The sequence below is a fragment of the Mauremys reevesii genome, linkage group 6 (genome assembly GCF_016161935.1).
Source record: "Mauremys reevesii isolate NIE-2019 linkage group 6, ASM1616193v1, whole genome shotgun sequence".
In the NCBI taxonomy this organism is placed as follows: Eukaryota; Metazoa; Chordata; order Testudines; family Geoemydidae; genus Mauremys; species Mauremys reevesii.
The window spans coordinates 117,614,793-117,685,501 of NC_052628.1; the positions used below are offsets into that span (position 1 = coordinate 117,614,793).

Here is a 70,709-nt window from a genome sequence, read left to right on the forward strand (position 1 = left end):
GGTATTCAAGCAAACTAAGCAGCCCATATCAGTTATAGTGGTAAGTATCGGAAATAAGTGCAAGTTTGTTAGTAGATTTCAATCTCAAATGAGAACTCCTAGAATATGACGGACCAACCATAGATACAGGTACAATCGTAGGACATAAGAGGGTTAGTTGGGGCTGAAAAGAATCACTTTAACTCCTTTACCCTTATAAGTAAAAATCCATCCTCTGGTAAGAAGGGAAGCTCTGAGAATTCTATCTGAGATAAGAAAATTCCTCAAGTTTCAAGATGGATTAGCTCAGAAGCCTCATGTTAGGATTCTCAAAATGGATATCCCAGCTTTGGCTGCTGCTGAATTTCAGAGAAGCTGAACAGTTAGCACTATGACCTCATGTACACATCTGATGAGAGCAGACGTGCTTATGCATTATCCTGGTGGTCTGTAAAGTTGAAAAATCCACTGCAACCAAGTGATCTAAAAATCTCTGTATTGAAACAACTTCCCAGTACTACAAAATAAGTTGCAGAAGAGCTACTGAGAGAAACCTTGTTTGTACAGAGATAAAACTGTCCATGTGAAAGGTCAGAGTGCATGATTTGGCTTCAATAAGGATTGGAAGAAGAGTATCTTATGCTATCTACATTCTGAAAGACACAATTTTGTCCATAGAAAACTCATTTAATTAATTGTCTATGTGAGAGTAAAATTTCTGAAAGCCAGATTGTCAGCAGAACTACATGTAAGTCATACCAGAAGCTATCTTTGACAGCACTTTGCATGATATAGAATTGGTGAGTGCACACTCATACAGGCTACTTAACCAGAAGGCCTTTGTCAGTTGATCCCTGGAGAGTCCATTCTGAACCAAGAGATATTGAAAGAAATTGCCATATTTGTCACAGGGTCATGAAAAAGTAGTTGATCCCATTATATATTGTGGAATTGCATAAAACCACCAAATCATAAATCACTTTATTGTCTGTAATAGATTAAGTTATTCAAGTAACATTTAGTAAGACCAGCTGTTGGAACCATCTTGCTTTTCCTCATGTTTCCTCATCTCCAAGTCAGAGGCTAAAACCATGCATAGGATCAGCAGTCTGTCCTACCTTGTCACTGAGTTCTACCCAGAAGACAGACTTAGGACTACCTCAGAGGCTGCATGTGTTAGTGATTATATTTTCTGTGAACTTGGTAAAAGTTATTGCTTGCAAAGGAAGGGGATATTGAATGGATCTGGGGGAAGTTTTCCAAATTTCAAATCTGAGGATTTTTTTAATCCAAAAATGTAATTATCCAAGGAAAAGTAAAAAAAAGTTTCAGATTTGCTGGCCAGTTATGGATACTCAAACCTTTGACAACTGGGAGAGACAAACCCCACACTGCAGCTTCCAGTTTTACTGATTTTTTTCCCCCTAAGCAGCTGTAGTGTTAAATGTGCTTCATATGAGGTGTTGACCAAGTCTATGTTTTTAAGTGTATCCTCTAACTCTGGATGCCCAAGATGATGCACCCCAGGTTAGATATTGGAGCTATAAATGCACACCACCTCTGGAAGCTAACTCCAAACTGACTCAAGTTTGGTAGCCAACTGAACCAAGACACACAATTATAGTGGACACTTGAAAGCATACACAGTTCAATATCTACAGACACATTCCTTCCTTCCTGGGGGACTGCACCTTAATGGAGTGGGAAGATGTGTGTGTTCCAATGACCTTGAGAGCTATGCCAGCGGGAGCTCTTACTCCTGGTAGAGCCATTCAATCCAGACAGGTCAAAGGGTAGGGGGACAAGACAAAAAATCATCCACTGGCTCTCCAGGTTGAGTGATAGGACACTAACTAGGTGCCATCTCCAGCCATCATGCTGTTTGCTGGAATGACAACGTTGTGTTTCTATAACCTGTTTAAGAGGATAGGTTTTTTGGCCTAAGCAACTGATATTCAGATACACATTTCACAATCTGGAGCTCACCTGAGCTGCTTTGAATTTATTGTCTAGAAGTGCATAATACATGGGGACAGTCTGTGTTGCGCCCAGCCTGTACTTAAGTGTGTTCAGACTGTGCAGAAGAGACCTTCCCTCCCGTTCTACCAGTTTTAAGTCTGTTTTCTTACATTAATAAAAAGGACACCTTCTTAAGAAAATCCAAGAGGCTGCTTTGTGGTTCTTCAGTACCTCGTATATTATATGAATTCATTTCACCAAGACTTGGCAAATCTAATACATCTATAGCAGTATTCATTTCCTATCAAAGCCAGCACAGTATTACTAACCTCTTGAGAGACATAGACACTGGCATTTTTAGAGCTCTGCAATGTAGCAAACACCATGGTTTCTATTAGAGTCACAAGTGCAGTACAACATGCAGAGTATGCTCTAGGGCCACGTAAGAGCTGCTTTCTTGTTATACACTGCACAGCAGCAGAGGGGACACGACATCACACATTCACTCAGCTTCATTATTGATTGCTCAATCCATCAAACTCATTGTCTAGAGATTAAGTTACAAGCATCAAGGTCACGATTTACAGATTTGACAATGTCCTGACATCATATTAATATTGAATCAAACAGACTGCATGGCAAGCAAATATATCATCTTGTATTTAGAACGTGTAATAGGTTGGGAAACATTTCACTGAGAGTCCCAAGATAAGAACAATACATCTACTACCCCATATACTAATTTATGAAGCAAATTGATAACAGCAATTTTGGGAGATATCTCTAAAGAATGCAGGTTAAAAACTAACTAGCAAGAACGGATTAAGGAAGCAAGTCCTCCACAGCAGAAGCTGTTTTGTTTTGACCTTCTGAAATGATATTCATCAATTTACTCTCTCTTTTTCAGAGAAAAGTATTTCGGGAAGAGGAAATAAAACCTTTACATTTAGTGGGGTAGGGAGTAAGGAATTCTATTGTGGTAATGTGAGACCAACCACGCAGCACTGTAGCTGGCAGAAACTTAAGCTTGACAGTTATGTCAAAATTAAAAATATTCACCCTTTTGTCCCCAAACTAATTAGTTTTAGTTGTAATGTAAATACCAGAGGAGCCAGTTAGGGTTCTGCACCTATATCCCAGGGGCTGAAAACATTAGTGAGCATAGCTGCAGACCCACATATCCTAAATTAGATTGTAAGCTAAGGCACAAGCAATTAACAAAAATGAGAGATAAGGTGGCTGGATAAAACATATGTTATATACTCCAGTCATATAACCAACTCTGAATTTAGACATTTCTTTGACTTTAAATAGATAGAGATGATCTAACTCTTCCCACTCCTTCAAATTGAGCAAGGGAAGGGATTTAGCATCACTTTTGGCAGAAACGGCTTTTGAGGAGAAATTTGGAGAAGTGGAGTAGTGGGAGAAAAAAAATGGTTTTGATGGTTAGTAACTTGTGTTTGTGCTGACTCACCTCTAGCCAAAATTTGTTAAGAGGCTTCAGAAGTAGTCTGCATTTCCAAACGTAGGTGCCTGAAGTTAACATTCTAATTGCACTGTTAGGCACTGCTCCAATAGCTACCCCTCAGTGCTGGGAGAAGAGGAGAGGTCACCATACATCTGGAAACTCTGTTCTTGGGTTCTGAACAAGACAAATGGTCTGGATTCTTCACCATTTTTCCACCTTCCTAAAACCACTCTTCCCCCCTACCCTAGCACAGAGTAATGGGTGTGGCCATAAACAGTTCTTGGGAGCCTTCCCTCTTCAAAGTGATGTTACAGCTTCCCGCAGAAGGAAGAAACAGCATCTTGGAGTTCCTCCTAAGCCACAATTCAAGCTGCTAGAGAAAGAAGGCATGGCCTTCAAGCGTAAATCAATTCAACTTCACTGGTCAACAGCTAAGCTCAGAGCCTAGAATTTATTCATGGTTCCATCTCATCTTAGAATTAAAGCTTTTACTGTTCAGAAATAAGACAAACAAACAGAGAGCAAACATAGTCCTACTGAGCTTAGGCATGAGCCTGTCCTGGGCCCAGCTACACAAAATTGTTTCCAGAGAGCCTCTACCAACCATCTTCCCTTATAAAAGCCTCAGGGTGAGTGCCTGGCATGCTGAGGAGCTCCAGTTGCTTTTCTGGGCTCTGTCAATTAACTCTTGCTTCCCCAGCCTTAAGTCTTGGTGTTGTCTCATTGGGTCACATGCCCCACCACTCTGGGCCTGTGATGGGCAGCATATCCAATCACCATCATGTCTATAGCTATGCAACTACTCTGTCTTTGATTTCTGTGACCTTGACACATCGCACTGTTAAGAACTCTGCTGTTTGCAGAGACCAGACGCCATTTTAAGAGACAGCCTGTTACAGGGGGCTTTCACAGAAACGTAGTGTTTTTCCTTCAATGTTGTGTACCTTACTGTAAAAGAAAAGCCATTCTGGGTGAAGATGCATGTTCACTCTCATGTAAAACATATCACTGTTGCAATGGAAAATGAAGGCTCAGATCCTGCAACCACTTACATATGCAATGAACTTCACTTTCCTGAGTAGCCTCCTTGAAATCAACTCACGTTAATAAAATTAATGCACAAGTGCCTGCAGGATCAGGGCCTAATTTTCAGACATACTCTCCCAGTTCTCAGCATGCATCCCTCACCACACTGAACGTTATCAATTTCTCAATAGTGCCAACTGTGAAATAGCACTTCCTGCCTGTCAGGGGGGCGTACCACTCACTGCTTACCTGGCACCTCCTTCTGGGCACTCTGGGGAGTAACTCTTGAGGCTGACCCACCTTCCTGTAGTCATGTGCCATCACATCTCCTCTCTCCTCCCAGGAACTGCAGTGTCCTCTTCATGACTCGGCATTCCCCCTCCCAGGGTATATCAAAGTCTTTCCTTCAGCAGTCCTAGGCAGTCTTCCCATTCACCACCTCAGGTGCCACTTCTCCTTCAGTGGCTGGTAGGAGGCCCCAGACCCACCCTCTGCTCTGGGTTCCAGTCCCAACACCCTCTGGGCTTTACTCTCTCAGCCCTCACTGCTCCTTCCTCAGACTGGTTCTTACCACTCCTGGTTCCTCAACTTTCTCTGGGAGGACAAGCTCTAAACTTACGTCCCAGGGCCTAACTGCTGCCTTTTCCCAGCAGCAGCCTCCAAACACATCTCCCTCTTCCCAGGAGCTAACAGCCCCTGTCTGTTGCCAGCTTCCTGCCCAGCTGAGCATGCTTGCAATCAATCCCTGCTCCATGGCTCTTCCTCCAGCTGTAGCCTGTGGAGTTAATAGGTCTACCTAGCCACCTTAACCCCTTCCAATCCAGGAGGGCTGGACACCCTATTACACTGCCCCATATCTTTTCCCTGCCCTGAGTATGTATATTTATTCCTTCGCATAATCATGGTTCGTGATTTCTTATTTCACAGTATGAATTCCTTGTTCCCTCAAACACTTTACACACACAACGAAATGCAATAAAGGCCTTTCTTAAATGATATACAAGGTTGTTTTAATTAAAGTGTTTGCATCAACAAAGCACCATTTATGCTAATCTACAGAATTAAGGTCTTCAGTATGAGTTGTAGCAATGTGTGTAAGAAGAATAGGCAGTTTAGAAAGAGATATTCAATATAATGAACTGTTTCATTAGATGTCCTATCATGATTCATGACCTTAACCTTTTTGAAAAATTTAATGCCAACATGAGACTGAATATAGATAATTTACAGCATTGTGAATCAGAACTTCCATGTGAATTAGTGTTTTCTGGAATTTCAGGAGATTTTTATTTTATTTCAGAAGCAGCAGGCTACTCAGGAAATGAATCTGGAAATGGAGAAATGTTTCATATCCACAAGAGAGATGTGGAATACAATATATGTGAGGGGGGAAAAAAGAAGACACAAAATGCCTACACATAAAATTGCTGTCTAAAATAGGCAGATTCTACCCCAGTTCAGCAAAGCACTGAAGCACATGCTTAAGTTGAAGCACATTCCTGGATCACATTGAAATCAATGAGACTTAAGCATGAAATTAAAATTAACAGTTGTGGTTAAGCATGTGCTTAAGTATTTTGCTGAACTGAGGCCATGGAGAATTCTAGAAACCACCATGACCATAGTAATTTATGGCCAAACGAAGTTGCATATATGAATGGGTGGACCATAATTTTTCCCTTATTCAGTGCCAAAGTCGATGTACAATTTGTTACCATTGGGATCTGGAATCTCAATAGAATCCGATATTATGGTATCATTTGCAGGGAACCCTTTGATGTGTAAGGGGCTATGTTCATTGTATCTAATGGTCAAACAAATATGTTGTTTTGTCTTTTAAGAAGCCAGTGCAAGAGGTAAGCGTAATTGCCCTTGTTCTCTGTCAGTGGGTAGTTTTTAACTACCAGCAGACAACAGGCAACACCGCTACTTTCAGATCTGTGTTCTACGGGCCAGACCCAGAGCAGATGTAAAGCAACATAACTCCATTGATTTTGCCAGACAAGGATCTGGCCCCAAATCTCCCATAAGCAAGTTTTTTTCCCCCCATTGTTAAGGAAATTCAAAGGGTACACATTCGTTTGATACTGCTTCCAGGTAATGTGCTTAGGCATCTGCACTGCCAAATGAGAGGCATGATTCTTAGGTGTCACCAACTCATTTATATTTGCATATTTTCACTTTCCAGAAATAGATTTGTTTCTTTATAACATCCTATGGTTGTAAAGTTCATTCCTGCTGATGGCAGGAGTACTGTAATTTCCATGTGGAAAATAAACTCTATACCGCTATAGAAAGGTAGGGAGAGAATATGGCTTTGGTTATTTTATTGGTTTCTTTTATTGTCAACAAGGAAAGAAAAGGCAAATGATCTTTGGAAATCCACATTTCTGCGCAACTAATTCAGCATCTCTTCAAGCCTCTGCTTTGGCGGCGTGGATTTGATGGTGTTCCATATGGGTACATTTAATCATGTTTATCACCCCATTGCCTCTATTGGCAATAACTTTTCTAAATCAAATGTTTTAATCAAAATCCATGACCATTCAGAGATGGGTGGAGGAGCTAACGGCTTTGCAATTTTTTTACCAGAGTGTACTTTATTGCTGAAAGTGTTAGGTCCAATTGCTTTTTCATTCATTTCTTTCTTTATAGCTGCAAGATGGGAAACAGAACTATCCCCCAAGCTGTGTGTAACGATAGCCAGCACTTTGCCTGCCACCAGTGTTGCATACTTTCAAAAGGCCCCAACCTCACAGGGAACTCTACTTGGGCAGAACTTTGTGTCCATTGAAAATTCTAATGAATTCAACAATACTTCCAGCCATCTGATTTCAATAAGACAATTATTGCTAAATATATGACCACAAATATAATTTCGCCCAGATACGTTACTTGTTCATCTATCCTCAAATGATCTCTGCTGTGGTGGATTCCTGAACCTGGAATATGTCTCACTTAGAGCCCCCCCAACTGAGACTAGGACTCCCATTATGCAAACACATAGTAAGAGACAGTCTCTGCCCTGGACAGCTCACAATCTAAATAGCCCAAGGTCACAGAGCAGGTTAGCAGAAGAGGCAAGATTAGAATCCAAAACTCCTGATTCCTGGTTCAGACAATGTTAGAAATATCACCCAGGTTATGTCTGTCTCCCCTCTTGTACAAAGCTTTGACTAACAAGTAGAGGTTGCTCTTTTATCTGTAAAATATAGGCGAGTAAAGACTGGCTAGCTCTGTTTCTAAATTGGTAGCGTTCCACCAGGGCAAAGGTTTGCACTGGAAAGGTGCTCACTGCAGGACTGGGGGGGCTTGGACATGCCCAATGAGGCACCTCTGGTTTCTCCTAGGATTAACATATCTTTGACATTTATCAGTTACATATGAAGTCATATATTTATTATACATATGTATCCTACCGCCCTTCCGTCCTTCTTGTTCATGATTATAAGATTTTACACAGCCCTTTAAGTGTGGCTCATGCTTAAATCTGCTTCCTGAATACCGATAGTTCCTTCAGTCAAGGCCACAGGAAATACCATCGCACTTTTAATGACCTCACATAGTCAAAGCTCTATTTTCTGGCTTATCGGAGAGCAGAGCATGAATACTCACTGATCTGGGGTATGTCACTTGCTGACACACCACGGAATTTCCTTAAGCAGATGGGGCAAGATTTCAAAACCCCACTAGGTGCCTATCTGCATGTAGGTGTCTCCATACCTTTAAAGATCTGACCCCCAGGTTCCCAGACACATATTGGTCCAGTCCCATATCCTTTAGCTTAGGCGGGCTAATGACAGCACCTCACACGTAAGCTTGGTGCAGCGCAATGGCTCACCCAATCTATTGCTGTCCATATCAAGTTAGCTACCTCGTCCCACTTCTTTTGCAAAGGTACCACCTCACATTTATTCAATAAATCCAGCATAAATGAGATAAATCATAGCGTGTTCATTTTGGTCCCATGTCCCACTAAAGTTCAATGCTCCATAATACTTCCTAATTGCACAGCTTATTTGCAGAAACTTTTAAAAAAATGCCTTTTGCAGGGATACTAGACCACATCTGTATGGCTTCGAAAGGGGATTACAGTCAGTTTGGGGCAGAGGGAAGATGGATTCTTTTCGGGGTGGGGGCAAAGGAGAGGAATTTAAACTGTCACCCACCTATATCTTTAGAAAGGTTATAATCCAGGGGGATGCCAGCAATCCTGGGGCCTTCAAATCAGCATCCTGCTCTGTGATTAATTATTATTTGTATTACAGCAGCATTGGGAGGCCCTAAGGTGCTGCACAGATGCAAAGTCAGAGAGGGTCCCTGTTCCAACCTAAGACCTTGATTCTGCAAAGGCTTACGCACCCTTGCTTAACTTTAGTTGAACTACGCAGGCACATAAAATTAAGCAGATGCAGAAGTCTGAGGCCTGTAATTATGAGGCTGACAGTACAGTACTTTGTTAACTATGGGCTCTTCCTTTATCTGCAACAGCCACATAGAGAGGATACTAAAGAGAGCTCTATTCAATCCATCCTCCAACTACCCCTTGCCTCTTGCTGCTCACTCACCCCATTGTATACATTTCCGTTAAATGTATGGCAATATCCTAAACAGATTGAACAAATCATTAGAACCTATCTTTTTTGGGTCTGTTTAGCCTACATTTGTTTTTCATCTTAATTTATGCAAAAGTGTCTTTGATTAGTCACGAAGAATCTTAAATAAAGTAAATCTACTCTTGTAGCCAGTGGTTAATCCTTCACCAGCTGTGACGATAGTATGAGTAAATCCCCAAATGTCCAATGTTTACTTAATTAGCTGATGTATTTGTAAAATGTGTTCTTTTTTGCTGCCCGAATCAGCAAGCAAAATAGATGGCAAAAGTTCATTTTGAGTCATTTGTTAATTAAAATCACCAAGATTGTCAATGCTTCTTCACTTCATTAAGAATTGCAATCACAATGGAATAAAGGTTGGGCTCCCTCTGGGTGGTTTTGGAAAGAATCAGATGTCTGGAGAGCAGGCTGGACAACTTGTGTTTTGGTATGGCGACAGCAAGGGTTAAGTTAGAAGAGACAGTGTTCAGGCTTGGTCAGCCCATGAGATTTGTTCTGCTGATATGATGCCTCTAGAATCATAGAATATCAGGGTTGGAAGAGACCTCAGGAGAACATCTAGTCCAACCCCCTGCTCAAAGCAGGACCAATCCCCAGAAAGATTTTTGCCCCAGATTCCTAAATTACCCTCTCAAGGATCGAATTCCTAACCCTCGGTTTAGCAGGCCAATGCTCAAACCACTGAGCTAACCCTCTCCTCCCTAATGTGCATTTTTATTGGCCAAACATTGTCTTTTCATATCCTACTGGAGCTCTTTGTGGGTGGGGCATTTTGGAAGCTCGCAGAACATTCCCGCTCACAATAGCTCATTATACCCTTATTAAACCCATTACAAATAAACAAACATTCTAAATTCCTCTCTGAACTCAACATTGCCAAACCCTAACTTTCAAAAATTATGAACCAGGCCCTCGGACTTTGGCTTAAAATAATGAGATTTTTAAAAAATAATAAATTTGATGTTTGGGGTTCTTTTATTTGTCTTCAGCTTTCTGAGTCTTTAGGGTGCATTCACTTCATTTTTTCAAGCTTTTCTCTACAACTCTGAGGGCTAGAAACTTACTATTTTTGTTTAATAATAGTTGAGATTCTCATGCAATTTCGTGATGCCAGCAGCTAAGGGCTTTAAGAAAAGCACTCAGTACTGTGAGACTCACAATGCAATCACAAGAATTGGCAACACTGATTTTAAATGTGATTGCTCTACAGACAAACATTGGGGAATGCACTTCTTCAAAGATATCGAGTCTGGCAGGGCATCATAATATTTATGTAGCTGGGAAGCAAAGAACAGAAAATGCGTTGACAAAAGAGCCTTATTTTTCTAGTTGTTTTCTCCTTTTCACCTGGCCTTTGCCTGAATAAAGACTTCAGCATTGATAAAATTAATCAAGAGACTGTGAGAACAAGCATACAAAAGGCCTGTAATATAGAGCAGAACCTCTCTATAGTGAGCCCTTCGATGATGGAATTAAATTTGATAGTGAAGTTGAACAAAAGTCTCAGATCATGCCAATGCATTGCAGTATGCACGTTGTATTTCTGCTTACAGAGCAATTTTTTTAAAGCCCAGTTCAGGACAATCCTCCATTCAGCACTGCCACTCATTAACAGAGAAACACTTAAGCACATGCTTAAGGGGTTTCCTAATTTGGGACCACACTGATGGAATCTTTCAGGGGTGGGGAGTGGAGGAATGGCTTCACAAAAGAACTAATCTCAATCACAGTTTCACTAGGACTCTTAAATGTAATAAGCATTAAAAGTAATAATATGTATGCAAATGAGACGTTAAATATCAGTTAAACTGCCGCTCTAGTAATCCTTATATTAAGATGCAAGGCATTGCTGTCATTTACGGCACCAGCCTGAATTCCTGCGTAACAGAGTTTAATTGAAAAGTTCTGTGAAACAGAAAGTCAGTCCGGCTGGCAAAGTATTTACACTTCAAATGAGCTGTCACAAATAAGCATTTAAATTAGGTATAATAAAGCAGTTACTAAAGGTTAATTACTAGTTAATAAAATATATATATACACTTTAGCAAGCATGGAAGAAAGGACAAACCAGTTGCTTTGCTGTTATCTCAGAATTATACAGGCAATAAAGTTGGATTTGCATTTTAATATATTTAAAGTTTATGGATTTAATGGTAATATTCTGAAATAACTTTGCCAATCATTAATTCATCTGAAATGCATTGCAATGACATTTATTAAGATCAAATCTTTTGGCAATAATATGGATGTGAGATGATAGATAAAAAAATTAGTAAAATTTGCCAGCATGAAAATCCAACCACATTTAAATGTTAACAATAAGCATGAGAGAATCTGAAAAGTTGTTTAAACTAGTCCTAATAAAATAAGAACTGTCCTGAATCTTCACCCAACTTTCAAATTGAATTATTTGAAATTGTAAGATGCTTGTATAATTTTTAAAGTATTTTTAAATGCTTCTCTATTTCCTGTTTCATTCCACAGTAGAAACAGAAGTGTCAAACGTCTGCACACACATCTGTTCTCAGATAATTTCTGACTCAATCCAAACCACAGAGTACATCATATTTCTTGAAAGAAGCTGGTCCTTGCTCTATCTGAAATCAGATTTTTGTAGCTTGAGATTCTTTTTTCAGAAAGAAGGAAATGAAATTGGTTCCTGGGGAGTCTGTGCTGTTTAGCTTCGGAGCCTTCAAAGGGGAAGATAACCCAAACAACATTGGATGGGAAATTGAGAACGTATGTGCTCATGTGTGAGAGAGAGAGAAACAGCAAGATCACTTCTGAGCAGATACTTGCAGGGAAAACAAGTTCTTTAAGAATGATAGCTTGCGACACTGGTGACATCACAATGGGGGGAAATGGGGCAATTTTGGATGGAAAGAATATTCTAATTTAGATTTTTAGATCTCTTCAGCATAAATTGTGAGGAGTCGGGTCCTGATTCACCCAGGAACTTAAGCAGATGCCTAACTTTACTTTTCATTTCACTGGGGCTAGTCGTATTTAAAATTAAGTATGTGCTGAATGAGAGGAGGTCTAAAAAAACACCACCACATAACTGAAACTCAGTGGGACGTGCTCCTTAAGCACAGATCCACAGAGGTAGCTAGGAGTCTAACTTCCACTGATTTCAATATTTGCAGTGTTATTGTAGCAGTGTTATGGTAGCTATGTTAGTCCCAGGACATGAGAGAGAGAAGGTAAGCAAGGAAATATAGTTTATTAGACCAACTACTGTTGGTGGAAGGGACTTGCTTTTTAGCTTCACAGAGCTCTTCTTTAGGTCTAGGGAAGGTAACCAAAGTGTCTAAGCCAAATACAATTGGGACATATGGTTAAGCATAAGGGGTTCACACATGCTGTAGGAGACCACTTTAACCGAAGTGGGTAATTAAGGCTTAGCAGGCAGAAGGTGTGTTACAAATTGTAGTAATGAGCCATCAAACCAGAGTGTCTGTTAAATCCAGTATCTAGCAGATTTATGAATTTAATTTCTCAGGCTAATCTTTTGAAGGTCTTGCACAAGTTTCCTTTTGAGACAAAGACTGAAAGGTCAGACAGAATCACTGGTTTGTGAAAAAGTGTTCACCCACAGGTGTTTCCCCCTTTTTTCATTTTTCTGTGTGAGTTCATTTAAAAGCATAGTAGTTGTCCGGTTTCACCCACGTCGTTGTTGTTGGGGGATTTGATTAACTGAAAGAGGGTCACCACATGTTGAGATAGGCATGTGCAGGATCCATGGATCTTGAAAGGTGTATTGCAGTGGGTATTGATCATCATAGCAATGGAAATATGTCTGCAGGTTTTTCATCAGTTGTTCTGGCAGGGTCTGGTACTGCTTTGAGTTGGAGTGTCCTGGTCTGTGGGGAGTGTAATTCTGATGATGATGTCGGTGAGGCTTGGGAAAGATTTCTTTCAGGACATGGTCCCCATTAAACAGGGATTGTAATTGTTTGATAATACCCCAAATATGTTCCAGTGTGTGGTGGTAGGCGACAATTAGTAATGTGAAGTCAGTGGGCTTTTCCCCCTGTATTGAAGTAGGTTCTCCCGGGGTATTTGGGTGGCCTGTTCCATGATGCGATCTACTTCTCTGATGGAGTGTCTTTGTTTGGTGATGGCAGTTTTAAGTGTGTATCCCGGACTTGCTCTTTGAAACAAATTCTGTAGTATCTGGGTGCCTGGCTATAGATAAAAGATTTCTTGGTGTGTCTTGATTCATGAATTTCTTGTAGTCGATTTATTTAGCTTAGACATGCTCATTACTGTTAGTGTATAAGCCTTTTTGTCAGTCTGGGGTAGAATTTTGGGTTTGACTTTTTTGATACTAATATGTGTAAACAAAGGACAAAGACTGTGTATGTTGCTTCTGCCTAGTCGGATGGATTTGTTAGTAAAATGGGAACAGATAAGAGGGGTTAAAGTGTTACACTTAAGATTGCCTCAATACCTACCTCAAGGCAAAGTCAAGCAACCAGTTGGGAGGGGCAAAGGGGTTTGGGGGAAAGTATAAAACACTAAAAGACCAGAGAAATGCCTGTCCCTGACTGCAGTACAATCTCACTCCTCCCTTGGGGTACAAAAGAGGTAGGACGAAGACCCCTGACCCAAAATGGAACATGACCCTAAGTTGTAAGGGGTGGGACTGTAGGTGTGCGTTGCAGGTATATTTGGGCCTGCTAAAAAGGAGCGGGGGATAGGGAATGGGGACACAGGCAAGGCTCTGCGACATCAGAGCTGGGAAGGGGGACATGGGGTAAACGCTCTGCAGTGTAGGAGCTGGAAACGGAACACTGGGAAACAGACTCTGCCGGCGTGTAGAACTGTGGACATGTTTGCTTGGAACTAACCCCAATAAATATCGCATTGCCTGTACTTCAGACTTCCGGTATTCTGCTTTCTGTCTGTGTGACAAAAACCAGGGGAGGGGTGAAGGGAAAGCCCTCTAACAGTTACCTTCCCCAGACCTGAAGAAGAGCTTGCTGAAGCTCAAAAGCTTGTCCCTGTCACAAACAGAATTTGGTCCAGTAAAGGACATTGCCTCACCCACCTTGTCCATCTCATTGATTTCAATGAAAGTTAGAAGTATAAATACTTTTTGTGGATCTGGGCCTGAGGCACTTTTGGAAGTCCCACTCTCAGTCATGAGAGATTGCTCTGTTCCAGAGACAAAGATCAAACAATGCCCTCACCTCACTGCTACTCCTAAGAAGGCCAGACCTATGGATAACATTTGCTTTTGTGATGGATTCTGTTCTAGTGGGAATGTCTGTTGGTGGAAGGAGAGATGACAAGAGTGGTTTTGGCTGCAATCCACAAACAGCATTCAGGTACAAGGAAAGCAAAATAGCTTTGAGAATACCAAGTAAAACTATATATAAAACAACTAAAATACTTTAGGAACAGGTGCTTTCAGGGAAGACTCAAAATTCACATAGTTGTTTTCCATATCAGGGCTACATGAGTAGTATGGATGCATGCATCTCTTCATTCTTTTCATCACAGAGGTGCTAAAGATAAGCAACATCTCTAGCCTCATAGCACTGGAGAATGGAACATCAATTTGTGCTTTTGTAGCTGGTGGTGGCATTGCACGATTGTTATTGATACAGTTGTGTGAGGTCCAATATTTCTTGACATTATTTGATGGTCCAGGGGATAGGGCAGTAGTCTATGTTGTGGAAAACCCAGGTTTAATTCTCCCGCACTGCTAAAACTTGCTCTGTGACCTGAGCAAGCCATTTATTTTCTCTGTTCATAAATTGCCCACCTGCAAAATGAGCATAATAGTTAGATGTGGTCAGAGAAACTTTTGATGGAGCCATATTGTCAGATATGTATTTCTGCCAAAAATCACAACACTTTCACAACACAATCAAAGTGGTAATTTCATTTTGGAAAAAAAATGGAAAAAAGTTCCAACAATGTCAAAACATCCTATTTCCACATTTTCACAGTGATTTTTGTTGTTGTTGTTGTTGTTGTTGTTTTTAAATGACTTTTTTAAAAAAAAATCATACTATAATACAAAACAAACAAAAAAGGCAAAGGTCTAATGCCTTGACTGCCACTCTAACTGCATCAAATAATGAGAAGGCACACTCAAAACCAGGCAACAATATCAATAAAAGACATCCAGTTTTGTGAAAAAGAAAAATTTTGATTAACCCAAAACATCATTTGGAATTTTCCTTCATGGAGAATTTTGAACTTTCGAGGATTTATTCCTATTTTTGACAAAGCCAAATTTTGAAATCTCAAAATTCTTCATGAAGTAGAACTTCTGACCTTTACCCAGTCTCACAGGGGTTTTGCGAGCATAAATATTTAAAAGCTTGTGAGGTGATCAGAGACTACAGTAATTGGGCCATAAGTACCTAAATAGATTCTGGATCAGAGTTGGACAAGATCTCGGAATTATTTCCTTGCTTTTCGTTTGAAGTCTGCAAAGAAGAAATATGGCATCAAAAAACCTTTTCTGAACTGGAATCTGATGCTCCTGAGGTTCCATGTAAATTATTACGGGCTCTGGATGCATGAACATTATTCCGTAAACCTTCTTCCTCTGCAGATGTTGAAGAGATGGAAGAATCTGAATTTTCATTGAAAACAACAGGACACTTAATGAGTGGTCCAGTCATACCCCATTATGCTGTAGGGAGAGTACATGAAACTGGTGAACAGATGTAAAAAAATGAAGTATATAATGAAGTGAGTGATGCTGTATGATATTGACAAGTTTCTGGCTCAACACATCAGCTAAATTAATATAGTCTGTTAACCAATTGTCTATGATTATGATGCAATACCCTTACTTCCCATCATAACCATGGGATTACATTGTTGAGACCGGTTGGGTTTTTGCAGGGGAAAAAATAGCAGAAATAATTCTATGGCATCCATAATTAAGAATATTTTAACAAGCATCCCCACATGATACAGAGATCTTCTGAACTGAATTATACTATGACTTTAAATTTTCCAAGGGCTGTTATTGCTTTGTTAGTTATTCTCCTTACTTCAAATGGTTTCATTAGCTAATAAGCTAATGCAGTTTTCCATTCCCTTGTGTTGAGATGGCTCTCTGAGCAGAAGCTGGTGTTTGACCTTCCCTTCCTTTAGACTGGGGAAAGGAAGTAGTTCTCAAAATTAGAATGTCAAACTCACTGTCAGCTTTTTTGGTGCGGACAAATGGAAATGCTGCTTACAGAATGGATACGCCACTTTCTTTTAGGTGCAGAAGCAAAGAGAAACTATGAAAGCAAGAGTCCAAAATATCTACAACACGTATTCTCTCAAAGCAGATGGAGCATTTAGAGTCTGAAGATATGTCAATTGGTACAGTCTGGTTTAAATTATTCTTCCCAATGGTGGGTAAAAAGCTGCTATCAGCTATAAGCTCCTTATTTGGTGATTTCATGTTCATTAAAAGAGGTCAATAGACTTCCTGTAGACTTCTTTTGACTAAAACTGTAGTATGAATTACTACAGTGATATATTCCTACAAGCTGTCCTGGGTAACGAACAGAGTTGGGTCCAAGTGTGATGGGGGAAAAAAACAGGGTGATGAACTTGGTCCTCTAATGTTTGTGGAGGTCATATTATTTATTTCTGAATAGCTGCACGATAGTGAAATGTTCATGGATCTTGGAAGTAACAAGCATTTTAGCACAAATATTTTTTTCTCCTTGTAGACGGGTTGGACTCACCCCTGCGGCGCCTCCTGCTGATGACTCTGGGAATTAGCTCTGTCCAGCGCTGGAGCGCCCTCTGCAAGCCAGTGATCCGCCTGTCCTCTGGCCCCCATGTCCCACGCTGGACCCAGTGCCCTTTTACATGGGGGTGCTGCCCCCTGGCAGTAACCCCTTTCTCTCAGGGTCTCCCCTCTCAGGGAACCCCCACCCTCTATCCCCACCTTGCCTCAGTATTTGGCTACTGCCAGTCATTGTCTAGCCCCACACCCTGGGGCAGACTGCAGTATCAGCCTACTCATCACTGGCAAGGAGGGTTTGGACCTGCTGCCTTGGCCTACCTCTGGGCTTCCCTCTGCAACCCCCAGTACCTGTTAGCCCAATGCTAGGCTGCAGCCTGGCGCTTTCCAGACTGGAGTTCCCCAGCCCCTCAGCCTTTCCCCAGCCCTGCTTCACGCAGGTACCCGGTCTCTAGCTCCCTGCAGCCAGGCCCTTCTTTCTCTGAAAGCAGAGAGAGACTGTCTGGTTTCTGGCTTCCCTGGCCTTTTATAGGGTCCAGCTGTCGCTCAGTTTGGGGTGTGGCCTCACCTGCAGCCACTTCCTCAATCAGCCCAGCCTTGAGAGCAGCCGCTCTCAAGCCCTGCCAGGCCGCTTTTAAACCCCTCAGGGCAGGAGCAGGGATCCACCCTGCTACACACCTGAATACTTGTACAGAACTTTGCTCTCTTATTCACAGTACTTTCATTTAAAAAATCTCCACCTTTCTGTCCCTCCATCAGGGAACAGAAAGAATACCAAATGTACTAAGGGTGGGATTCACAAAAATACTTATGCCCTCAAATCCCATCTTTAGGCACCGCTATGAACCACAACACTCCCACCCAGCAGTTGCCTAATCCTGTAGATGCCTAGTCTCTTGGCACCTACCGGTATTTTTTTGCAATAAAAGTTCCCTATGCACATGTGTTTCACCTTCTGAGCATGCACACTGCTGCCTTGCTCTAGGCCTCCCGGGGCTCATCTCCCACCTAAGCCCCAGAGCAATCCATGAGCTGGAAAAGATACGTTCATCCACCTAAGTCATATGTGGGGCTCAATCTGGTAGGTCTGTTCACAGGCAACCTACCTCCACAGCACCTCCCTTATAACATGTAACCTACAGGTTAGGGTACTCACATGGAATGTGGGATACCGCTCCCCAGCTCATGTCCCCTCTGTATCTCGTTAGGAGAAGGGACCTGAACAGTAATCAGCCTCCTCTCAGGTGAGTGCCCTACTCACTGGGCTAAGGAATAGTTTGATACTCAGTCTCTCCTATTGAAGTTGTTCCACTCTAATTAAATAATTGAATAGTTAAATATTAATTGGGCCAGATAATAGCTAGAATGACTCAATAGCCTAGTGGGTAGGGCAACCACCTGAGAAGTCACAAATCAGGTAGAGGGAGCTTCCATATCTCATCTGAGTACCCTAACCAAAGGTTACAAGGGAGGACCTGGGCTGTTCTCTGTGGAGTTAGGCAGTCTCTGATCAGGACCCATATGCAACTTATGTGGCTGAATGCCTATGTTCTCCCAGTTCATGAATCACAAGCAAATACAGCTGCCTCCCTGCAGCCTGGCCGTAGATGCTGAATTCTAAGAGAAGGACGGAGCTTAGCACACACCCCTTTCGTCAGCATCTCCCATTGGCTAGCTTAGGCGGCTTTCTGCCTAACATACTGGATTTGTGGATCACTTTCTAAGATGTCTCTCTCTGGGCATTCATTGTATAGGAGATTAGGCACCTAACTCAAGCTTTGTGGATCACAGTATTCCTGTGATTTTCTGGATGCCTAAAAGATAGGTGTTGCAATACTGAGAGTCACAGGACCTATTTCCCTTTTGTGGATCCGGGCCTACATGACTAACCCCATACCATGCATGTTAAAAAGCAAATAGTCAAAGTGAACACAGAGCTGATTGAAAAATGTAAAAAAGAGTAAATAAAGCCCCTCTCGCCTCCATTTTTATACGGAAATTTCAAATTTCACCATTTTTGGTGGGGAGGGGGGATTACCAGAGAAAGAACTAGAATGACATTTGTTCCAGTTTCAGGTTCTTGCAATCTAGGTTAAGAACTGGTAACAAAGATATTCCTTCCTATGCAGTTAAAGTGTGCATTATGAAAGGAGTGATCCAACTGGTTGGCAAAATTGACTCTGAAAGCATCTAGGCAGTAAATGAGAGGAAGGCTGAAAAGGCATAGATTCAGAGATTTTAAGGCCAAAATGGTTCTTTGTGGTGATCATGTAGACTGACTTCCTGAATAACACATGTTGTAGTCACATTAGTCCCAGGATATTAGAGAGACAAGGTTAGGTGAGGTAATAATATCTTTTATTGGACCAGCTTCTATTGGTGACAGGACAAGCTTTCAATCGTACACAGATCTCTTCTTCAAGTCTGCACTGTGTCAGCTCAAAAGCTTGTCTCTCTCACCAGCAGAAGTGGGTTGAATAAAAGATATTACCTCACCAATCCTGTCTCTCTCCATAACATAAATCAGATATTCTCACTTAGTTATTCCAGCATCAAGCTCAGTAACTTGCAAGGTAATAATAACACATTTTTTATAAAGATATACAGTCTTTAAATCAAGACGAAGTCAGGGAGAATCCGTCAGCCATCTTGGTAGCTGTTCCTATGATTAATAACAACTGCTATTAAAAATGTGCAACTTATATCCGGTTTGAATTTGCCCACCTTCAACTTCCAACCACTGGATCTCATTATGACTATACTACATATACCATCACATTTTTTCTTCTCGTGTAGTTACTTATTGGCAGTGATCAAGTCACTGCTAATATTGTCTTTGATAAATTCATTAGATTGAGCTGCTTAAGTTTCTGGACTTCAGATCATTCTTGTGGCTCTTCTCTAAACCCTCTCCAATTTTTCAGTATCTTTTTTGAAGTGTGGACACCAGAGCTGGACACAGTATTCCAACAGTAATTTCATCAGTGCCATACACAGATAGGAAATGGAAGCTGTAGGTTGTAGATTCCATTTACTGGCTATCTACAGAGGCCTACAAGTGCCAGTTGGCCAAGACAACCCCCATTTTTTTCAAAGAACAAACAGTGTAATTTTCAGGTCAGATCTTCTCTTAACAATATAATTAGAATAGGTTTACCCTAGAAAAAATTGATTTTGTGGAAACTACACTTGCGATGGAAAATATCCTTGACAGAAAATTCCAAACCAGCTCTATTCGTGAGGCTACTTTAGCATGCAACAGGAAGCACAAAAGGCACGCATGCCCCTGAACAAAGAAATGAAACAATGAAGGAGAGAAATAAAGCAGTATGGTTCCATGGCAAGTTACAAGAAGCCACAGCCAAAGAATTAGCCTCCCCTCCAAAATAATAATCATTAAGCGCAAATAAAGTCACTAGGAAGGCACAAACTATGGCAAATGCATATTAGTTATGAAATGAAAGGTGTGATCATCAGGAATGTTTTCTCTAGCTTATCACTAGATTCCCATTATAATATTTTAAACACACGCTTTTCAAATATAACAATGTATCAGTTTGATTATCGTGAGTATCAGCTCAACCAGAGAAGAACATGATGAGTTTCCTCACAGCTTTATCACTGTGATTTATGATCTTCTGATACATGGGAAGCACCTACTGTCCCTTTTTTTAGTGGAGCTGCTTGGCAACTTGTCTGTGGAAGAGGGTGATTCCCCACCATTAACAATTTCTTCTCCTGGGGACAGAAGCTGCACACTCTTAACTGTCTCTTCAGCTTTGGACCGAATCAATTCAAATATAACTGGCTCTTCGGTTTTGGCCTCAATCTGCTTGTTGTTATCTATTGCTTCTGCTTCTGACTGAACGTGCTCAGTGATATGGACAACTTCTCTTTCAGGCTGAATCTGCTGGGGTAGGGGCAGTGTACCATGTCTTTGATTATCAAACTGGCCATCACTGGAAACAATCAAACATCCAGCACCATGACTATTGCTAGAGTCGGGGTCCCTTATAGGCTGCATCTTCTCTTCCTCTTTTTCCCCATCCTGCTTAGTCTCTGCAGTATTGGAGAGTGAATCAAAAGTGTCGGCGATCCTCTCAGCTAGTGAATAAAGGATGCAGTTGTCTGAAGGAGAGCGATTATTAGCCTCATCAAAGTGTGTCTGCATCTGAAACAACCTCTGTACATTTTCTCTCCTGACAAATTCTCCATCAGAGGAACCAAGAGTGGAAACCAAGTCATCAGCAGCCTGTTCTAAACTGGAACAAGTTGATCCTGGGATTTCATCATCCCAAGATTCCTCATCGTTACTGGCTATTGATTCACCATCATCATCATCTTGGGAATCCTCTTCCTCCTCTGAAGATGTAGTTAATGAAGAATAAAACTGGTATCCCTCTTCATGAAGAAGAAAAGGAATATCATAATTGGCTCGCCAGTCATATGCCTTAATGTTGAATGGAGATCGGGCAAAATTGATGAATTCATGAAGGAAGTGATTAGTATAATACAGCAAGTGAGGTTGTAGGATATCAGCAAAGGCCTGACTTTCCAGATCATAATGAATCATGTTGTGCAGGATGATATGCTGTATATCATTGACCAAAGACACATGAGTGCCACACAGTACTCTTAATTCACGCTTGAGCCATGGAACTAATCTGAGGAGGCGGGAGGGATTGCGGTGGAAAAAATCTGCTGAAATATCCCTGTAGAAACCTCCAGCTTGGACAATCCTCACCCACACTCCAGATCGATACAGAGCTCTCCTGAACTTAATTGTAACCTGCTCCCGTATTTGCCCCAATGATATTCCCCCAGGGTGAGATGGTCTTCTGATTGCAAACTGTCTCATCAGCTCATCAATTGCTCTCTCCCTCACTCGAGATGGTGGACCTGAAAAGCCATCATGCAGGATCCCATGGTCTGGTGGAGATTCAGGCCTTTGAGCAGAAGCTGACCTTACCTCAAACATGGCAGAGGATCTGTTCTCCACGGGTAGAATATATTCCTCAAAATCATTGTCAGCCTTGATAGTGTGGAAGAATGAATGGAAATGTTGCTTACAGAGTGGGCACTCAGCTTTCCTTTCCGACCATTCCTGTATACAAACAAAACAGAACCCATGGAAGCAGGGATTTAAGTAAGACACATTTCGGATTCTCTCCAAGCAGATAGGGCATCTTGAGTCTGAAGATCCCTCTCCTGCCACTGGAACATCCTCACTGCTTGTCCCGGCTATGGATGAAAAGCTGCCATCAGATTTAAATGCTTCTTTTGATGATGCCATGATCTACTGAAAGAGAAAAAAAGAGGCCAACCAGTAGGATGAGTTTATGGTAGACTTGTTCAACTCAATTTTTTTTGGCCAGAATAATGGGATGAATTGCTTTGTTTTGTATTACCACTGCACCTGGCCTCTAAGTATGACATAGTCCAGAGACCACATATCCTCTTCATCAGGCCCTGCTGACTTAAAGACATCTACTTTATCAAAATATTCTTTAACATGTTCTTTCCCTATTCAGGCTTCTCTTCCCTCTCCTTTGCTCTTAATATTAATTGTGTTAAGCATCTGGTAACCTTTTTAGTGATGACAGAAGCAAAACAGGCATTCAGCACCTCAGCCCTTCTTGGTGTTGCCCAGTGTTAACTCTCCTTCCTGCTAACTAGAGGACCTAGACTTTCCTTCATCTTTCTCTTGCTCTCAATATATTTATAGAACCTATTCTTTTTGCTTTCTATGTCGCTTGCTAGCTGTAACTCATTTTGTGCCTTAGCTTTTCTGATTTAATGCCTACATGTTTGTGCTACTCTTTTGTATTTATCCTTGGAAATATGGATAAATTGCTACTTTTTGTATAATTTAATATTGGCATCTATTCTTCCTATCTTTTCTTCACATTGGGATAGTTTGATGTTGTACCTTTAATATTGCCTCTTTCAGAAATGGCCAGGTCTCCTGAACTCCTTTTTCCCTTAGATTTTCTTACCATGGGACCTTACGGATCAGTTCTCTGAGTTTGTTCAAGTCTGCATTGTCCTTATTCTGCCGCCTGAACTCCTTCCTTTCCTTAAAAAAATGAAATCTACCATTTCATGATCACTTTCATTCATGACCACCTTCATGTCTGCAACCAATTCCTCTTGTTTGTCAGAAGTAAGTCTAAAATAGCTGTCTGCTTGGTTACTTAACTGTGTCTGCAGCATAGACATGCCTTAAGAATTAATTCACCAGTACCACTAGAGACTAATGCCTGAGATCAGCGTTCTTAGGAGGGGACAGAAACAGTAAGCAACAATTTATATTACATAATGCTCACCAGTTAAAGTGAAGGATCAAGCCAACCCATATTATTTGTAAGTTCTCCAAAAACTGGTTCTGTACTCAAAGATTAATTCTGTGGAGGCCACATTATACTTTTCTTACATGAAAAAGAGAGGCTGAATCTTTGATTAAAGTACAAAACTCAACTCATCCTTAACTACGGAGTCACTACCAACATCTCCCTACTAAGGAGACTTAAACAAGTTGAAAGGTTTTGTAAATGTTTTACCTAGAGGTAATTTGTAAATGTTATTTTCTTTTCTTGTCTCTCTTTTTCACTCCACTCTGTGATTTCTTCCTTCATAAAGTATGTCTCCTTTTTTTCTCTCATGTCATCATCTCTCTATTGATCTCTTATTATAGGCTTAAGGATCCATGTTTCATGTGTTGCCCAAGACCAACAACATTCTGATTGGATCTTTTCGATGATGTCACAACCACACACCAGCTCACAATGATGGCATGGCTCAAAACTTGTTAAACATTCATAACCACAACATAAGGGCTTTTTTTGGAGAGGGGCAAACTGGCAATTAAAGAGGGAATGGAGAGAGGTTTTTTTTATTTTTACATTATATTATTTCATAGTATGTCAGTAGTAGCATGCAATATGACATGTATATCATGTCAAGTCACATCAAAATATGGCATGTCCTGTGATGCACTGCTTCTTCTGCCATGTCACGAAATACAAAAATAAAGGTAATATTAAAAATGGGGGGAAGGTTTGAAAGTAAAATTGTTTTTATACAACATTTCTAAGTTTTTAATTAATATATTTGAGCAGGAATTTTCATAAATATTGATACAATTTCACACACAGACACACATAGACACACACCAGATTTGTTAAATCGAATTTTCTGATCAGCTCTAACAGTGACATCCCACTGAACTGATGGAGAGCCCTGGGGAGGAATGCTTCCTCTAACTCTGATACAGTTGCAGCAGCAGAAAGGGACAGTAAAAATCTCAGATATGGCCAGGGGAGAACCCTCCCTCTCCTCCCATTCTTCAACACAGAAAGTAGGTTGGGTCAGGTTTGTAGAAGATCCTGCTGACAGTAGGTGGCTCAGTTTGGGTAACCCAGTGCAGAATCACAAGGTTGTGATGTTGGCTCAAAATCAGCTTAGTCCCTTCTCTCTTTGGACTGTGAGTTTTGCGGTGTGCCTCAGAGAGACAAAGCGAAAACAGAACAAACCACAAACAAAAAACCACACCCTTGATCCAGTCAGTTCTCAGGGAAAACAAAGGATCTTGCTAAGAGCACCATGTTGGTTCAAGGCCCAAGGGAGACAGGGTACAGAGGGACTCTGCGGGTAGCACGAACAGCCCTAAGAGGAGTCATCAAGAGACCTGGTTTTCTCCTCCTCTCTTGCTAACAAAGAACAAAGGCAGACCAACTGACTTGTTTCCTTTATTCTGAAAATAGCACCTCAGCCCTCCACCCACATACCTCAGTTTTCAAAACCACAACCTGAAAGGGACTAGTTCAGCCAACAATTAACCTTCTGAAATTAATTAGTCCTATGAGCAGGGACTGCCCTATGAGAAACTCAAGAGGGCTGTTTGGGGAAGTCCAGAGGTCAAAAGACAGAGTCCATCGTGGAAAATGTCCTGCAAGCTTGATGGTACAGTTGGCTTTGCATTCTCTGGAGAAGCAAGTGATGAGCAAATGACACCTAGACTGATGATGAGCACTATCACTGTTTAGCAACACACGTGGGTAAGGAAAGGGAATTTATCATTCTATGAACACAAGTTTTAGTTGTCTGCAAAGGCTTCTGCACTGCCGTGGCACACAGGAAATTATAACAGATTTACATACATACATACATACATACATACATTTTCAACACAATTAGAATAAATCCTCTTTTATTGTAAATCTTTACCATACTTTAAAAAAATCACTCTAGAGGGGAAAAAAATCGGAGAGGAGGAACAATTAATTCAACTGCCAGCTTGTTGGGAGCATGGCTCCTTCATTCTTGAGAGGCCACATGGCCTAGCAGGGGAGGCAAGAAACAGGAGTCAAGTGAGCTGTTCCCAATTCTGCCCCTGGCCACTTTCCCTCTTTGTGCCTGTGAGTCTCTCCCCCCGCCCCCATTTATTTGCCTTGTTTATTTAAGTTGAAATCATTCCAGGACAGACCATTTGTAGAACGCCTAGAATGATGGGGCCTCCCAATGCGAGTTACAGCCTCTATCTATTACATGCACATAGTTTTCCATCGTTCCAAAGGGTAACGTGATAGAAGAGAGGAAATCCATTTAACATTGGAGAGCCCACTTCATTCATCATTCTCAAAACCAGATAGTTACAATGGGTTTTCCTAGAAGCCCCCACAGCTTGGCCTATCTCCTACCCTCACCAAAGGAGGAAAGTTACCCAAGAATTGAGTTCTTTTGAAAAAAATCCACCCCATGTAAAGGTAAAGTTAACCAAAAATTAGGAGCATCAGGTATCTGAACTCTCTCCTGCATGAGTCAGTGCAATACCATTTTTGGTTTTGGATGTTCCGTTTTTCTATTAAATATCAAAGATTTCCATGAAAGGAGATGCAGTCTGTTAAAAATTCACTCTCAAAACTCCAGATTTCCGTTAAAAGTGATTGAGAAGAAAGTTTTCAGTCGGCCCTAAGATTGAATGCTTTTGATTCTGAAGAACCGTAACATCATGCGGGACACAAGTTTGTTAAGCAGTCTACTTGCTGCCACCAGTGCCTGCGTTTGACACCTTTGTACTAGATCTAGAAAGCAATCAGATGAACAGGATTTCAAATGCATTTTAATAAATAGGCTGCAGCCAGAGACAAAGTTTAGAAGATAAAGTACTCCTACCAAGGCAATTGTTTGTTGAAGCTGGGAAAGAGCCTGCTGAGCCATTTGCTCACCATGATCCATCTTGGCCAGGGAATGCTGGTAAGCTTGGTGCTGGAGCTCAGCTGGTTCTGCTGCTCTACAGAACCCATTTCTGATCCCTCCAAAGAAGTTTCAAGTTTAGCTGAAGGAAACAAATAAGTTTAGCCATCTAATCAAATTAAAAGGAGAGGCTATCTGCAGAAGCAGCGCCAGGGTTTCTGGCATCCTAGGCAGAATTCAGGGGGAGGCATTTTGTGCGCTCCTCATGGGGCACGCTGGAGCTTTCGGTTCCACTCCCATCGCGCCGCCGAAGAAGGACCCTCCGCCGAAATGCCGCAGGCGACAGCAGCAGTCATTGAGCTGCTCAATTGCCTGCTGCTGTTTTCCGCAGCACGTTGGCAGAAGGTCCTTCTTCGGCGGCAGGACGGGAGTGGAAACAGAAGCTCCCATGCGCCCATGGGGAGCGCACAAAATGCCACCCCCCAAATCCTGGCACCCTAGGCAACCGCCTAGGGTCGCCTAATGGAAGCGCCAGCCCTGGCTATCTGCTAAATGTCAACCAGACTAAAATGTGGGTCAGGCTTGGAATTTCTTTAAACCAATTATATAAAAATCTGCAATCGCTTATTCAGAGTTAGCAGAGTGTGCATTACATGGCTGAGTCTTGAACGGTTTTGCTTTATGAAACAAAGAAGGTTGTCATTTGCTGCAAGCTAAAGGATGTGCTGTTAAATGTTGCAGTTTGATTTTTCATACCTCGGCTTTAAAAGGCCAAAGATAAAACTATGATTTGATGGGCATTCAGCTCAGAGCCTGAATCCAGTAGCCTAGAGTTATCTGATCAAGGATTAGCTTGTTTGTGTTCTGAAGTAGAGCTCTTTGCTATCTTCCTTACCTAGTGGAAAGGCTGGGTTATCTAGCCCATCTGACACAGGAAGATGTTTAGCAGAACTAGGGAAACAGCAATTTTCACTTCCCACTTTTAACAAAGGTGAAAATGTATTCTTACCTAGACTCTCATCTGTCATTGGGGGACGGTGGACAATCAGCTCTTCAGGCTTCTTCAGCACTGCGTCAATGCCACTCATGAGTATCTGACCAATACTTGAACCCATTAGTTTGTTCACATTGCTGCCTGCCACAGCTGTGGCAGTTTCTATACTGTTGTGGACAACCTCTTTGGCCATGTCTACTGAATGCTTTGCCGCACTGATAGCACTGCAAACTGTAGCCTGCATGCAAGATACCAGCTCCTTGTTATCAGAAGCCACCTACAGAAAGAGGACAGAGAAGAAAGTTGACACCAACTCCAAGAACTGAGGTTTAATTCAAATTGGGAGAGAAGACCGGCATGTGCTCATCTTTAAAAGAGGTATTTTAATCATTCCTTCGGGGCACTTTCTAGAGCTTTGACCAATACACTTCAATAATTTATCTTCTGCCTAATTCTGACCAACAACTAGAATACTACTAGCTTTTGAGAATATGTACTGCCAGCCAACACTGGATGCTATTCTCTTTGGAAACCTCAACTCCACAACTAATTCTCTCTAGCTCAGGTGTACCACTGCTCTTCCTCTTGGAACAGTGAAAGGGTCACCCCTATGGAGACTTGTTATAAGGGTCATATCTGATACATCAGTTTGAACGTACCAAGATGCTTATATACTGACTAGCTGATTTTCGGCACTTTTTTTAAATATAAACCTGCTTAAGTGATGTGTTTATTCCACATAGCAACTTACAAGAGTGATGCTTTGACAACAAGATTGTTGAGATGAGTTCCTATCTGCATCCTGTAAAACTTGCCCATACCGGTATTGCCCTGGCCTCTTCTTTTGTCATTCAGTGTTGAACGCATTCTAAGACAATATGCATTTCCTCACCTTTTGGGGGCGAGGCCAGACTTTAAGGCACCTGCTCCCCTACATGGTGTAAACTTTGCTTGTGCCAATCAGAAACGAACACAAACAGGTTTTGGGCCCCGTCCCCTATGACACTTCTGTGATGTCATAGTTGGTACTTTAGGCCTGCCTGCCATGTGCCGGCAGGGAGAGGAGAAAGAAAAACGAACCCTGTGTATCCTGTGTACACCCGTAACCGAGCCTGATCACCTCGAAGCCTCTCTCTCCGCTCACGTGTATCAAACAGAGTTTCTACGTTTGCCGGTCGCTATGCGTTGGTTTGTATTTGTAAGTATCGGTTATTACTAAATGCTGCATCTTTGTTTATAAATATTGTTAGTAGATATTTTAGTCATTGTGTGTTTTAAGTTTCATTAACTCTATTAGCTAATCATACGCTGCTCCCTTACCCCTTGTAATTATCCCCAATAAAACTTTAAATTGATTAATTTTAGTTGTGTGTGTGTGTCTGCAGTTTGCATCGTGACCCATACTCTCCTTGCATCCCTTACCAATATAGTCTATTGCCACGTGCAGCCTGGTAAATAACAGGCCTGCATTTTTCTTTCGCCCCTGCGTGCTCGTGGCACTTTACATGGCGTCACGAACAGGATGCAAGGGAGTTGGGCCATGCCCGTGGCACGCTGCAGACCGCGCAGATAATGAAACTGAACAGTTCCAACATTTGCAGTTTCACGTTTTTACTAGCCAAAATTCAACCAATCCAAAGGCAAAACTCTAAAAGGCTATACTGTGCCATTAACCCTGGCAGATACTCTGAGGCTGTTTCCACCGTCCTGTTTAGCATGATATGCAAGGCCCTTGATCTGTGCTCTGTCCTCCACGGGGGCACAATGTTTGCAGCTAAACAGGCAGCCCCAGGCTCTCCTAAAGATGATAATGAGGAGAAGACAGAAGGTAGAGCCCATCACTACCACCCCCCAAGTCCCTCTCAGAAAATTTTGCCACCCCCATATGAAGCTCCTAAAACTCCTCTGTATCCAGCTCTGCCAACAGCCCCAGAATTTACTGAATCTAAAACTGTAGCAGAAGCTTTGCCTATTGCGATAACTAACCTCGATGGAGTTAATCTTTCTTGGCTCAGGTCTCGCTACCTTCCTAGGTTGCTCTTCCCCGCTCCGCCTCTCCTCACTTCGGCTCTCTCTCTTTTTGTTTTAAAAGTTAAAAGCTATAATTTTTTACAGAAACCTCCAAAAAATAAAGCAATTGAAAACAGAACAAAACAAGAAACAAAAAGAAAACAAGGTAAAAACTTTAAATCCAGTAAATTAATTATTTTAACCCTTCACTAATGCAACAGCTGAAATTATTCCTAACTTTCTTGAAGATATGGTTTCCAAGCAACAGAAGTGCACTCTCTGCTTCTTATCCTAACCACTAACTAATATTTGAAACATGGGCTTTCTTATTTCCATATAGCAGAGTTTTAAAATAACGTTAAATATAAAGTAATGCAAAATTCCTTGTTACCGAATTAATACAATACATTTGGCAAATACTAATATATTTTTATCAAATTTATGCTACAAGTTTTAAATAAGGTAATAATTTGTTTATTCAAATGTTTAACCCTTTTACTTTTTATTTTTGGTTGTGTTATTTTGTATAAATATGAATAGAATTTTGGCGCCATTTGTTTTTAATTGTAAGTTTGTCCTGTATGTCGTGTGTGTGTGTTGTGTCTATGTTGTGTGTGTCACGTGACTATTTTTTTTTCAAAAAAATATTTTTATTTTGTTGCAACAAAAGCAAATTTTATACCCTTTTAAAAATATATATATAAGATGTGGTACCACACTATTTTAAAATCATGGTTGGGGTGTAATCAGGCACTTTTTTTAAATATAAACCTGCTTAAGTGATGTGTTTATTCCACATAGCAACTTACAAGAGTGATGCTTTGACAACAAGATGAGCTTAAATTGAAGAATAACACATCTAGAAGATTTACTGCCAAGAAGTTTGGAAAGTCCTAAAGTTCCCATACAGAGAAAAGGGTCAAAATCACCAGGTCAAAAACACATGGCTAGTGTGTAATCAGTAATAAAAGCAATTAGAAAAGAGAAATAACATAAAAATAGCAAGGACAGCAAACCAGTTATGACAGTTGAAGCTTACACATACTTATTGTAGGAGTTGCGGAAGATATGTAATACTTAATGGTGATTGGAAGAGAATGAATATGAATAGTCATTGGAAGAGAACTAATGAATATATAATTGGGATGTGTGTAGTATGTGTGAAATTGTAAGGGGTAGTCAGAGCTTCACAGGAGAAATCCATTATTATCAGCTTATGCTCCAGGAGAAGGCACAGTAATCATCCACAAGGAGTATTTTTTGGTTGAAATAGAAATTTGAATTAATAAACTTAAGTGTGTGACATTTTCCACCCAACATCATCTTCCCCTTCCAAAGATACTCTTAAGGAGTTACTGTATCAGCTGGCAGCGTCTCCCCCAGTCCTTCACAGGGAGGTGTATTCGCTGGACCTGCTGCAACTGTAATGGGATCACTTTGATTCCCAGAGAAACTTTTCAACTCTTGTTATGAATACATGCACTGGCTAAGCCAAGAGCTGCTTCTAGATATCCAGTTCTGCCATTATTCCTACATATGGCTCATATCTGTAGTTAGTTAAGCCTTGAGAGCTACATACTAAATGACCATAGTCAAGGTGTTACATCTACCTCAGCCTAAAAGACGGTTACTCACCGTAGTAACTGTTGTTCTTCGAGATGTGTTGCTCCTATCCATTCCAGTTAGGTGTGCGCGCCGCGCGCGCACGGCTCTTCGGAAGATTTTTACCCTAGCAACTCCGGCGGGCCGGCTGGGCGCCCCCTGGAGTGGCGCCGCTATAGCGCAGGATATATACCCCAGCCGGCCTGTCCGCTCCTCAGTTCCTTTTTGCCGGCTACTCCGACAGTGGGGAAGGAGGGCGGGTCTGGAATGGATAGGAGCAACACATCTCGAAGAACAACAGTTACTACGGTGAGTAACCGTCTTTTCTTCTTCGAGTGATTGCTCCTATGCATTCCAGTTAGGTGATTCCCAAGCCTTACGTAGGCGGTGGGGTTGGAGTTAGATGTGGCAGAACGCAACCGCTAAGCCAAAGGCTGCATCAGCTCTGGACTCCTGGACCAATGAGGGAAAGGTGTGGACCGAGGACCAGGGAGGTGTACAACACATCCCCCGAAAGGGTATGCGAGCCAGGAAGGCAGCTGAGAAGCGTGAGCCCTGGCGGAATGTGCAGCAAGGTGGCTCTATGGAACATGGGCCAAAACAGAGGAGGTGCGGATGCACAACGTCATTGAAGATGAAATCCTCTAGGAGGAGACAGGTATGCCCTTCGTCCGGTATGCCGGTACGATGAAGGTTTTGGGGGCGTTACAAGAGGGCTCTGTCCACTAGATATAGATTGCGGACGCCCTACGGATGTCGAAGGAGGGTAACCGTTGCTCTCCTTGCAAAGAGAGTGGCTTTGGAAAGAAGACCGGAATGAAGATATCCTGGTAGATATAAAAGGCCGACCCCTCCTTAGGGAGGCAGGTTGGACGTGGTAATAACTGCCCTTGTCCTTGAGGAACACAGTATACCTTGGGCCTATTGAGAGAGTCTGAAGCTCGGAGACTCGTCTGGCTGCAGGAAAGGCTACAGGAAAACTGTCTTGCAGGACAGGTATATCAATGAGCATGTTGACATTGGCTCGAATAGGGCAGTCATAAAGCTGGTTAGAACCAGATTGAAGAGCCAGGTTTATGGCGGGGCCCCACTGGGGGGGAGGTATAAACGCTCCAAGCCCTGAGGAACCAGATGGAATGGAGCGGGACCTCGGCGGGGGAAACATTGCGCGTTTCGGAGCAGCAGGAGAAACGCTTCCACTTGGCCAGATACTTTAACCGAATGGAAGATATTCTACCACCCTGGAGAATCCTGTAGAACCGAGGCAGAACAACGTAACTCGGATCGGTTTAGTCACGCAGGAGTCCTGTTGTGAGGTGCAGGGATTACAAGACTGGGTGGTGAAGGTTGCCGTGATCCCGCGTCATGGGGTCTGTGCCAAGAGGGTTGCTACCAACAGGTGTAGCAACATGGTGTGCCAATGCTGCCCAGGTTACACTGGAGTGATCACGATCAGGGGCGCTCTGTCCCTGCGGAGTTTTAGCAGGATCTTGTGAACCAGCGGGGACAGTGGAAAGCGTACGGCAGATGGCTGGTCCACGGCCTCAGGAAAATCCTCCAAGACCGAGCCTGGGGAGAGGCCTTGGAACGAGGAGAATTTCTCTCTCTTTCTGTTCTCGCGAGAGCGAGGAGGCTGTGTGGGGAAAGACCCACTTCTGGAAAACCAAATAGATAAAGACGGGAGGAAACTACCACTTGTGAGACAGGAAGGATCTGCTGAGACGATCCGCCAGCTGAATTGCCTGGTACACAAGGCAGACTGCTCTCAGCTCTCGGACATTGATGTGTAAGGCCAGCTCTTGCACTGACCGAAGGCCATGAGTGCGAAACTACGCCAGGTGCGCACCCAGCCGAGAGATGGGCTGTCTGTCATAAGGGACCCCGAGGGGTGAATGAAACAGCATCCCTGGATACACCAGGGAGGACGCTGACTCCCAGTCGAGGGAGCCTAGGCTGCTCGGGGGGAACGAGACGACCACGCGTATGCCATCTCTGCCCGGGTGGCACACCCAGCTGAGCCACGATTGAAGTGAACAGAGGCGAAGCCTGGCATGTTTGGTTGCAAATGTGCAGACAGCCATGTGACTCAGGAAACCTAGGCAAGTGCGAGCCCAAGTTGGCGGGAAGGTCCATAGACCTTGTACAATTGTTACCCTCACCTGAAACCAAGGCTGAGGTAAGCAGGCTCTGGCGAGTCTGGAGTCCAGGACGGCCCCAATGAATTCCCTTCCCTGTATGGGAATCAGAGTGGATTTTAATATTGATCATCAGGCCTAGACACAGAAATAGGTTCGTGTCGATGCCCACATGACTGGTACTTTGGGCCCGGTGGTTCTTCGAATGAGCCACTCGTCTAGATACGGAGAACGTGTATCCGACGGTGGCGAAGAAAGGCGGCGACTACAGCCATGCACTTTGAATACCCCTGGGCTGTATAGAGGCCAACCAGGAGGGCCGTATACTGGGAATAACGATGGTAGGCCCCAAACTGAGGGTACCTTCTGTGTGGAAGAGAAATGGCGACGTGAAAACATGCGCCCTTCATATCGAGGGCGGCGTACCAGTCTCTGGGATCCCAGGATGGGATGACGGTCGCCCTGGGTACCATGCGGAACTCATCTGCATCGTGACTTGTTGAGTTCCCGCAGGCCTAGGATAGGTCTGAGACCTCCCTTCGCCTAGGGGATTAGGTTTCGCCCTTAGGTACCTCCAGTATAGCTCCGATGAAGAGGAGCGTCCGCACCTCTTGCCAGAGGAATTGCTTGTGAGAGGGGTCCCTAAGAGGGACGAGGATGGGTAGGCTTTTGCCCCATTGGTGGTCAGAAGGACCCTAATTTCGGCTCCTTTGGGGTGCGGATTGATGGCCACGACCGTGTAAGCCACGCCCGCTGGCCAAGTCCTGACTTTGTCAAGGCGCAGGGTAAGAGCGGAGGTTGGGGACGGAAACGTCGGCGCTGAATCACCGGCGTGTGCATGCCGAGAGAGAGAGAGCAAAGTGACCCTGCTGCCCTTTAGGTTCTGCAGCCTAGGGCCAGTGTTTTCAGAGAACAGGCCTGTGCCATTGAAGGGCAAGTCCTGTATAGCGTGCCGCAGCTGTGAGGGAAGGGTCGACAACTGGAGCCATGAAACGCGCCGCGTGGCAACACCCGAGGCCAGAGTCATGGCAGCGGAGTCAGCTGCGTCCAACGAGGCCTGGAGGGAAGCTCTCTCCAGCTCCGTCCTTTGCTGCAGGAGGGCATCGAACTCCTGACGGGAGTTCCGAAGAACCGACTCTGTAAATTTGCCCACCGCCACCCACAGTAGCGGATAAGCAGAGCTTGCTGGTTCGCTACACGAAGTTGCAGGGCCCCCTCCGGGCACATCTTACAGCCCAGTAAGACCACACGCTCAGCCTCTTTGGAATTAGGGGCTGGTCGCATTTCTATTAGAGGAGGGCCGGAGGGGTATGTTCCTGCCCCCGTCTCATCTGGGGAGGAGGAAGAAGAAAGACCAGGGACAAGCGGGTCCTGTGTGGGCTTGAGCTCCTGGACGACCTCCTGATCCGGTGGGATCTGGGAGCCCGGCGCCGAACCGGGGGTTGCTCTGTACCGGTCGGACGGGGACGACTAATTGTCACCTCTGGCACCCCGAGCTCCGAGGGAACGGAGCGAGATGGGATCACCGGTACGCCTCTGGCGTGGTAGTACACCCAAGGCGTCCAGAATGACCACTGATAGGTCTCCTGGAAGACTCTGGAGGGCACATCGGAAAACAGAGTGCTACGCATATGAAGTGTCCGCACGGGACGACACTGATGCATGGCTGGGTGGCCCTGGAGGAGCTGAAAGCTCTTGGTAGAGTCTCCGTCTGTAACTGACGTCGCTCGATGCGGCACCGGGGATCGGTACCGGTAGACAGACCGGTACCGAGAACGGGACCTGCCACCGAAGCTGTGCCAGGCGGTCGACCGAGGGTGCGAGGCTCGATGATCAGGAGTGGCTACGGGCGTCCCGGTGTCTGGGTCGGTGCCAGAAGCTGGATCGGTGCTGAGTGTCCCGGACCGGCGAATGGGATGCTGACCGGTGCCGCGAGTACTACTGGTACCAACATGGAGAATGGTGCCGAGACTGTGAGCAGCGTCGAGACCTAGATCGGTGACGGGACCGAGAAAATCTGCGGGACCGCGACCCTGAATGGTGCCGCTCTGCGGTGCCGACGTAGGGTGGTCTGATCAAGGCCGGCTTGCCCATCGACTATGTAACCCGCACCGGCGGTGCCGGGGGTTGAGGCAGCGCAGATGCTGTCGGTGCAATCAGCTCCCTCGTCGTGGACACTGTCTCCAGCGTGGAGGGAATAGTGAGCTCGACCATAGCTCGCACCACGGATGCAGCTTCATAGCGAGCTCGGCCACGGTCCGTACCGGGGAGCTTTCCAGCACCGGACTCGACGGCTCTTGCCTGGCCGGAGTTAACGGTGTGGATACTGTCGGCGCCGCGGCAGACATCGGTGCCGGGCGATCCGACTGAGCATAGCGCTCGGCTGCGGAGCAGGCATCTCGGATGCAGCTTCAGAGCGAGCTCGACCACGGTGCGTACCGGGGAGCTTTCCAGCACCGGACTCGACGGCTCTTGCCTGGCCGGAGTAAATGGTGTGGGTATTGTCGGTGCCGCGGCAGACACCGGTGCCGGACAATCCGACCGAGCATAGCGCTTGGCTGCAGAGGCGGTGGCTTGGACGCAGCAAGGATATTGTGCCTCTTCATCTTCCAGGAGAGGGATCCATGCCGAGGGTACGTTGGAACCAGCGACGGTCGTGCTAGGAGGCCTTGGCGGTACCGGTGATCCGGTGCCGAGGGAGCGTGCCTTGAAAACTAACTAGCGCTTGGCGCCGAGAGCGGAGGAGCAAGAGCTGCCTCCCTCAGGAGCTGTTTAAAACGAAAGCCCCGCTCCCCTTTGTTAACGGATTAAAGGCCTCACAAATGCGGCACTTATCTGTGAGGTAAGATCCCTCGAGGCACTTAGGAGAAGATCTCTTGTCGGCATCGGCTTGTGGCCGGCCGAGCATTAGAAGACCCTGTGGACCGGGCATCGGACCAGGCACCGGGTGAGGGGAAGGGGATAAACCCTGAACCCCTGTAAAATAAATACACTAAACTAAACTATTCTACAAACAAACAGAGTTAACTACAATTATAAACAGAACGAGAGAAAACTACGATTAGCTAGGGAAGTGGAGGTCAGCTAAGCTGCGCTCCACTGTTCCAACGGCCGTCACTGGCGGGAAAAAAGGAACTGAGGAGCGGACAGGCCGGCTGGGGTATATATCCTGCGCTATAGCGGTGCCACTCCAGGGGGCGCCCAGCCGGCCCGCCGGAGTTGCTAGGGTAAAAATCTTCCGAAGAGCCGTGCACGCGCGGTGCGCACACCTAACTGGAATGCATAGGAGCAATCACTCGAAGAAGAACTCCCAGTTACAGTAAAAAGCAGCTATCATAAGTTGTCTAATTCTCCATCCCTGGAATACAATTATTCCTAGCAATAGGAACATTTTTGCCAGTTGGATGCTGTTGGTCTGGTCACTTCTGGAACTAGAGCCGATAGTTAAAGCTCTTCATTTTATTTTTATACTAACCCCTCCCTCTCTGTGCTCTTTTCAGGACAGCGTCATTAATCCAGGTCTTTAAAATGACCTTTTTTTCCCCCCTCCAGAGGATGAAGAGAAAAGTACAGCTGCCAGTAGTAGAATACATCAGACGGGGTAATGCAATCATAGGGCCAATCCAAAATCATTTTACTTAACTATGCAAATCACTTCTGCCACTGAAGAGAACACCTTCCAGAAGATGCAATAGCTTTATGATACCAAAATGAGTTACACTAACCACATGAAATTTGCAAAAAGCTAAAACTACCATCTTCATAGAATCATAGAATCTCAGGGTTGGAAGGGACCTCAGGAGGTCATCTAGTCCAACCCCCTGCTCAAAGCAGGACCAAACCCAACTAAATCATCCCAGCCAGGACTTTGTCAAGCCTGACCTTAAAAACCTCTAAGGAAGGAGATTCCACCACCTCCCTAGGTAACCCATTCCAGTGCTTCACCACCCTACTAGTGAAAAAGTTTTTCCTAATATCCAACCTAAACCTCCCCCTCTGCAACTTGAGACCATTAATCCTTGTTCTGTCATCTTCTACCACTGAGAACAGTCTAGATCCAAGCAGTAACAACAAACTCACAATTTCACCAAGACTACCTTAACTGCTAACAGCAACCAAGCACAAAACGACATCAGCCACTTCACACCATACCACCCAAAGCAACATAAACAAAACTAATACTCCAGCTGCCACTGCAAAAGATAGCACATCTGACTCAGAAAATAACTTAGCTCCGAAAACATGACAAGGCTCTGTTTGACCTCCCTCTCACCTGGTTTCATCCTTTAGACTCCGTACTGAGAGAAGTATACCACTCCACTTTTAAACCCCCAAGGATGTCACTGAAGGATGTGGCATGCTCAGGAATGCAATCAGAAAGCAGCATTGTCCTCTGTGACTAATGAGGGCTGCAAGCTGAGTGGAACAAGAGGAGAGCAGCAGGACTATTGGCCAGTTACGATACAACACTTCTCCACAAGTAATTCCAGCAGACTTCCCTAGAAGAAATCTTAGACCCTGCCTTTCTTAGCAAGAACTGCTGTGAAAGAGAAGATGGGTTTCTTTGGGACAGGGACTTTTTTGTTGTGTGTTTGTCTAGTGCAGGGGCGGCCAATCCATGGCTCTTTTAGTTGAAGTGTGGCTCACAAAGTCTATCACACTTCCCCCTATTCTCCACCTACCAGAGTTGGACAGGGTCGCGGGGGGGGGAGGGGGCTCTCAGGGCTTCAGCCCTGCTGGGTGCCCTGCCAGGGCTCAGGATGTCAGCAAGCATGCCCCATGGGGCTGAAGTCCCTCCTCTCTATGGGATTGAAGCCCTAAGTAGGGTAACCAAATGTCCGGCTTTCAAGCGGAATATTTGGTCGAAAAGGGATCCTGGCAGCTCCGGTCAGTACCACTGACCGGGCCATTGACTGTCCAGTTGGCGGTGCCGCACAGCAGGGCTGGCAGGCTCCCTACTAACCTCCACTCCGTGCAGCTCCCAGGAAGCAGCCAGCATGTCCCCTCTCTGGCTCCTACGCGTAGGACAGGGGTGGAGAACCTAGGGCACATGGGCCGGATCCGGCCCCATGGTTAATTTCATCTGACCTTCGGCTCCCCGTAGGACAAGAGCTGCAAGCACCGGCTCGCCCCATTACGGTGGGGAAACCCTGAGTCTTGACACCCCCCATGGGGCTGGAGCCGTGGCTCCAGCTTGTCCCACTGCAAGGGGAAGCCCCGAGCCTCCACCCCTTCTCCCCACTGGATCCACAAGCGCCAGCTCACCCTGCTGCAAGAGGAAGCCAAGAATCTCTCCCGCACCCCCTGGTGGGTGAGTGGCCCATAATTGATTTTTTTCTGGGGGCCAATGAGCCACCAGAGCCCCCACCCCCAGCCCAGAGACCATACCTCCTCTTACATCCCAACCCCCTGCCTCAGGCCCCATACTCTGAACCCCATACCTCAGCTCCATCCCCCAGCCCAGAGCCCCCTCCTGCACTCCAAACCCCTCATTCCTGGCCCCATCCCCGGAGCCTGCACCCCCAGCCAGAGCCCTCACCCCCTCCCACATTTTAACCCATTGCCTCAGCCCGGAGTCCCCTCCTGCACTCTGAACTCATTTCTGACCCCACCCCGAAGCCCACACCCCCAGCCAGAGCCCTCACCCCCCGTACCCCAGCCCTCTGAGCCAGTCCGGTGAGAATGAGTGAATGAGGGTGGAGAGAGTGAGCGAGAGGGTGGGGTTGGAGTGAACAGGGGTGGGGCCTCAGGTAAGAGGCAAGGCTTGAGTGTGGCTTCAGAGGAGGCAGGGTAGGGGTAGGGGCCAGGGCAAGGGTGTTCTGTTTTGTGTGAGCAGAAAGTTGACAACCCTAGCCCTGACATGAGCACCCTGGTTCTCAAACTTCTGAAGAAGATCGTATGTGGCTCGGAGGGTTAGTACATTTGGCCATCCCTGGTATAGTGCCTAGTGCAATAGTTTCTTCGTCCATGATTGGGACTCTTGGGTGTCCCTACGATACACATAAACAATAATGACCTATGACTTTCCTTGTTTTATATAAATAAGCTGGTGGTTTTTCTAAAGCCCAAGCAGCAGGACTAGAGTGCTCCAAGGAAGGTAAATTTTAATAGATTGTGCTTGGGTGATAACATAAATAGACTAATTTAAAAATGACTAATCGTGTATCTGAGTGGCTAACACTGTTATGGAAATCTTTGTGACCAACAGCTCCCTCTTGTCATCAGTTAGTCTGTTTTGAATCAAATGCATTATATTCTTTACCTGCTACTGTACATTTCTTAGTAGTTCATCTTCACATGGTAATTTCACCTACACACTTCCGGGAGACCACAGCCTTCAGAAACCAGCAGCCTGATCCTACCACCTTCCCCACCTCCACCTCTGAAGAGCTGCTTCCATACTCAAGGACAAAATCCCTCCTCTCCTACACATGGATGCTTCAGGAGCATAACCCAGAGCTAGCACACCTGGGACAATGGTCTGCAGAGTCAATTGCACTGCCCAGACTATGCACTATGCAAGCAACGTGGCAGTCATGGCCTAAGCAGAGATTTGCAAAGGTGCTGGGCTCCTCGGTGATGCATCCAAAATGTGTGTTGTGTTGAGATTGAAAGATGTGGTTGTCTGGCTACTTTAACTGGATTGATTCACCCATTTCTCATGACCGTCTTTGGCCACTCCATTATTTTTATGACAGCAGAGCCTGGAAGCCCAATGGTACTAAGTGCCGTACAAACACACAGTGAGAGATGGTGTCTGCCTCAAATATCATAGAAAAGATGGAGTGGGAGGAGAAACAGAGGTGCAGAGAGATGAAAGCCCAGATCCTCAAAAATATTTAGGCACCTAACCCCTATTGAATGGGAGTTAAGCACCTACATCCCTTTCAGGATCTGGGCCAATGTGACTTGCCCCAGGTCACCCAGCAGAGATACCCACATTTCTTGACGCCCAGGTCAGTGCCCTGTCTTCTAGGCTACACTGCCTCCTATTTGATAACTGATTGTAGTTTCTCTCCCGGCAGGCGTGGGGCCACGGCTTCCCTCCGGCTTCAAGTGGGAGGGAAGCCACGGCCCCACGCCTGCCGGGACAGAGAGCTCCGGCGCCCGCAGCCCCAGAGTTCTCTGTCCCCGGCAGGAGGGGAACCGCGGCTCCTCTTGAAGCCGGAGGGAAGCCGCAGCCCCGCACCTGCCGGGGGACAAAGAGCACCGGCGCCAGCAGCCTCGGAATTCTCTGTGCCCAGCAGGTGCGGGGCTGCAGCTTCTCTCCCCTGCCATGGTGTCGGGGACCATTGGTACAGTACCGTACTGTATTATACTGTACCTTAAAGGGGAGCCAACCTGTGATCGCGTTATATGCAATTTCGTGCTATGGCGGGGCGCGTTATGGCGGGCTTTGATTGTACTCTAGAAGTGCATATGCACGGGGAAGACCTGATAGGTAGCAAAAAAGCCTTTGATGTAAAAACAGCTGTAGGGGCATTTGCCTATAAAGCTGACTTTCAGCTGACAATGGAAGCTAATGAGGAATGTTAACTACCATCTCATAAATATCAACTCACAAAATTTTCCTCTGCCTCCAGCTTCTGTATCTAGGGATAAATCACTCTTCTGGACTACACCACTTATTAGTGCACTTCAATCTGGCTTCTTGATTCCCCCATTACATTAATCCATCGCTTCTTCTGTTGGCAGCAAATTTGAAGTAACCCCCCTTCTGACAGGCGGCTGGCAAATCTCCTAGGAAATAATTCACTCCTTGTGCAGTAGGCTGCATTTTTAAAACTGAACTGCACGTCCTCTGAGGTGAAGCATTCAGAGCCTCCTGCAGAGCCCCATGTATTCTATGAGAGAATGGATCAACTCCCCAGGTATATTCCCCGATCTCCCATCTCTGTCATGCACCTGTGCTCACTCCGGTAGTACACAGACATCACGGTAGCAGCATCGAGCCAATTAAATAATGGTCACACATGTAGAGCTGGGATGTGAGGTGGGAGTAAGAACCCTTTACATGGGACACCCTGATCTGAATATGCAGGAGTAGGCAGGGCAGTGTGGCCCTTGCCACCCTCCATGAAGCAGGGGAAAGTGGGGAAATGGGTAGAGCCTTGGTTGAGGGCACAGGGACACGTAGGGCTAGCTAGCATGAGAGAAGTATTGAGCAGGAGCCAGAGAGAGATGGTTTCAGCTGCTAGAATATGAGCCACCTAAACAAGTCATGTAGGGCTTAGAGGCCTAACTCCAGGAGAGGGTTTGTGGCTGAGGAGCCTGTGGACGGAGGTACTTATCTGTGGCCTGGCAGCCAGGTACACCAGGGCAGCTGCTTAAGTGCCTAAGTCCCTTCTCCTCAGCACTTTTCTCCTGCCTAGCTCAGCTTGCTGGCTTCTGAAGATCCCTTTCTTAGGCACCTAACTCTCCCCATTCATTGTATGGGAAACCTGGGCACCTCGCTCAGGACTAAGGATTCTGCGACTAGCAGGCTGCTTAGGAGTTAGGTGTTGCACCACTGAGCAGAGGTACCTTTGAAGATGTACCACTATGGGGCATTTCTCTCAAGCACAATATCTCCGAGGGCTACTCCTGAGGTGATACAGTTGTGCACCATCCCCCTGATCAAGTCTAGGCCTAAATTCAGTGTCTACTCCTTAATAAACAAGGATCGCACCAATAGCCAAAGAGATTTTCAGTGCCTAATCAATTAACTCAATATAGAACCCTTTCCTCAAGGCTATTCTCAGTATGCTTTAGTTGGCTGTGTTTCCATCCCACAGAGCCTGTTTCCATGCTTCATGCTTTTTTGTGGGGTTTCCCCTTTAATTTGATATTTTGTTGTAAAAATATCTCAGGAGTGTGTAACCAAGCAAGAGATGGGAAACCCATATCAAAGCATCATTTTAAGTAAGTCCTTAAATTTCCTTGTTAAGAGCTTTGCCGGATTAGGGCCGTCAGTGTGATAGTTGCTTGAAGTTATGATGAGTTACTCATGAAAATGTTAACCTGCCTATATTGCGGTCACTTTATGCACAGTTTTATGATGTTGAAGGCTTCCCCTACTGTACACTGCTTACTACTGACTTTCTATGCACAGATTGCAGCCAGCTTCTGTACCTATGGATGGGTATGTAGGTAATTAACCTTGTGATGATGTGATGCCAGGATTTTTTTCTATTAGCACAATTCTGTAGTTAAGAAACAGATTAGCCCATACAGAAGAGCTTGAATAGCTGCCCCTAGCAAGGGGATAAAAACAAAATCCATTTTTAATGTTTGGAAGCTTGTAGCTTAGTTCTCATTAAAGGAAATAATTCTGTTTTCATTCTGCTCTCCTGTAAAGCGCCAGCTTCGGGGAGATATTTTTCTAAATGAGAGGTGGGATTTTTTTAATACCCTCAAAGGCATCAGTGACCCTGCTGTTCGAAAGTACCCAAGTCTCTGACTGGAGCGCAGCTTTGTTTCATTTTTAATGCAGTGATTTAAAATGAACTGCTGCAAAAATTCTCCTGAGTAAAATCCAAAAAGCACTTTATCCTCCTCATTGCTTCAATGGAGAAGATGAGGAAGCGGCACTGGACCTTTTCCTAAGATGTAATTTACCTAATCACGGAGCAGGCATAGGTAGCCATAATAGAGCTATTCAAAGCCTAATAGTAGATGTGATCAGTATTAGTCATAATGGCATAACCTCTTCTGAGGCTCATGTAAAGCTGAGCTGGACACAGTCAGCTTGGCAGGGAAAGCAGTATGGCCTAATTCAAAGTACTGAAGATCTTCAGACTAGAGTAACTTCTTTATGTGACAATGATGGATGGCTTCTGTTACAGCTTATGGCCTCATCACACTTAAAATCATCTTTCTTCCTGTTTTCAGACCATCTTAATTCCTCTGGGCAGCTGTCATCCATTTACATGGATGGGCCCAGACAAAAAAAAAAACAACACCACCGCATATTTGTCAAAATCCTTCCAGATGTACAAACAGCTCCTTCAAAAGGAGCATGCCTCACATTTCAGCTATATCTCACTTCTTCACCGGGATTGTAATAAATAGTTTTTCCTGATGCCTAGCTGAGAAAGTTGATAATTTTTGGATTTTAATTATCTGTAGGAAGAATGATCCCGTGGGTGGGGCACTAGTTTAGGACTTAGGACAGCCAGAGTCAAGTCCTTGCCCTGCCATAGACTTCTCGTGTGATCTTGGGCAAATCATGTCGCTCTGTGCCTCAGTTTCGCCATCCATAAAATGGGGATAATAGCATCTCATGGGGTGGTGTGAGGATGACTATATTAAAGACTGTGAGGTGATCAGATACGACAGTAATGGGGGCCATATAAATACCATACATAGAACTACTGTACCCAGAATTTGATCAAAATAGTGAGGTTCAGTAAACATACTTTTGGGGTACCTCTTGGGGAGGTGCTGAGTTGACTTCAAAGGGAGTGATAGATTCTCAGCACCTCCTCCTATTACACCATAGTTTCATAGGCGTGGAGGGCACTTAGCAGAGTGCAGGAGGTGATTAGCTTGTTGTAGGAATAGGATCTCAGTCTCACTCACAGTGATACTCGTTTTGGCCATATCTGTGCCACAGGAGCACAACTACGGCGCTGTAGCGATGCCGCTGTAGAGCCATCGTGCAGACACTTCCTACCACGACAGAAGAGGTTTCTCCTTTGCTGTAGGCATTCCATCTCCCCATGCAGTGGCAGCAAGCTCAACAGAAGCATTCTTCCATTGGCCCAGCTGCATCAACGCCAGGGGTTAGGCCAGCATGACTACAGTGCTCAGGAATGTGACTTTTTCAGGAGTGTGAGTGCTGCAGCTATGCCAACCATACTTTGAAAAATAGGCCAGGCTTACAGTAAGGCCACTTCTTACTGTTCTGGTAGTGTAAATGGGACTTAGAGTGGATGCAGATTTAATTTATACCCACTTTAAGGCCCCTCTACTCTGGTGTAAAGAGGTCTCAGTATCAATGACAATCAGATCCCTTGTATTCTTCTTCTCTCCTCTTTGGTGACTGTAAAACCGCACAATTTAGTATCCTACATGAATGCAGTTAATGTGCTTTTTGCTCCTTCTTCCAGATCATTAATAAAAGAAGAAAAGAAGAATGGTCAGGAAAACAAGCAGGATATTTGTTGCCAAACAATTTATAGACCATATCCCAGGAGACAAGTATAGGCAAGTTTGGGATTTATTTTTATTGAAGATATTGTATTTATAATTTCAGCCATTAAAATTAATGTATATTAGCTGCTAGGATAATGGACTATTAATGTTCCCAATAGAGCTGATCAGAATTCAGAACTTCCATCCTATGGGAAATCCAAGGCCCCACAACTTAAGTTCATCCCAAATTGGGAAAAAAAAGTCAATTTGGAATTTTTCTTGAAAAGAAATATTCTGGAACTACTTTGTTCCTTATTAAAATGTTTTGCTTGAATAATAATAATTTTCGAAAGAAAAGTTGTTCAACTGGAAAAAAATTTTGTTAGTTCTAGATTCCACTATAGGCTTGTCTACATTTAAAAAGTTACCAGCCTAACTATGTCAGTTAAGGTTCTGGGGTTTTTTGCTCAAACAGTTATGCCCATAAAAGCTATAGTGTAGATGCAGTTATATCAATATAAGGCATCTCTATGCTGATATCGCTTATTTGGGTTTCCAAACTGAAATAAGCTATACTGGTCTAAGCACATTTATACCAGTATAACTGTGTCCACACTGGTAGAAGGGTCACTTTAATTATACTGGTATAGTTAAAGTGGCAAAACTTTCTAGGGTAAACAAGTCCTTAGTCTCCCATAACTTAATGGGCCAAGTTCTCAGCTGGTGCCTATGGGTGGAGTTGTATTGAAGTCAATAGGAGGCAGTGTTGTCTAATGGATAGAGCATGTACCTGGCACTCAGGAGGCCTGGTTTCTATTCCTTACTCTGCCACTGGCCTGTTTGGTGCCCTTGGGCCAGTCACTTTAATCGCTCCATGCCTCAGTTTCCCTACATGTAAAACAATACTGAGCCTCTTTGTAAAATGCTTGGAGATCAACTGATTAAAAGCTAGGTATCATTATTATTTTGCCAAATGGAACCAGCTGACTATCTGGTGTGTGCTTATAACTTGTACATGCATTGCTCCTGGTCCAGTTCTCATTTCAGAACAAGACAATAATTTCACATTTTGTGTTAATAATTACAGTGTTAATAAGTTTTAGATTACTTTTTTCCACTCTTGTAATCAAACGGCTTTGTTGGTTATCACAAGCTATCAGTTCATACACTACTGTTATGGTTTTAAATTCAGATCTGTAATATTATGTATACATTGCTCTTTGTGATTTAATTTCCATTACTAAATTGGTGAGAATGAGAATTCTGAAATAATTACTTTGCCCCAGGCTTCCTTGATCAGGTATTTTCAGAAAAGAACTAACACTGTTACCTCACTTCATTTCTTCTCTACTGGGTGTATAATTATCCTTAACTCTTTTGAGCTAAGGTGAAGCTGGAAGTCTACGCACATCCAAAGATAGTCATATTGTCTCATCAGATACATCTCCAAATAACTAAGATTACAGAGTGTAATTATTCTCTAAAGAGACCTCCGTGAAGATCCAATTATTACATTTTACTCAGCATAGTGTGGAAATTGCTGGGGAACATGTATGGATAAATACACAGATTTAAAACCTATAGAAGGCTGATTCTTATTTACAGTACAGTCCCTTTACACTTAAAGTGGGGGTAATTCAAACTCATTTTGGTGTAAATGGGCCTTAATTTAATGAGAATCAGGCCTATAATATTTCAGGAGATGCAAAGGTACAGGACCCTTTCCCTTCAAGTTTCTTTTCTTTTTTTAATTAAAAACTTTGAACCTGATTCTCTTCCCTTAGAACTCAGGATATGTCTTCACCGCACCTAACAGGTCTGATTCCCAGCACAAATGGACAGATTTGCACTGGCTCAGTTCAAGCTATTGTAACACGGTCTGTCAGCAGGCAGGATCAAACTTGGGACCTCTAGAGCTAAAGGCATGAGCCCCTACTGCATGAGCTAAAAGCTGCTCGCTAAGGCTGTAGCGCAGATCTCTCTCTCTCTCTCTCTCTCCTCAGTGTCACTAGATGGGACAGAACACCACACCCAGGAGGTGTGTGGGTTACACTATCACACTAAAAATAGCAGTGTGGATGTTGTGGCATGGGCTAACCACCCAAATCCAAGCCAGCCCAAGCTTGCATGGCTAGCCTGAGTCACCACCCAGGCCGCAGCATCCAGTCAGCTATTTTTAGCTTGCTAGTGAAAGCAGAAATAGCACAAGCCTGTCTCCTATGCTGGGAATCACATCTCCCCGCTGCAATGGAGCCATACCCTTAGTAGCAAAACAGTACTTGACTTCAGTGGAGCTATGCGGATTTACATCTTCGATTCAGAGGCCAGGAGGGACCATTGTGATCATCTAGTCTGTGTAATGCAGGCCACAGAACTTTCCCCAAATAATTCCTAAAGCATACATTTAGAAAAAAAATCCAAACCAGCTGATCGTCCGGGCCAAATTTCGTTCAGTGGAGGCAATATCAAGCCTATTGAAGGGTAAATTTTAATTCCCTAAATGACATTACATTTTCAAATTTGGCCAAAACAAAAAAAGGGATCAAATCAAAGCAAACAAAATTGTTTCAAGTCAACCCAAATTGTTTCAGTCATTTTTTAATGAAAAATTCGGGGGAGGGGGTGTTTTATTTGAATCAACCCACTGGGGTTTTTTTGTTTGTTTGTTTTGTTTTGGGGTTGTTTTATTGGGTTGTTTATTTGGTTTGGCTTCCTAAACCGAAATAATCCATTCTTTGCTCTCAGCTCTATGTAAGGGTGTGGGCCCTCAGTTTTGGCGGATCTAGAATCTGAGACTGTGGAAGCCCTTAGTCTCTGACACCTCCCTTGTCACCACCAAGAGAGATACACAAAGCAGCACCTCACCAATCCTGGAAGATCAGGCCCCACAGGAAGTCATATCACAATGTGTGAGGTCACCTGATTGATCTCTTCCTGGCTTAAGTAGTGTGTGTGAGCCAGAGTGGGCTATCCGAGCAACTGTGCAGACAGTATGGTATGTTCTAGTCCATCTCCTACGATCCGCACCCAAGCCCTGTTCCTGCTCCTTTCCTCTCCTCTTGCTGCTTCCTGTCTCACTCCTTCCCTTGCCTTTGGTTCTTGCCTTGCTCCTGCTGCATGCCTGACCTTTCCTGGTGTCTGACTCCCACCCCTATGCTCTGCTCCTGACCATTGACTACTAGTCCTGGCTCCGCTCCCAGCTTGTCTTTTGGCTACCTGCTCCAACGTGCTTCCTGACCACTTATCCAAGCCACTCCCATTAGGCCAGGCCGCCTATGCCCCACTTCCTAACACTCTACAGCTTAAGCTAAAGAACCATGGCTTGTAATAGACTTACATCCTCTGTCGACTGGGCCCAGAAGGGGATGCATAGCACAACTGACTAGTGGGTTACATACTTCCTCTGAACAAAGCAAGTCTCCGAGGCCCACACCAGAATCCTTGATGATCCTCCACTTATCTGTACCTTCCCTTTTGGCCAACAAACGGGGACTTCCAGAGCTAAAACGATGAGCACTACAGCTTGAACTAAAGAGCCAGGTTTTGTACCTGTAGCTGCAACAGACACATATTGTGATGTTCCCCTGGGTGTTATCTGGATTGGTGATCTGTTAGGTCACGCCAATCCTTGACTCTGGGAGCCAGCCTTACCCTGCTCTGCTGTGAGAACCTCCAGTCCTGGGCTGTTCACGCACAGCTTCTGGCATGTAAGCTGCTGCTTGGATTGTGCAACTGAATGATGCTAACCAATATCTCCAGTCCCAGACACAACCCTAGGAACCTCCATCTTGCACTATCCAGTTATTCCCGCTGGATGCTGCAAGCTTATGAGTTCATCAATTTAACAAATAAATTGATATGTACCAGGCTTGTTATCCCAAAGGGAGTCTCTGACACGCTTCAAACCAAATGCACTGCTTCAGGTAGAACAAACAAACAAATGTATTAACTACAAAGATAGATTTTAAGTGATTATAAGTCAAAGCACAAATAGTCAGATTTGGTCAAATGAAACAAAAGCAAAACTCATTCTAAGCTGATCTTAACACTGTCAGTGCCCTTACAAACTTAGATGTTTCTCCCCACAGGCTGGCTGGTTGCCCTTCAGCCAGGCTCTCTCCTTTGATCAGCGCTTCAGCTGTTTGGTGTCTGTCGATGAAGGTGGAAGAGAGAGGAAGAGCATGGCAAATGTCTCTCCCTTTTAACATGTCCTTTCTTCCCTCTTGGCTTTGCCCCCCTTCAGAGTCAGGTGACATTACCTCATCGCAGTCCCAAACTGACCAAAGGAAGGGGGCTGACTTACTCAAGAGTCCTTTGCTCCTGTGAGGCTGGGCTGGGTTTGTCCGATACATGCCCTGATGAGGTGTGAACTGCTCCTCTGCTCTTGGAAAGTTTTGCCTGGGCTTGTTTTAAGCAATGAGGACACATTTTCAACCTCATAACTACATACATGAAATTACAACCTATAACATTACTAGAGCAACAATGATCAGCTCATCATGAACCTTCTGAAGACGCCCGACATAAACTTTGCATTGGATACCACACAATCATTTTACAAGGATGAACATGGGGGAGCAGGGTGTTCCCCTGAGGTACAGAGCATCACACATATCCCTCGTGAATCAGGCACACAGTGGGACATAATACACACTGACTGGTGGCAAGTATCAGAGGGGTAGCCGTGTTAGTCTGGATCTGTAAAAGCAGCAAAGAATCCTGTGGCACCTTATAGACTAACAGACGTATTGGAGCATGAGCTTTCATGGGTGAATACCCACTTCGTAGGATGCAAGTACTTACATCCGACGAAGTGGGTATTCACCCACGAAAGCTCATGCTCTAAAACGTCTGTTAGTCTATAAGGTGCCACAGGATTCTTTGTTGCTTTTACTGACTGGTGGGTTATAAATAAATGAAGGCTCTCAGCGTGAGAGAGCACCTATTTCTACACCCTATTCATAAACTCATTATCCCAGTAATTTCAAAGATACGTGCTGTCAAACATTTCTCACTAAGGTCAAAATAACTTCTCCACTCCACACAGCTTTCCCTAACACTTTTATTTTCTCCTTCTGTCTGCAAGTAGCCATTACATTCCATTAACTCAGACACTTGAAGACCTATTATTTGATCTTTCTTTTTTTTTTATAAAAATGTCTCTTGTGTTTGACTAGCAGGCAATGCTTTGCCTTTACAGACGCACTGAGAGAAAGAATACAGGGAGAAAGTGGCATCATTATTTTAGTTTTGCAGTACAGTAGCAATGGTTACCTTTTCTAATAACCCATCCCAGCTCCCCAAAAATGGCAACAAATTTTATCATCTGGCCATTTCCTGAGACTGTTCTATGTACAGAGTGAGTGGGTTTCTGTGGCAACTTTTACAGGAAAGGCAACTCTTTGTGAGAGGATCTCTGTAGTTCAGTTGCATTTCAAAACTTGTTTCAGAGGCAATAGAAGTCTTGTTTCTGGTCTCAGGGAGTTCATTTGCCACAAGACCCCAGCTTTCCTGGCCATTACAGCTTCTAAATGAAGATATTAATTAGCTAAAGAATAACTTTATTTCTTTTACTATCATGTTCTTTCTTCCCTCTTGGCTTCCCCCCTTCCCCCAGAGTCAGGTGAGCATTACCTTAAAGTCTGAAACTGACCAAGGGAAGGGGGGTGACTCACTCAAGAGTCCAACAGATCCTTTGTTGCTGCCTAGGCCAGTGTCCTTTGTTCTTGTGAGGCTGGGCTGGGTTTGTCCCATACATGCCTTGATGAGGTGTGAACTGCCCCTCTGCTCCTGAAGAGTTTTGCCTGGGCTTGTTTTAAGCCACGAGGATGCATTTTCAGCCTCATAACTATATACATGAAATTACAACCTAGAACATTACTATAACAACAATGCTCAGCGCATCATGAGCCTTCCAAAGACACCCGACATGACAAACTTTGCATTGGATACCACACAGTCATATTACAAGGATGAACATGGGGGTGCAGGGTGTTCCCCCAAGGTACAGAGTGTCACACCTCTCCTCTTAGTTTACTGCAAGGGGGTTAGTCACTGACTAGCTGGAAAGGCAGTTTGTAGTATAGTTCCCTTGGCATCCAGCCATCAAGGCTATTAGGCGGCGTGCCTCAGTTTCCCCTTTCACACACAGCAAACCATGTTTGTTATGATTTCTCTGCTGCAATAAGCTTTAAATCTGTTTACATGTATTAACTGAGAACTAGCATTACCATATCATGTCAAAATTCTTATCCCCAAAACTTAACATTAATACCAGACTTTTTAGTATCTTTATGATACCACACCCTCTGTTCAGATAGATTGGTTTGTTCATTACCCATGGTGTCTTTGACTCTCTCCCATGTAATCAGTCACTGGCTTTTCTTTCCCCTCCATTGTCCCCCTCTGTGTGGGCTCTTACTTTAATCATGTTTCTGGAATTTTGGTGCCTCAGAGTCTAGCAAGATAGGTGTTTAGGGGGATGCTGCATATTGGCTGGCCCTTTGGGGATCTGTCTCCCAACCCCAGGACTGTACATATGCAAAAAAATCCAGTTCCCTTTTTGGGGTTACCCTGTGTTTCCCCCTCCCACCACTGACTCCTTCCCTGCCCCCTAGAGGGCTGTGATCTGTGCTCTCTGGGCTAAGGGTGTTTATCCTTTGACCACATGCACCCCTTCCCAGCAGCTTTCCCATAACTGCTTTCTGTATCTCACCAGTGTGGGGGAAGACGCTCCTTTCTCTGCCAGTTGGGTCATTTGTATTCTCACAAGCTACCACCTGGCAACTTCCTGGTCTCAACTCCTCTGTTATTACAGGCGTTGGAGCTGCATCTGCATTTAAAGAGACAATTACTTTCCAAAAACTTATCAGAAATAGCATCTTGAAAAACTGGGACCTGGAGTAGGGTACCCTCCACTTCCCCTTTCTCTGTGTCTGAGAAGTCAGCTGGGTGACTGCTCCCCTCCAGGAAGTCAGTCACACAATTCTCTCTCAAAACCTGGGTCACAGGCTGAGGGCCTGGGTGCACAGTTGCTGACTTAGCCATTTAGTCCTGGGCATCCTCTCCCAAGTGACCAGTGAGGAGACACTCCCGTACTTCCACTATTTCTTCCCCAGTTTCCTCCTCTGGGCCCCCCCCTCTAAGACACATTTCTCTGTGCTCCCAGAGAAGGGGTCCATCCCTTGTTCAGCTGCAAAATCCTGCCAGCTAACACCTGGGACAGTTTCCTTAATCACTGCCAACACCTCTCCTGCCCCCGATCCTGAGTGCATTTTGCCTTCTGCGGGAAAGGAGCAAGTCTCAGCCCTTCCCATACTTGGAAGCACACTGCTTCTCTGTGTTACAGAGGCACAGGAATCCTCACCCACCTCAGTGGTTTCTGAGATCCCCTGACCCTTCCCTGGGCTCTCCTCTGGGACACATTTCTCTATGCTCCCCAGCAGGAGCAGATGGCTCCCCTGAATAGGTTGAGTGCAGATGCTAGAAGGCCCCAGTGGAATACCCTCAATCTGACTTTTTGCAGCATTCGCCCAGCTCTCTATAAGAACAAAAGGTGAAAGTAGGATTTTAAAAGCCACCTAAAGGGTTTGGATGTTTTCATTTCCATTAGAAGTTAATGGGAATTGGGTACCCAAATCACCTACACAGCTTTGAAAACTGTCTGTAATGTTTCAGCCAGAATATCCTGATATAGTGCACTGATGCATCACACTTTTAGCCACCATGGTTATGTTTTACCAGTACACAGCACCGCCAGACCGAAGGATTTTAAAGCACCACTAAAGTTCAATCAGTGTAAGAATAGGAGATTGGAAACCAGACTGGCTAGGAGAATGTTTTGGCTAGGATAGTAGTGTGCATACTTTGGTTCTGTGCATATTTACCCGTTGGTTAGCGGGCCACACAGCTCCAAAACGAACAACATTGACACCTGCACAACTCACAGTGTATTCTGGGGACCAAAATACCCTCTCTTTAAAACGTGATTTCCTCTACTGATTCCCTGTGATGGCACCATTAAGCACCGTGCTCCAAATGGCCCGGGCTTTCTAATCGCTCACTGCCTTTCGTATGACAAAAAAACAACAGGACTGGAGCTCTCTCATCCTCCCTATATTTTTGCACAACTGTAGCCACTATTTCCTGATTCAGTGTCAGGCCTTGGTGGGAAAACAACAGAGGGATCTCAGCCTTGTTTTAATTGCCCTCTTCTCAGCAGGTTCATTACAAAAGTTTAGCACTATTTCTGCTTCATCAACCCTTTGGTAACTCAATGAACTGGTGGAAAGAGAGAAGAGAAAATGCTTTGGAAAGTATTTTCATATGCAGAGTTCCTTTTCTTCTTTCCACTCTTGAACACACACCGTTAGGATTTGGATAATGGGTTCTAATTATTGTGGTTTGCAATTGCTGCTGTCAAGATGGCTTAGGGGTGTATGTGACTTTCCCAGTTATCTTTTTTCTTTGAGTTATTTGTGTGGCACCAGCTGCGTTACAAAAATGGAGATAGCTAGTGCTTTGGACTGCAAGATAACGACTGTTTTCCATGGTAGACTAACCACCCTGATGCAAGAGTACGGAGGTGGCATCATATTATTTATTAACAAGGCTCATTCTTCAGCCTTTCAACATGCTTCTTTTCATGAAATCACAGTCCCAACAGTAGTGTATTCTGAACTGTTGAATGAAGGCTGTTACACTCCATTACCTGCTATGGGAACCAGGACAGAACACCTGAGCCAGAAGTATTGCTGCAAATCCTTTACTCTACTGCAACGTTGTTTTAATGTTGTGCCTCAGGACAGGTCCCACTCAGTAATTCATAGAACGATGCTATGTAGCACTAGTGTGGTAGCCAAAGGTAGCTTGAGCTTATCCACAAAGCAGATTTAGAGCAGGAATGTAGGGCTAAGAGGATAGAGGAGATGTCTAGATGATCTCATGGGGTGGGGAGCCAGAGGAGCCTGGAGTCAACTCACTGCTAATGCCCAAGGCTTGAGTGGCTCTGGAATCTTGCAGGCCTCAGGGGAGCTAATTAAAAATAAGGGCAGAATCACGCTCAGTTCTGCAGGGGAAGAGGTGACCCTAAGCGCTGTTTTCCTCCCCCAAGGTTCCCTTTCCCTGGGGTCTTCCAAGAGCAGGTGGGATCTGAGTCTGAGGTTCCAAAATGGAACCCACCAATATTTTAAATCTCAATATTTCAGAATGCTGTTTTGGACTTCCCAGTCCTCCCGGCCCGCCCCAGATTCACTCTCCGCACTGGTATACCCGTTACATTAGATGGGACTTTAAGGGTTGGTCTACACTGGGTGGGGTATCAATCTAAGATACGCAACTTCAGCTACGTGAATAGCATAGCTGAAGTCGAAGTATCTCAGATCGATTTACCTCAGGTCCTCACCACGTGGGATCGACGTCTGCAGCTCCCCGTGTCGACTCCGCTACCGCCGCTCTCTCCGGTGGAGTTTCGGAGTCAACGGGAGCGCATTTGGGGATCGATATATCGTGTCTAGATGAGACGCGATATATTGATCCCCAAAAAATCGATCGCTACCTGCCGATATGGCGGGTAGTCTGGACATACCCTAAGTCAGCACTGCTTTTAACTTTCATAGCTAAAAACATTTATTGGGCAATGCTTACATTCTTCTGTATAGAGCAAAAGTAGGAAAATCCTAAATACGACCCCAGGTAAAATCAGTCAGGAGTGCTTTGCTCACAGAGCAAATAACTGAAAATGTCAGTTTGTCAATTAAAGCTGTTTTGTCATATATGCAAAAAAGGCTCCTTTAAATTGATTTTATAAAGGGTTTTTGGGGGAGATGAGGTATTCTTAGTGATCCAATTTATTAAAATGTTGATTAAAGAACTGTCTTCACTCTCCTTTGGTGATAAAATAACTTGTTAGAGTGTATCCAAGGACAGCTGGTCCTGGAGAGGAGACCGGGCCCAGTGCCTCTGTGTCAGAGCAGGGGGGAACTGAGCCAATTCAAAGGGGGTCAGGCTACATGTAGGTCTGTTATGGTCTGTCCCAGGGTAGGAAGAGGAGGAGTGTTTAGAGCAGGCTGTGCTTGGAAAGAGGAGCCACAGAGGCAGAGCCGTAACAAGGAATTTTTGCACCCGAGGCAAGGGCCGGCTCCAGGCTCTTCGGCGACGGGTCCCTGAGTTTCTCTCGGAGAGAAGGACCCGCCGTCGAATTGCCGCCGAAGCGCCACTGATCGCAGTAGAGCTGTGCCCCTCCGCTTTGCGCGCCCGAGGCAAGTGCCTCACTTGCCTGGCCCTTGTTACAGCGCTGCATAGAGGAGTGGAGCTCACTCCTGTGATGGGGCTCTGGAGCCAGGGCCATGTACCCAGGAAGGTTGCCCTGGACCTGCTATGCCAGAAGAGCAGCAGAGCTGGCTGGGAAGGAGGAGTTGAGGAACTGTTTGTGTTTGGACAATGAACCTATTTCAAGGAGAATGGGTGGAGCAGTGTATGCTCAGAAGCTGGGCAGAAGTCATTCATCAAGAATCATAATTTGCCATTAGTGTCAGAACTGGGCTTTTATTCCAACCTACACTGGAGCAAACCACCTGCTTAACAGTGACTGCTCTGTAGACTAAGTCAATTGGCATGAAATGAAATAAAATACATTTTAATGGGGAAAAAATTTAGTTCACTGTGACCATCTCATTTCCACTGCAGTTAACACGACATAAAGTGACACATGTCCACACTATTGACTGATGATAGAACATTTGTGTTCTATTTGAAGTCTCGCTCATTGCAATGCATGCCAAATTGCTGCTCTCCTTTTCTGCTCTTTTATTGTATGTACTTAGTGTGCCAGGCTGTTAAGAAAGGTTGGTTCTTCTTACAGCAGTGGCTGAATCAGCTCCTTAATACTTCACAGACTTTATAGGCAACAGGCTGGTACTCTGAAGGGGACCTGTTACCTAAGGGCTTGTCTGCATTGGCACTTTACAGCGCTGCAACGTTCTTGCTCAGGGGTGTGAAAAAACACCCCCCTGAACGCTACACGTTTCAGTGCTGTAAACAGTGTAGACAGTGCACCGGTGCTGGTAGCTACTCCCCTCGTGGAGGTGGGTTTTTTTAGAGCACTGGGAGAGCCTTGACTGTACAAGCCACGTTAAAGCACTGCCAGTGTCTCTCATTAAAACACTATGGTCAACAAGCCTAATTCTCCACTGCCTTGCAATTTGTGAAGTCATTTCCAACCGTGCAAAAGCTGTAAAATCCTCCCCTTTTAATCAGGGGCAGGAACACAAGCCAAAATAGGGAAAGAACAACTTGAATTACATCTAATTTATCTAAATATCCTTTAAGTTGGCAGGGCCTGATTAAATGCATCCTAGGGTACTAAAGGAACTAGCTGAAGCAATCTCAGAAACATGAGCAATTATCTTTGAGAACTCATGGAGGACAGGTGAGGTACCAGAGGAACCAGAGGACTGGAGAAGGGCAAACATAGCACCTATCTTTGAAAAAGGAAACAAAGGGTATCCAGGGAATTATCAACCTGTCAGCCTAACTAGGATACCTGGAAAGATACTGGAACAAATTACTAAACAATCAAAGTGTAAGAACTTAGGGGATAACAGGGTGATAAGGAATAGCCAGCATGGATTTGTCAAAAACAGTTCCTGCCAAACCAACCTAATTTCCTTCTTTGACAGGGTTATTGGCCTGCTGGATATCAGCGGTGGTGGGGAAGCAGTAGATGGGATATATTTTTATTGTAGTAAGCCTTTTGACAGTTTCCCACATGGCATTCTCATAAGCATGACAGAAGTTCACCTACATGGGGGGACAGCATAGAAGAACGGTAATATTTCAGTATAAGACACCTACTTCATTCATAAAAATATCTCATGAAATACGATAAAGCATTCACTGATTTCTTTAGGGTCTAATTCATGATCTAGAGGTGTAAATGCTGTATGCAGAAGACAATTTGAATTGTCTTAATTAATTACATGATTACAGTAAAGGACCAGATATAATGCCATGTCTCTAGCAGAACATATTTCAGATTGTATATGTGATTGTAGCATTTACTGTTCACCACTGGCAATGGCTGTAGCATTGGGTTTGTAAAACCAATATTCAAAACACTGAGCTTGAAATTCACTTAAACTAATTAAGTGCTCCAAAGCCGTGGGGAGTTGGCATAAAAAGATAAAATAGTCCAATCAGGATCCGCTTTCTAATTTGAAGTCAAAATTTGCCAGATAATCATTTCAACTATCCAGTCAGCTCAAATTATAACCCATATGTGAGTGTAACTTGTTACCTACACTAAATACTGCAAACAGGACTGTGCACAACCCCTCCATCTCCTGCTTCACGACCACTAGACTTGATTAAAAAAAGCAGTAAAAAGCCAGCTGTTCTTTGAGGGAAAATTTGAAAAACAAACAAACAAAAAAAGGTTGGGGGAGTTGATTAAAAAAAAATCAAGGGAAATTATGTTTCCTTTAAAAATGTTTTTGACACAATATTTTGGACCAGCACTAACAGTACTAGATGATTAAATAGGAATTTTACACAGAGGGGTAGCTGTTTACAAATATAGTTTTAAATCACTTTTACTGCAGGAGGATGGAAAGGAGAGGGAACAAAACATCCATCAGCTTTGCTAGTAGGGGTGGGAGACCAAGGGATGGAGAGAAGGAGGGTCTGAGCAAGGGGAAAATAGCTTCCTAAAAAGGCAAGGACACGTCTGGTTACAGAGGGCCCGCTTTTTACAGGGATTTAAGCATCTAAATACCTTTAAAAATCGAGCGCAGAATGACTGCTGGGCTCAGATATCCTGCCTCAGGATGTAGACTGAATTTCACCAAAGCACAAGGGAGCAAGTCAGACACACATGTGCATGCACACACAGTCTATCCTCCAGTAACAGCTGGATACCTTGCTCAAAGAGAACACATAAACACACACACACAGACTTCCTTACCTAGAACCACAAGCCCTGGAGTCAGGAACTACTGTTCTTCCATACAGGCCTGGTCTACACTACGTGTTTAAACCGGTTTTAGGAGCGTTAAACTGATTTAACGCCACACCCGTCCACACTAAGAGACCCTTTATATCGATATAAAGGGCTCTTTAAACCGGTTTCTGTACTCCTCCCCAACGAGAGGAGTAGCGCTAATATCAGTATTACCATATCAGATTAGGGTTAGTGTGGCCGCAAATCGACGGTATTGGCCTCCGGGCGGTATCCCACAGTGCACCACTGACCGCTCTGAACAGCAATCTGAACTCGGATGCAGTGGCCAGGTAGACAGGAAAAGCCCCGCGAACTTTGAATATCATTTCCTGTTTGCCCAGTGTGGAGCTCCGATCAGCACGGGTGGCGATGCAGTCCCAAATCCAAAAAGAGCTCCAGCATGGACCGTACGGATGTGATCACTGTATGGGCAGACAAATCTGTTCTATCAGAACTCCGTTACAGAAGACAAAATTCCAAAGCATTTTAAAAAAATCTCCAGACATAGGCCACAGCAGGGACTCAGCACAGTGCTGCATGACAAGCGTAACGGAAAGCCAAAGAATCAAATGGATGCTCATGGAGGGAGGGAGGGGGGACTGGGGACTCAAGCTATCCCACAGTTCCTGCAATCTCCGAAAAGCATTTGCATTCTTGGCTGAGTTCCCAATGCCTGTAGGGTCAAACCCATTGTCCGCGGTGGTTCAGGGCATAGCTCGTCAATTTACCCCCACCTACCCACCCCCAGAAGGAAAAGGGGAAAAAATCGTCTCTTGACTCTTTTAAATGTCACCCTATGTGTACTGAATGCTGCTGGTAGACGCGATGCTGCAGCACTGAACTGTAGCATCCTCGCCTCCCCTCCTTGGTGGCTGATGGTACAATATGACTGATATCCATCATCAGCCTTGTGGCAGATGCTATAGTACAGAAGGATTGGTATCCGTCCTCATCATCAGCCCAAGAGAGCTCCTGACTGGCCTCCCGGTCATTCCCAGTAGACGGTACAGAACAGCTGGTAACCGTCTTCATCATAGCAACAGGGGGCTGAGCTCCATCAGCCCCCGCCCTTCATGTGTAAAGAAAAGATTCTGTACTGCCTGGACTATCATAGCAACAGGATGCTGGGATCCTCTCCCGCACACTGCTTAATGTCCTGTCTGGACTATCATAGCAGCTGGAGGCTGCCTTCCCCTCATTTCATCTCACTAACAAGTCACTGTTTCTTATTCCTGCATTCTTTATTACTTCATCACACAAATGGGGGGACACTGCAACGGTAGCCGAGGAAGGCTGGGGGAGGAGGGAAGCAACAGGTGGGGTTGTTGCAAGAGCACCCCCTGTGAATGGCATGCAGCTCATCATTTCTGCGGGATCTGACACAGAGCAGCTGTGCTCTCTGGTTCTCTGATACACTGGATCTCTAGTACACTTGCCCCATATTCTAGGCAGGACTGATTCTATTTTTAGATACCATAAAGGAGGGATTGACTCAGGGAGTCACTCCCATTTTTGTCTTTTGCGCCCCCGGCCGATCTCAGCCAGGGGCACCTATGACAGCAGCAGAAGGTACAGCACAGAAGGACTGGTAACCGTCATCTCATTGCCAATTTACAATGGCATGGTAGACGGTACAGAACGGCTGATAACCATCTCTGCTATCATGCAAAAGCAAATGAATGCTGCTGTGTAGCGCTGCTGAATCGCCTCTGTCAGTGGCATCTAGTACACATATGGTGACAGTGACAAAAGGCAAAACAGGCTCCATGGTTGCCATGCTATGGCGTCTGCCAGGGCAATCCAGGGAAAAAGGGCACAAAATGATTGTCTGCCGTTGCTTTCCCAGAGAAAGGAGTGACTGACGACATTTACCCAGAACCACCCGCAACAATGATTTTTGCCCCATCAGGCACTGGGATCTCAACCCAGAATTCCAAGAGGCGGGGGAGACTGCGGGAACTATGGGATAGCTACGGAATAGCTACCCACAGTGCAACGCTCCAGAAATCGACGCTAGCCTCGGACCGTGGATGCACACCACCGAATTAATGTGCTTAGTGTGGCCGCGTGCACTCGATTATATACAATCTGTTTTACTAAACCGGTTTATGTAAATTCGGAATAATCCTGTAGTGTAGAAGTACCCACAGTCTCCTCCCCTCTACTCCTGGAGCAGCTGCATTAACAGACCTTGCCAGGAACTCCTGCAGGAGCCTAAGTTGGTATTAACCCCTTGTTTGTCAAGGCACGGAATCTAACCCGCCCTCAGGGAATTACTCATCCTGAGACAGGAAGATCAGGCCCCTTGTTTACAAATGTTTCTCCAGTCTCTCCAATCATCCACTTAATTATTTCTATTACATTAGCACTTAGAATCACCAGCTGAGCCCATTGTGCGAGGCACCTCTGCACAAACCTAGGAAGTCCCTGCCTCAAAGAGTCTGAATGGACACAAGGACGTATTGTTAGCCCCATTTTACAGTCGATGGAACTAAGGCAGAGAGAAGGGAAGTGACGTAAGAAGTCTGTGACCCTGATGGGAAATGAACCAAGATCTGCTCTCCAGTCTGGTATTTGAACCACACGATCAAGTTCCTCAGCACGTCTATACATTCATCTTAGCTATATAATCTAGATAACGTTGAACATATCTGTGATAATTATTATTGTCAGTCATCTCATGCAGAACGAAAAGGCACAAAACACATTTTAAATGGCACATTTCCACCTTTAAAAATCCATTGCCCTTTTTAAAGCAAAGAAACCATTTGCTCATGAAAAGACAAATCCCACATACCCAAGCCATCATTGGAGTACTACGCCTAATAGAGTTATAATCGAGGGCAGGAACCCAAGAGGAGTTTAGCAACTTGCATTTCCTTGTTGAGAAACCACAGTGTGAAGCTAACGCTCCCCAGGGTGCAGCATTTACTTTAATAGCTCCCCAATGTACACAGAGCAGAAATGGAGAACCGGGCTCCAAATCTGTTGCATTAGAAATCCCTTATGTCATCTATAATTTTAATCTATTTCCTTCACCTGCTATTGTACAAATAAGGATGCACTTCCCTGTTGGTATTTTCATTCCCATAGATACTTTAATAAAAGAATATCATTCTTGCTTTAGCTAATGCGTAGCAGCAGCAAGTTTTGGAGAACATTTGACCCAAACTCATACACACTGTCGGAGGCAGGAAGATTGGATTTCTTGTTTAATTTAAATCTACAAGTGGTTTCGCAGGCAAAGCTCGCTGAGCTGAAACACCTCATTAACAGGCAGGCCCTGTGGGCTAAATATGTCCCCCTAATATGAAGATTGATTTAACTAGCTATATGAAAAATGACTTTTTTTAAACCATTGAATTTTGTAAGACATTTGATAACATAGTGCCTGACCCAAAGCCCACTGAAGTCAGAGGGAGTCTTTGTATTACCTTCAGTGGCCTTTCGAGCTCACCCTTCACGGCCAGTTTGTGTCCCTAGCATTAGGGCTGGCCCAAGAGCAAAAACAAACACTAGACCTTCTCATAGGAAAAGCAGCTGTGGTGCGGGAGGGGGCAATACAAGCACTACCCCTGAGCCCTTGAATAGCAGCAACTAGGACTTTGGGAGCCAGGGGATTGGTGTGTCTTGCTGGGAGAGCAGAGCTGGAGAGCAGAAAAGGGCATTGGAGGAATTGTAGAAAAGTCAGTGTCATGGCCGGGTCATGAGCAGCCAGATCTAGTGCTCAGAGGCAGAGTCTACACTCAGAAGACAGGAGTCGAGAGTCAGCTGGGTCAGGATACTGGAAGAGCAGAAGCAAAAGATCAAATTGTGTTCAGACCCTCAAATCCGATGAGCCACAGCGAGTCACATGGTCCAGAAGACAGGGGAGCCCCGGTGAGCAGACAGCTTCTTGTTCCCGCTGTTGGTTTAAGGAGGTCCCGGGGGCCGATTAGCTGCTCTGGGACTCTGCCAATAGGCCTCAGGGATGGAGCCTCAAACTGGGTCTGGACTTTGTAAGTCGTAGGTAAGCAGTTTTTAGTAGGCTTCCAGATGGCCTGCTGGAGTGTGGCTGCTCCCATGAACCCTGCAGACCCGAGTGATCTTCTGAGTGATCTCTCCCCGCTCAAACCTCCAGCAGGAAACAGTCTCCAGGATCCCAGACACGTCCTCTGAGAATAAAAAAACAAAGTCATGATGACAACTAGGCTATGGAACAGGAAGCCCAAAGTGCCCAGAAGAGTGAATGGTTTTTACCTCCACGAGATACCTGGGATCTTCCATCTAAGCCTCAATGCGACCCATGTTGCTTGGTTTGACAGGATGAGATCATGTGTCTCCACTGCTTTCTGAGCTGGGCTGGCTGCAGCATACGTCTGTGGAAGAGGCTGGGCCAGAGACTGGAAGAGAGGTGTTGCAGTCAGGGTCCAAGCACCCCAGAAAGAGAACAGAGGGTCTGAAACCGAAAGGCTAAGCAATCAAATCAGCAGATTTGACAGAGAATTTTTGTACCGTACAGGGACATCAAATAAGGTCTGTTAGGAAAGCGGAGATGTTAGTCTGGAAACTGCTAAGGCCACAATTGTGACTCTTATGATTCAGTTTGAGTCACTACAAAGTGTGTTTTGTTTTGTTTGTCTGTTTGAAATTTGTCTCTTTCTCTTGCTTAGTATCACTTAAATCTCTTCTTTGTTACTGTGCTTCCCAAAGCCCCTCAGTGTTGTGTGTGTGAGTGAAGTGTGAGTCTCCAGCCTACCTACCAGGCTGAGCTGTGCCCTGTTTCTTTGAAGGTAGCGAATAATTTCGGAGCGGTGCGGGGCACAGAGTCCACAGGCAGTTCACCAGACATCTCCTGTGAAGCCCAAAGAGAACAAAGGAGCAGGAGAGATTCAGGCCACACTAACCCATGAGAACTTCCCACAGAAGAGGCTGCACAGTGCGCCAGACACAGCCGGCAGGATCCTTCCCACAAGCTGGGCCATGTCCTTCCCCTCCCAGCCCCACAGCTTCTTCCCCACCCCAGCCTCAGTAACCCCTCCCATCTCCCTGGTCTCCCCACCCACTCGCCAGTACCAGGCTGTTTCCATAATGGAAGCAGCTTTGTACCAGAGTTCACTGGCCACTAGATCCGAGGCTGCTCTGTTTGTCCATGGGCGTAGCAGGTTCATTTCCCTTTGCAGGATCTCTGACAGGTCTTGCTGCTGCTCCCTCAAGATTACCAGCTGCATCTGCAGCTCTGCCTGCACTTCCTTCTGCTTCTGGGGAGTTTCTAGGAGCTGCTGGAGAAACCCTGCTTTGCCTGCTTAACCAGTCCCTGGAACTCAAATGGGATTCCCACTTGCGGGGACGGACCTTCCTTCAGTATCCAAGACTTCCATGAGCCATCGCAGATGACGAGAGGAATTCATTTCTGCTGACGATGCCAATAATCAATGAATCTACTCATTGTTAGGTGCCCTCTGGTCCTTCATTGACGGTCACTCCAGCACCATGGCAGTCTCTCTGCCTGGTAATTCGGCCCTCTGGCCGGCTCACTACTTTTAGTCACCGCTTCTGGGGCTCAGTTTGTCACACAGTAAAAGTCCAAAAAGGTCTTCCCAGAGAAAAAAGTTCTTCTCCTCTCACTGGGGCTCTGGCTCAGCCTGCAGCCCCCTTGCTGGGCTTGGTAACCTCTCTGGGTGCATTTATGCCCCCCTTCTTTGGGGTCAGTAGAGGAACCCGGTCCCATCCTGAACCTGGTAGCAGCCCAGGGCTCTGTGCTCAACAGCTAGGTCTGCTCTTTTCTCTTTGCTGCAGGTTTCCTGGGCACATCCTACCTCTCTTCTCAAGTTCCCTTCTAGGCTTTCCTTGCTGCTTTCAACTTCCTACCTAGTTCTCATTCCAGTGCATAGCCCAGCTAGGCTTTATCGCCGCTGCAGTCTGGTTCTTTCGGGGCCAATACATGGTCCCTCGGAGGTAGGACTCATTCTGTAATCAATTTGGCTAAGCCCCAGGCTGTGCCGCCCAGGGGAAAGCACTCTCCTTTCCCTGGTACAGACCTGCTCTGCCCAGGCCTGCTCTTCTTGGGTCGAGGTGAGTCTTGCCCACATGCTCAGGGTTTAGCTGATCACCATAGCTGGGCTTTTCACCTTCCTCTGCAGTACAGGGCCTGGTTCACTTGCTGGAGGAGTCTCTGCACCTTAAAGTCTTGAAACCATTATTTGAGGACTTGAGTAGTTCAGACATAGGTCAGGGGTTTATTACAAGAGTGGGTGGGTGAGCTTCTGTGGCCTGTATTGTGCAGGAGGTCAGACTAGATGATCATAAATGGTCCCCTCTGACCTTAAAGTCTAGGAGTCTGTACTGGACCTGGCACCGCAGCGCCCCTTTGTGGCAGGTGCCGGAACGGTGCTGGGGCCTCGCGTCTCTCTAGTCTCAGTGTTTGCCTCTCTACGGGCCGTCTGTTACTGTCACTTGGTCTTACGCTCTTCCCTCCCCCAGTATTTGCAGTAGCGCGACCTCGTTGGCGGCATCTATAAGGGTGGGGTAGCACGGCCTAGCGGACAAAGTCCATATAATCCCTCTTTGCAGCAGGGTAGAACAGCCTAGCGGCCAACGTTCATATAATCCAGGCCTGCACAACATACGGCCCGCGGAGCCTCACTGTGCGGCCCGCGAGGGGATTCTAAATCCCCCGCACACGGAGCTCTGCTGGCAGCCCAGAGCCCTTTGAATCCCGGCTGCGGCCAGGAAGCAGAGAGCTCTGGGCTGCCGGCAACCGCGGGGAGCCCTTTGAATCTCAGCCGCGGCTGGGAGTCAGAGGGCTCTGGGCTGCCGGCAGCGGCGGGGTTGCCCAGAGCCCTTTAAATCCCAGCCGTGGCCGTGAATCAAAAGGCTCTAGGCTGCTGGCAGTGGCGGGGAGCCCAAAGACCTTTAAATCCCAGCCGCGGCCGGGAGTCAGAGGGCTCTGGGAGGCCAGAGCCCTTTAAATCCCAGCTGCGGCCGTGAGTCAGAGGGCTCTGGGCTGCTGGCAGCCGGGCGGAGGCCAGAGCCCTTTAAATCCCAGCTGCGGCCGTGAGTCAGAGGGCTCTGGGCTGCTGGCAGATGCGGGGAGGCCAGAGCCCTTTAAATCCCAGCTGCGGCCGTGAGTCAGAGGGCTCTGGGCTGCCCGCAGCGGCGGGGAGCCCAGAGCCCTTTAAATCCCAGCCGCGGCCGGGAGTCAGAGGGCTCTGGGCTGCTGGCAGCCGCGGGGAGCCCAGAGCCCTTTAAATCCCAGCCGTGGCTGGGAGTCAGAGGGCTCTGGGCTGCTGGCAGCCGCGGGGAGCCCAGAGCCCTTTAAATCCCAGCCGTGGCCATGAATCAAAAGGCTCTAGGCTGCTGGCAGTGGCGGGGAGCCCAGAGACCTTTAAATCCCAGCCGCGGCCGGGAGTCAGAGGGCTCTGGGAGGCCAGAGCCCTTTAAATCCCAGCTGCGGCCGTGAGTCAGAGGGCTCTGGGCTGCTGGCAGCCGCGCGGAGGCCAGAGCCCTTTAAATCCCAGCTGCGGCCGTGAGTCAGAGGGCTCTGGGCTGCTGGCAGCCGCGCGGAGGCCAGAGCCCTTTAAATCCCAGCCGCGGCCGTGACTCAGAGGACTCTGGGCTGCTGGCAGCCGCGGGGAGGCCAGAGCCCTTTAAATCCCAGCCGCGGCCGTGAGTCAGAGGGCTCTGGGCTGCTGGCAGCCGCGGGGAGCCCAGAGCCCTTTAAATCCCAGCCGTGGCTGGGAGTCAGAGGGCTCTGGGGCTGCCCGCAGCCGCAGGGAGTGCAGAGCCCTTTAAATCTCAGCCAGAGTTGGGAGTCAGAGGGCTCTGGGCTGCCCACAGATTCCCGGCTGCGGCTGGGATTTTAAGGGCTCAGGGCTCCCCGCGGCTGCCAGCAGCCCAGAGCGGTTTGAATCCCGGCACGCGACCACTGTTTGCACCCTCCCCGACTGCCCCCCAGAACCCCCACCCCCTATCTAACACCGCTGGTCCTTGTCCCCTGATACTCCTCTCCTGGGACTCCTGCCCCTAACTGCGCCCCCCGGACCCCACCCCCTATCTAAATGCCGCTGCTCCTTGTCCCCCGATTGCTCCCTCCCAAGACCCCTGCTCCAACTGCCCCATGGGACCCCAGCCCCGAGCTAAGCCTCCCTTCTCCGTGTACCCAACTGCCCCCTCCTGAGACCCCCAACTTCCCCCAGGACCTCACCCCCTACCTATCCCCTGATAAACCCCTGGGACTCCCATGCCTATCCTACTGCTGCCTGTCCCCTGACTGCCCCCCTGAACCTCTGCCCCATCCAGCCCCCACAGCTCCCTGTCCCTTGACTGCCCCCTGGAACTCCCTACCCCTTCTCCAACCTCCAGCCCACTTACTGTGCCACTCAGACCAGCGTGTCTGGCTCCATGCAGCTCCAGACACATTGCTGCCATACTCCCCCGTGGAGCCCACAGCCCCCCACCCCCACCCCAGCACCTGCCTTTCAGATTTGAACACCTCAGGATTCAGGAGTGCTCAAGCTCAGTTTGGGCAGCTGTTACTTCATTTCTCCCAAATCAAATATACTGATCCACTGTAACTTGCTGTAGAAAAAGCAGGATAAAATTGAGCAAGAAATGCTTATTAGGACTGGAATTGCTATTTTCAGCAGCCATTGCCTTTTTGTTTGTTTAAGGAAGACAGTGATATTGCATAGGCAAATTCCCCATAGAAAGAAAGAGTGGAACAAAAGAATAATAAAGGCACCTCAACTTTTCCTCATTTATGGAGGACAGTCTTATAATATGCATCCAGATATCCTCCAATCACACAAGCTGAAAATTGTTCCACTTTATTGCAGCTCTGTAACCATATGGGAACCAATCCTGTCTGTGTTTTGTGCACATCCAAAATTCCTGCTGAATGACCTGCCCTGGGAGCGTTACTAGTGACCCAGGGCTGGGGAGGCAGGAGGTGTGTGGGGGGGGGAGGCACTGGTGGGGGGAGCCCAGGGCTGGGGCAGCAGGGTGGAGGGAGGGCACTGGTGGGGAGGAAAGGGGGAAGCCCAGCACTGGGGCGGCAGGGGGTGTGGGTCAGTGGGGGAAGAGCCCAGGATTGGGGCAGCAGGAGGGTACAGGGGGGAGCCCAGGGCTGGGATGGGGGGCAGCCAAGTTTTTTTTTTTTTTTTGCTTGGGGCAGCAAAACACCTAGAGCCGACCCTGCCGGGTTCCCCCAGCCGCCGGAGCCCTGGGCCCTTTAATTTGACCCTGAGGGCTCCCAGCCACCTCTTCAGCTGGGAGCCCCCGGTTGATTTAAAATAAAGTATCACTTCCCCACCCCCAACCTTCCTTTTTGGCCCACAGCAGTTTTGGTGGGGCGGCGCTGGGGAAGGAGGGTTTGTTTCCGCAGGGCTGGGCGGCCCTGGGGCAGGGTGTTTCTGTGGGGCCGGGAGGTTTTGGCCCTCGGCTGTTTTCTTTGGAGGAATGTGGCCCTCGCCGCTTTACGAGTTGTGCGGGCCTGATATAATCCCCCCTTTCAGGCGGGGTAGTGCGGCCAGAGTCCACATAATCCTTCACGGTTGGACTCGGGCCCACCTTCTCCTCTGAGCCCCAAGCCAGGGCCCTGATAGCTGCAAGCTCTACTTGCCGCTCGCTCAGCAGGGATCTGCCCGCAACACGCCGAGTGCTAATACAGCTTTAACACCGTTTATCTCTACTTTCCCCTGGGAATGGCAGTGCTTCTGCAGCGAGGGGTCCTCCGGTCTGTTCCGCCCCTGGGTCGTCCTCCGTCAGGGTCTCCGGTGGTGCCTCGGCAGGGCTGACGCCCGGATCCTGGCTCGCAGGCCCTCTCTCTGCAGGAGCTAACAGCGTGCGTCCTTCCCCTCCGGCGGTCAGCCCAGACTGAGCTGATGTGCAGGCTTTTATATCTGAGCTCCAGTTGGAGCATGCCCAGCAGAACTTCTGGGGCGGGGCTTCCTCTGCCAGGGAGGAAGGGTTAACCCCTGCTATACCAGTGTGGGTCCACTCTGCCCCGTCACACACCCTCCCCCTTAAGACAGTCGCCTGGGCCGGCTGACCCTTAGTCGTCTCCTCCCCTTCCCCCTACCCCCCTACCGCCCCACAACTTGGGAAAAGAAATCTGCATCCGCATGAGCCTTTCCCGGCCGGTGTAACACTCGGAAGGAATAGGGTTGGAGGGACATGTACCACCACATGATCCGTGTGTTTGAGTCCTTCATGCTGTTAATCCACCTGAGGGGTGCGTGTTCTATTACCAAGGAGAAGGAGGGCTTCGTAGAACTGCTTATAGTCATTCCTGTCCGCATATGCCTGTATTTCATCTGCTTTGGCGCTCAGCCACAAGTCCCGCATTTTGGGCAGTCGGTGCTGTACTGTTCTGCGAGCATGATAAAGGCTGTCTTCTTTGCCGCTGAGGATGGGTCGTTCTGATGTGCACGATGCAGGCGATGCTTCTCAGCAAGTAGGACCTGGATTTCTGCATCATTTTCACAAACCAGCCTTGCCGCCTGCGTGTGGAGGGCCCCAATACCTTCGATGCAGCTGTATGGACAGTGTTGCGGAATGGCTCCCAGTCTTTCTCAGCGTCATCCTCAATACGAAGATCAGCAAGCTCATTCTCTAGGTCTTCCGCTAGATTTTCAGCGATGCGGCTATTCTTCAGCTTCGACACGTTGATCCTTTTGAGAGCCTTACAGCCTTGTGGTCGTCTCTTCGGCATGATACGGAGCTTCATTTTGGATACTATGAACCTGTGATCCGTCCAACAGTCACCGCCGCACATAGCTTTTATAACCCTGACATCTTGTCTGTCCCTTCTCCTGATGACGACATAGTCGATCAGATGCCAGTGCTTGGAACAGGGATGCATCCACCAAGTCTTGTTGCGGGTACGGAGGCGGAAGACCGTATTGGTGATCAGAAGGTCATGTGCTGCACAAGTTTTCAGCAGTAACAGGCCATTGCTGTTACACTTTCCCACTCCATGTTTCCCGATGACTCCTTCCCAGGCTGCGGCATCGCATCCGACTCTTGCGTTAAAATCGCCAAGCAGGATCAGTTTGTCTCTGCAGTGCACTGATGATAACAGAGCACCTAGTTCTTCGTAGAATTTATCCTTCACATTCTCTGGGTTGGTCATTATGGGAGTGTATGTGCTGATCAAAGTAGCTTGTTTTCCTTTTTGAAGCGGAAGCTGCATTGTCATGAGTCGGTCATTCACACCCTTGGGGGAACTGGCAAGTTTCCGAACAAGATGATTCTTGATGGCGAAGCCAACTCCAGATTCGCGACGCTCATCACTGCTGCGGCCACTCCAGAAGAATGTATAGCCTCTGCCTGACTCGGACAGCTGTCCTTCATTAGCAAGGCGAGTTTCGCTAAGGGCTGCAATGTCAATGTTGTAGCGTGCGAGCTCTCTGGCGACAAGTGCTGTTCTTCTCTCCGGTCTGTCTGCCGTGATGTTGTCCAGTAGCGTGCGCACAGCCCATGTGCCAATGGGGATCGGTGTCACTCTAAGTTTTGTTTTTGTTCAACCTCTTTGATGGGATCCCCACCAGCCGCGGTATGCTGGCCAGGGTAAGGTGAAGCAGGCAATGTTTAGGGCACCTTTTCTAGCCAAGTGAGCAGTGCGGTCCTGAATAGGGCTGCTCAGTCGCTCAAGAAGACGCCACGCTCCACTGCTGCTTCGGTCAGTGAGGAACGACCATTATACCTGAGCCGCCTGTGTGCAGGTCCGCGGCAACAGCTCCCAGTGTATCCACACCTGCTGCTTCGTCGCTTGCCCATCACCACAGGACTTGATATGTTATGATGTCGAGACTTGCGCGTGAATTGGATTAAAGTGAGGGAGAGTCTATGGTCCACAGTCTTCTGGGAGCTTTCCCCTCCTGAACTCTGATGGCACTGTGCTCCTTACAGAGAAGACGCAGATTCTCCAGAGATGGGCTGAACATTTTGAAGCAGTTCTCAACTGCCCCTCAGTCATCAATGATGAGGCCATTGACAAGATGCCCCAGGTTGCAGTCCATGACTCCATGGATGCTTCACCAAAAGAGGATGAAGTGAAGGAAGCCATCAACCAGCTGTCAAGTGGCAAAGCCCCAGGGTCAGATGCCATACCAGCAGAGGTGTACAAAGTCAGTGGACCCGTGCTGCTACGGAAAGTCACTGAGCTGTTTCAGTCCTTCTGGAAGCAGGGATCCATTCCACAGGAATTTAGAGATGTGTCCATGGTGCACCTCTATAAGAGGAAGGGCAATCGCCAGGTATGCAACAATCACCATGGAATCTCGCTGCTCTCTACAGCGTGGAAAATTCTTGCACGGGTTCTGTTGAACCGATTGATCACTCACCTGCAGCAGGGCTTACTGCCAGAATCACAGTGCGGCTTCCGCAAGGGACGTGGGATTATTGACATGATCTTCGCTGCGTGTCAGCTACAGGAGAAATGTCAAGAACAGAATTGTGAGCTCTACACAACTTTTGTGGACCTCACGAAAGCGTTCGACTCTGTCAGTCGCCAGGGCCTGTGGAGGATCATGTCGAAATTCAGCTGTCCAGACAGATTCATACCAATGGTACGTCAATTTCATCACGGTATGATGGCTCGTGTCCTGGATGACAGTGAAACATCTGAGGCCTTCCCAGTCACCAACGGCATCAAGCAAGGGTGTGTTTTAGCACCCACTTTGTTCAGCATGATATTCTCTGCCACTCTGACTGATGCCTTTCAATACTGCACTGAAGGAGTAGGCCTGAAATACAGAACTGACAGGAAACTATTCAATCCGAGGCGACTGCGTGCCATTACCAAGGTGAAGGAAACTGTACTTCGAGACTTTGTCTTTGCCGATGATTGTGCTCTGAATGCTAGTACAGAGCCACAAATGAAAGCCAATATGGACAAGTTTTCATCTGCATGTAACAACTTCGGTCTCACCGTTAGCATCAAGAAGACTGAGGTCATGCACCAGCCAGCTCCCCACGCTCCGTACTCAGAACCGTCCATCACTGTAAATGGACAGAGACTCCAGGCAGTGGAGCACTTCACATACCTGGGCAGTACCCTTTCCCAAGCAGTGTCAGTCGATGATGAAGTAAACGGCAGAATTGCTAAAGCCAGCTCTGCATTTGGCCGATTGCGCTCCAACGTCTGGGAACGTCGAGGGATCAGCCTACCAACGAAGCTGATGGTCTACCGAGCAGTGGTGCTTCCAACTCTGCTGTAGGCCTGCGAGCCGTGGACTGTCTATCAGAGTCATGCACGAAGGCTCAATCATTTCCACATTTCCTGTCTGCGAAAGCTTCTAAAAATCAGATGGCAGGACAAAGTGCCCGATACTGAAGTCCTTACCAGAGCCAGTCTGCCGTCAGTTCACACACTGCTGATGAGAGCCCAGACCAGATGGGCCGGACATGTCGTGAGAATGTCAGAGGAGCGCATTTCTAAACAGCTCTTCTACGGAGAACTCACCAGGGAAAGCGCTCCCATGGAGGACAAAAGAAGCGGTTCAAGGACACGCTGAAGACCTCTCTGAACTCCCTGGAGATCAACACCGCCACATGGGAAACCCTCGCACTGAACCGTCCAGCATGGCGCAGCCTCATTCACACAGGCAGTAATACCTCTGAGGCGAGGCGTACTGCTGAGTCTGAAAGAAAGCGTGAGCTGCGCGAGTCCAGAGCTGCCCGCACATCATCGACAGTGCCATCGCATGTCTGTCCAACGTGTGGCAGGACGTTCCACGCCCGAATCGGACTGATCAGTCATCTCCGGACTCACAGAGTCCGGTCATCGAACGAATGAGTTGTTGAGGTCTTCATCGACAACGATGGACGAACATCACAGTACCTCAGCGCCACGAATGCCCATTTCACTCCCAGGGCCTCCCGCTCTGTGGTGGAATACCGGGTCTCTCTGGG

General features: G+C 46.0%; 2 protein-coding genes across 6 annotated transcripts; both read right to left on the reverse strand.

Annotated features, from left to right (window-relative positions):
- Window positions 1-20,196: 20,196 nt before the first annotated feature.
- LOC120408301 (E3 ubiquitin-protein ligase Topors-like) lies at window positions 20,197-23,515 on the reverse strand. Of its 3 annotated transcripts, none has more exons than XM_039545069.1 (2): window positions 23,326-23,515; window positions 20,197-21,869 (listed from the first exon to the last, which is right to left on the reverse strand). In XM_039545069.1, exon 2 carries the CDS (start codon window positions 21,741-21,743, stop codon window positions 20,394-20,396), a length of 1,350 nt encoding a protein of 449 aa, XP_039401003.1. In that variant the 5' UTR covers window positions 21,744-21,869; window positions 23,326-23,515; the 3' UTR covers window positions 20,197-20,393. The 3 variants fall into 3 exon arrangements, with proteins under 3 accessions (XP_039401003.1, XP_039401002.1, XP_039401001.1); XM_039545068.1 differs by having other exon boundaries at window positions 20,197-22,061; XM_039545067.1 differs by having other exon boundaries at window positions 20,197-22,064.
- Window positions 23,516-25,868: 2,353 nt separating this feature from the next.
- LOC120408520 (perilipin-3-like) lies at window positions 25,869-52,934 on the reverse strand. 3 transcript variants are annotated; one of them, XM_039545586.1, is made up of 4 exons: window positions 52,527-52,934; window positions 50,532-50,648; window positions 26,970-27,231; window positions 25,869-26,102 (listed from the first exon to the last, which is right to left on the reverse strand). In XM_039545586.1, exons 2-4 carry the CDS (start codon window positions 50,571-50,573, stop codon window positions 25,936-25,938), a joined length of 471 nt encoding a protein of 156 aa, XP_039401520.1. In that variant the 5' UTR covers window positions 50,574-50,648; window positions 52,527-52,934; the 3' UTR covers window positions 25,869-25,935. The 3 variants fall into 3 exon arrangements, 1 of the variants encoding a protein (XP_039401520.1); XR_005600751.1 differs by lacking the exons at window positions 50,532-50,648; window positions 52,527-52,934 and adding an exon at window positions 27,847-27,906; XR_005600750.1 differs by lacking the exons at window positions 50,532-50,648; window positions 52,527-52,934 and adding an exon at window positions 27,706-27,840.
- Window positions 52,935-70,709: the final 17,775 nt, after the last annotated feature.

Bases quoted from the DNA above. Each gene is read 5' to 3' on its own strand.
- LOC120408301 (XM_039545068.1), bottom strand. From the start codon at position 22,058: ATGGCATCATCAAAAGAAGCATTTAAATCTGATGGCAGCTTTTCATCC.
- LOC120408520 (XM_039545586.1), bottom strand. From the start codon at position 50,573: ATGACCCAACTGGCAGAGAAAGGAGCGTCTTCCCCCACACTG. The intron at 27,232-50,531 runs GTGAGATACAGA...CTCTTTCTGTAG, and splicing joins GAGCGTCTTCCCCCACACTG to GTGGCTTCTGATAACAAGGA. The intron at 26,103-26,969 runs GTAAGAATACAT...TGTTTCCTTCAG, and splicing joins AATGACAGATGAGAGTCTAG to CTAAACTTGAAACTTCTTTG.